The following is a 72,089-nucleotide window of genomic DNA, read 5'->3' as shown; positions in this document are numbered from 1 at the left end:
GAGCAGGGACTGGCTAGGTCCTATATACCAGGTGTGTGGAGCTGGAGCTGGGACTGGCTAGGTCCTGTATATCAGGTGTGTGGAGCTGGAGCTGGGACTGGCTGCTGTCTCTAGTTCTGGGCGTAGTAGAGACAAGCTCTCAGATGAACAGAGAAGACCCCATGTAAGTCATTGATGCAATGACTAGAAAGGGTGCAGGGTCTCAGCATGGGAACCGGACCTCGGCACCCAGAGGACCTGCGAGACCGCATCACGTCTAATCCTGAAAGGTCCAAGCGGCCGACCAGCAGTTCCGTGAGCGGACCCCCAAGGAGAGAGACTGAGCTAAGTGCTCATCAAAGAGCCTGGAGCCCCCAGCCCTGGATAGGGAGGTGTCCTGTGTCCGTGATACCTGTGACCATAGGAAACCTCTGCCCCAGCGCATGACTGCATGATGCGGCACCTGAGGAAGGAACTATAATTGCCCAGGCAGCCCAGGGAACCAGTATGCGAGTGGCCATAGTATACAGATGCAGATACAGAACCTAAACCGCACTGTAACGGGACAACTCCAAGATCTGACCCAAGCTGTTCAGGCCCAGACTCGTACCGAGCTGGTGGCACAGAGGCTTAGACCTGAGACAGCGTCACGTTAAACAAGTACTAGTGGCCCAACATCATCCGTGTCACCAATTACTCCCCCCCGCCGGAGCCTATGCACCCGTGGCGATAATGCAGCCAAAATGCGTAATTGTTTTATGAATGTTGTTATTGTTCATTTTTTGTTACTGACATAATGTTGTGTTGTTGTGTATTCAATACACATATCCGCACACTTGGCAAAGTTTTCTGCAGAAAGTGACATATTCCAGTAACCAGCGCTGTTTTGTAGATAAATAGGTTCAGGAATTTCCATGGGTGGGCAGTGGTGGGCGAAGCTGTGGGTAAAGTGGGAGGAGCTACAGTGGGGGGGGGGGGGGGCTTTGCAGGAATAAAGAATTTGCGCATGCCGTAGGCATGTAGCACAAAAAGGGGTGTGGCTTCAGTGTAAGGGGTGCGGCTTTGCTGCAAGGAGCATGGCCTTGCAGGCAAAGACTACCTTATACCCAAGTTTTGCAAGATATTGCCCACCACAGGAACAAAAAATCCTGATTCATGCCTCTTACATTATTTGTCTTTTTTCCACCTTATAGTAATGCTCCTTACACATTATGCCACACACTGCAATGGCCCTTACACATTATGCCACACACCATAATGCCCCCGACACATGCCACACATCATAATTCCCCTTACACATTATACCACACACCATAATACCTATTACACATTATACCACACATCGTAATGCCCATTACATATTATGCCACACACAGTTATGGCCCTGACACCATTTTATGCCCCCTCACAATAATTCCCCTTACAAAGTATGCCACACAGTAAGGCTTCTATTTACTTTTTAAATTACCTGCCTGTTGCCAAGGGTTTCATGCTTGTTGCCAGGGGTTTCATTCGCATTGTCATGGGTGTTGGCGGATGTGGGCTGTGAGTTAGCCTCCGCAGCCCCAGTAAACGTCCCGGCAGCTGCCCCATTAAAGTTTTGGAGGGCGGGTGCGGGCATCAGGAAGTATATCGCTAGTCCCCCGCAGCGGATTAAGACGCGCTGGGAACTGTGGAAACGCTTCCATTCATAGCACTGTAAAAAAAACTCTTAAAATGCCAGCGGCTGAGGAGACAGGTGCTAGAGGTCAAATGTGACCTCTAGCATCTGTCTCCTCATTGGCGGCGGCCATTTTTGGTGGGTTTTTTGACGCTGCTATGGACGGAAGCACTTCCGTAGCCCCCAGCGCATCTCAATCCACTATGGGGGCTGTGGGGGACTAGCGATATACTTACTGATGCCCACACCCGCCCTCCAAAACTTTAATGGGGCAGCGGCCAGGACGTTCCAGAACGCCATTCCAGGTGATGTCATTTTGCAGAACACCTTCAGGAACGGCGTTCCTAAGCATTCCGGACGAAAAATAGCCCTGCCAGTAACAATGGCCCTCATTCCGAGTTGTTCGCTCGCAAGCTGCTTTTAGCAGCATTACACACGCTAAGCCGCCGCCTACTGGGAGTGAATCTTAGCTTATCAAAATTGCGAACGAAAGATTCGCAATATTGCGATAAGACATCTCTGTGCAGTTTCTGAGTAGCTCCAGACTTACTCTGCCTGTGCGATCAGTTCAGTGCTTGTCGTTCCTGGTTTGACGTCACAAACACACCCAGCGTTCGCCCAGACACTCCTCCGTTTCTCCAGCCACTCCCGCGTTTTTCCCAGAAACGGTAGTGTTTTTTCACACACACCCATAAAACGGACAGTTTCCGCCCAGAAACACCCACTTCCTGTCAATCACATTACGATCACCAGAACGAAGAAAAAACCTCGTAATGCCGTGAGTAAAATTCCTAACTGCATAGCAAATTTACTTGGCGCAGTCGCAGTGCGAACATTGCGCATGCGCAATAAGCGGAAAATCGCTGCGATGCGAAGAAAATTACCGAGCGAACAACTCGGAATGACCACCTATGTACAGTATATGTCAGACAAATAATGCGTTTTGGTAATCTCTCATATACACACAACAAAGGTGACAAATTATTATTATTATTGGGTTCTACTGTGGTTAAATGTGTTTTTGTTTTTGTTCTAATAATTATATCATCAAACTCGCCCACCTGAACCTAGTCTAACAATTGTGCGATATTTAGGAAGGTTTTGTGTGCGAGCTACACACTCACATTGCATTACATTGTCCGAGATCTATCATTTCTATTGGAAAACATCTGGATGCGAGTTGTCGAATGCGAGTTTGTAGTAGGGCTAAAAAATGCGAGTTAACTCACAGTCACATCCTATTACATCTGGCCCCTAGATTCTAGTGTAAGAAAAAAGCTGTGTAACATGTGTGGGCTAGAGTGTAGTGTAAGAATAAAGCTGTGTAGCATGTGGGCTAGATTGTAGTGTAAGAATAAAGCTGTGTAACATGTGGGCTAGATTGTAGTGTAAGAATAAAGCTGTGTAGCATGTGGGCTAGAGTGTAGTGTAAGAATAAAGCTGTGTAGCATGTGGGCTAGATTGTAGTGTAAGAATAAAGCTGTGTAACATGTGGGCTAGATTGTAGTGTAAGAATAAAGCTGTGTAGCATGTGGGCTAGAGTGTAGTGTAAGAATAAAGCTGTGTAACATGTGGGCTAGAGTGTAGTGTAAGAATAAAGCTGTGTAACATGTGTGGACTAGATTGTAGTGTAAGAATAATGCTGTGTAACATGTGGACTAGAGTGTAGTGTAAGAATAATGCTGTGTAACATGTGGGCTAGATTGTAGTGTAAGAATAATGCTGTGTAACATGTGGGCTAGAGTGTAGTGTAAGAATAAAGCTGTGTAACATGTGGACTAGAGTGTAGTGTAAGAATAAAGCTGTGTAACATGTGTGGACTAGATTGTAGTGTAAGAATAAAGCTGTGTAACGTGTGTTGACTAGATTGTAGTGTAAGAATAAAGCTGTGAAGCATGTGGGCTAGATTGTAGTGTAAGAATAAAGCTGTGTAACATGTGGGCTAGAGTGTAGTGTAAGAATAAAGCTGTGTAACATGTGTGGACTAGATTGTAGTGTAAGAATAATGCTGTGTAACATGTGGACTAGAGTGTAGTGTAAGAATAATGCTGTGTAACATGTGGGCTAGATTGTAGTGTAAGAATAATGCTGTGTAACATGTGGGCTAGAGTGTAGTGTAAGAATAAAGCTGTGTAACATGTGGACTAGAGTGTAGTGTAAGAATAAAGCTGTGTAACATGTGGACTAGATTGTAGTGTAAGAATAATGCTGTGTAACATGTGGGCTAGATTGTAGTGTAAGAATAAAGCTGTGTAACATGTGGGCTAGAGTGTAGTGTAAGAATAAAGCTGTGTAACATGTGTGGACTAGATTGTAGTGTAAGAATAATGCTGTGTAACATGTGGACTAGAGTGTAGTGTAAGAATAATGCTGTGTAACATGTGGGCTAGAGTGTAGTGTAAGAATAAAGCTGTGTAACATGTGGGCTAGAGTGTAGTGTAAGAATAAAGCTGTGTAACATGTGGGCTAGAGTGTAGTGTAAGAATAAAGCTGTGTAACATGTGGGCTAGAGTGTAGTGTAAGAATAAAGCTGTGCAGCATGTGGGCTAGATTGTAGTGTAAGAATAATGCTGTGTAACATGTGGACTAGATTGTAGTGTAAGAATAAAGCTGTGTAACGTGTGTGGACTAGAGTGTAGTGTAAGAATAAAGCTGTGTAACATGTGGGCTAGAGTGTAGTGTAAGAATAAAGCTGTGTAACGTGTGTGGGCTAGAGTGTAGTGTAAGAATAAAGCTGTGTAACATGTGGGCTAGAGTGTAGTGTAAGAATAAAGCTGTGTAACATGTGGGCTAGATTGTAGTGTAAGAATAAAGCTGTGTAGCATGTGGGCTAGAGTGTAGTGTAAGAATAAAGCTGTGTAACATGTGGACTAGATTGTAGTGTAAGAATAATGCTGTGTAACATGTGGACTAGAGTGTAGTGTAAGAATAAAGCTGTGTAACATGTGGGCTAGATTGTAGTGTAAGAATAATGCTGTGTAACATGTGGGCTAGAGTGTAGTGTAAGAATAAAGCTGTGTAACATGTGTGGACTAGATTGTAGTGTAAGAATAATGCTGTGTAACATGTGGGCTAGAGTGTAGTGTAAGAATAAAGCTGTGTAACATGTGTGGACTAGATTGTAGTGTAAGAATAAAGCTGTGTAACATGTGGACTAGATTGTAGTGTAAGAATAATGCTGTGTAACATGTGGGCTAGATTGTAGTGTAAGAATAATGCTGTGTAACATGTGTGGACTAGATTGTAGTGTAAGAATAAAGCTGTGTAACATGTGGACTAGATTGTAGTGTTAGAATAATGCTGTGTAACATGTGGGCTAGATTGTAGTGTAAGAATAAAGCTGTGTAACATGTGGGCTAGAGTGTAGTGTAAGAATAAAGCTGTGTAACATGTGGGCTAGATTGTAGTGTAAGAATAATGCTGTGTAACATGTGGACTAGATTGTAGTGTAAGAATAAAGCTGTGTAACATGTGTGGGCTAGATTGTAGTGTAAGAATAATGCTGTGTAACATGTGGGCTAGATTGTAGTGTAAGAATAAAGCTGTGTAACATGTGGACTAGAGTGTAGTGTAAGAATAAAGCTGTGTAACATGTGGGCTAGAGTGTAGTGTAAGAATAAAGCTGTGTAACATGTGGGCTAGAGTGTAGTGTAAGAATAAAGCTGTGTAACATGTGTGGACTAGATTGTAGTGTAAGAATAATGCTGTGTAACATGTGGACTAGATTGTAGTGTAAGAATAATGCTGTGTAACATGTGGGCTAGATTGTAGTGTAAGAATAATGCTGTGTAACATGTGGACTAGATTGTAGTGTAAGAATAAAGCTGTGTAACATGTGGGCTAGAGTGTAGTGTAAGAATAAAGCTGTGTAACATGTGGGCTAGATTGTAGTGTAAGAATAATGCTGTGTAACATGTGGGCTAGAGTGTAGTGTAAGAATAATGCTGTGTAACATGTGGGCTAGATTGTAGTGTAAGAATAATGCTGTGTAACATGTGGGCTAGATTGTAGTGTAAGAATAAAGCTGTGTAACATGTGGGCTAGAGTGTAGTGTAAGAATAATGCTGTGTAACATGTGGGCTAGAGTGTAGTGTAAGAATAATGCTGTGTAACATGTGGGCTAGAGTGTAGTGTAAGAATAAAGCTGTGTAACATGTGGACTAGATTGTAGTGTAAGAATAATGCTGTGTAACATGTGGGCTAGATTGTAGTGTAAGAATAAAGCTGTGTAACATGTGGGCTAGATTGTAGTGTAAGAATAATGCTGTGTAACATGTGGGCTAGATTGTAGTGTAAGAATAAAGCTGTGTAACATGTGTGGGCTAGAGTGTAGTGTAAGAATAAAGCTGTGTAACATGTGGGCTAGAGTGTAGTGTAAGAATAAAGCTGTGTAACATGTGGGCTAGATTGTAGTGTAAGAATAATGCTGTGTAACATGTGGACTAGATTGTAGTGTAAGAATAAAGCTGTGTAACATGTGTGGGCTAGATTGTAGTGTAAGAATAATGCTGTGTAACATGTGGGCTAGAGTGTAGTGTAAGAATAAAGCTGTGTAACATGTGGGCTAGATTGTAGTGTAAGAATAATGCTGTGTAACATGTGGACTAGATTGTAGTGTAAGAATAAAGCTGTGTAACATGTGGGCTAGATTGTAGTGTAAGAATAATGCTGTGTAACATGTGGACTAGATTGTAGTGTAAGAATAAAGCTGTGTAACATGTGGACTAGATTGTAGTGTAAGAATAATGCTGTGTAACATGTGGACTAGATTGTAGTGTAAGAATAATGCTGTGTAACATGTGGACTAGATTGTAGTGTAAGAATAAAGCTGTGTAACATGTGGACTAGATTGTAGTGTAAGAATAAAGCTGTGTAACATGTGGACTAGAGTGTAGTGTAAGAATAAAGCTGTGTAACATGTGGGCTAGAGTGTAGTGTAAGAATAAAGCTGTGTAACATGTGGGCTAGAGTGTAGTGTAAGAATAAAGCTGTGTAACATGTGTGGACTAGATTGTAGTGTAAGAATAATGCTGTGTAACATGTGGACTAGATTGTAGTGTAAGAATAATGCTGTGTAACATGTGGGCTAGATTGTAGTGTAAGAATAATGCTGTGTAACATGTGGACTAGATTGTAGTGTAAGAATAAAGCTGTGTAACATGTGGGCTAGAGTGTAGTGTAAGAATAAAGCTGTGTAACATGTGGGCTAGATTGTAGTGTAAGAATAATGCTGTGTAACATGTGGGCTAGAGTGTAGTGTAAGAATAATGCTGTGTAACATGTGGGCTAGATTGTAGTGTAAGAATAATGCTGTGTAACATGTGGGCTAGATTGTAGTGTAAGAATAAAGCTGTGTAACATGTGGGCTAGAGTGTAGTGTAAGAATAATGCTGTGTAACATGTGGGCTAGAGTGTAGTGTAAGAATAATGCTGTGTAACATGTGGGCTAGAGTGTAGTGTAAGAATAAAGCTGTGTAACATGTGGACTAGATTGTAGTGTAAGAATAATGCTGTGTAACATGTGGGCTAGATTGTAGTGTAAGAATAAAGCTGTGTAACATGTGGGCTAGATTGTAGTGTAAGAATAATGCTGTGTAACATGTGGGCTAGATTGTAGTGTAAGAATAAAGCTGTGTAACATGTGTGGGCTAGAGTGTAGTGTAAGAATAAAGCTGTGTAACGTGTGTGGACTAGATTGTAGTGTAAGAATAAAGCTGTGTAACATGTGGGCTAGATTGTAGTGTAAGAATAATGCTGTGTAACATGTGGACTAGAGTGTAGTGTAAGAATAAAGCTGTGTAACATGTGGACTAGATTGTAGTGTAAGAATAATGCTGTGTAACATGTGGGCTAGATTGTAGTGTAAGAATAAAGCTGTATAACATGTGGACTAGAGTGTAGTGTAAGAATAAAGCTGTGTAACATGTGGGCTAGATTGTAGTGTAAGAATAATGCTGTGTAACATGTGGACTAGATTGTAGTGTAAGAATAAAGCTGTGTAACATGTGTGGACTAGATTGTAGTGTAAGAATAAAGCTGTGTAACATGTGGGCTAGAGTGTAGTGTAAGAATAAAGCTGTGTAACATGTGGGCTAGAGTGTAGTGTAAGAATAAAGCTGTGTAACATGTGGGCTAGATTGTAGTGTAAGAATAATGCTGTGTAACATGTGGACTAGATTGTAGTGTAAGAATAATGCTGTGTAACATGTGGGTTAGATTGTAGTGTAAGAATAATGCTGTGTAACATGTGGACTAGATTGTAGTGTAAGAATAAAGCTGTGTAACATGTGGGCTAGAGTGTAGTGTAAGAATAAAGCTGTGTAACATGTGGGCTAGATTGTAGTGTAAGAATAATGCTGTGTAACATGTGGGCTAGATTGTAGTGTAAGAATAAAGCTGTGTAACATGTGGGCTAGAGTGTAGTGTAAGAATAAAGCTGTGTAACATGTGGGCTAGATTGTAGTGTAAGAATAAAGCTGTGTAACATGTGAACTAGAGTGTAGTGTAAGAATAAAGCTGTGTAACATGTGGGCTAGAGTGTAGTGTAAGAATAAAGCTGTGTAACATGTGTGGACTAGATTGTAGTGTAAGAATAATGCTGTGTAACATGTGGGCTAGATTGTAGTGTAAGAATAAAGCTGTGTAACATGTGGGCTAGAGTGTAGTGTAAGAATAAAGCTGTGTAACATGTGTGGACTAGATTGTAGTGTAAGAATAATGCTGTGTAACATGTGGGCTAGATTGTAGTGTAAGAATAAAGCTGTGTAACATGTGGACTAGATTGTAGTGTAAGAATAATGCTGTGTAACATGTGGGCTAGATTGTAGTGTAAGAATAATGCTGTGTAACATGTGGACTAGATTGTAGTGTAAGAATAAAGCTGTGTAACATGTGGGCTAGAGTGTAGTGTAAGAATAAAGCTGTGTAACATGTGGGCTAGAGTGTAGTGTAAGAATAAAGCTGTGTAACATGTGTGGACTAGATTGTAGTGTAAGAATAATGCTGTGTAACATGTGGACTAGATTGTAGTGTGAGAATAAAGCTGTGTAACATGTGGGCTAGATTGTAGTGTAAGAATAAAGCTGTGTAACATGTGGGCTAGAGTGTAGTGTAAGAATAAAGCTGTGTAACATGTGGGCTAGATTGTAGTGTAAGAATAATGCTGTGTAACATGTGGACTAGAGTGTAGTGTAAGAATAAAGCTGTGTAACATGTGGACTAGATTGTAGTGTAAGAATAATGCTGTGTAACATGTGGGCTAGATTGTAGTGTAAGAATAAAGCTGTGTAATATGTGGGCTAGAGTGTAGTGTAAGAATAAAGCTGTGTAACATGTGGGCTAGATTGTAGTGTAAGAATAATGCTGTGTAACATGTGGACTAGAGTGTAGTGTAAGAATAAAGCTGTGTAACATGTGGGCTAGAGTGTAGTGTAAGAATAATGCTGTGTAACATGTGGGCTAGATTGTAGTGTAAGAATAATGCTGTGTAACATGTGGACTAGAGTGTAGTGTAAGAATAAAGCTGTGTAACATGTGGGCTAGAGTGTAGTGTAAGAATAAAGCTGTGTAACATGTGGGCTAGAGTGTAGTGTAAGAATAAAGCTGTGTAACATGTGTGGACTAGATTGTAGTGTAAGAATAAAGCTGTGTAACATGTGGGCTAGAGTGTAGTGTAAGAATAAAGCTGTGTAACATGTGGGCTAGATTGTAGTGTAAGAATAATGCTGTGTAACATGTGGACTAGATTGTAGTGTAAGAATAATGCTGTGTAACATGTGGGCTAGATTGTAGTGTAAGAATAATGCTGTGTAACATGTGGACTAGATTGTAGTGTAAGAATAAAGCTGTGTAACATGTGGGCTAGAGTGTAGTGTAAGAATAATGCTGTGTAACATGTGGACTAGATTGTAGTTTAAGAATAATGCTGTGTAACATGTGGGCTAGATTGTAGTGTAAGAATAAAGCTGTGTAACATGTGGGCTAGAGTGTAGTGTAAGAATAAAGCTGTGTAACATGTGGGCTAGATTGTAGTGTAAGAATAATGCTGTGTAACATGTGGACTAGAGTGTAGTGTAAGAATAAAGCTGTGTAACATGTGGGCTAGATTGTAGTGTAAGAATAATGCTGTGTAACATGTGGGCTAGATTGTAGTGTAAGAATAAAGCTGTGTAACATGTGGGCTAGAGTGTAGTGTAAGAATAATGCTGTGTAACATGTGGGCTAGAGTGTAGTGTAAGAATAATGCTGTGTAACATGTGGGCTAGAGTGTAGTGTAAGAATAAAGCTGTGTAACATGTGGACTAGATTGTAGTGTAAGAATAATGCTGTGTAACATGTGGGCTAGATTGTAGTGTAAGAATAAAGCTGTGTAACATGTGGGCTAGATTGTAGTGTAAGAATAATGCTGTGTAACATGTGGGCTAGATTGTAGTGTAAGAATAAAGCTGTGTAACATGTGTGGGCTAGAGTGTAGTGTAAGAATAAAGCTGTGTAACGTGTGTGGACTAGATTGTAGTGTAAGAATAAAGCTGTGTAACATGTGGGCTAGATTGTAGTGTAAGAATAATGCTGTGTAACATGTGGACTAGAGTGTAGTGTAAGAATAAAGCTGTGTAACATGTGGACTAGATTGTAGTGTAAGAATAATGCTGTGTAACATGTGGGCTAGATTGTAGTGTAAGAATAAAGCTGTATAACATGTGGACTAGAGTGTAGTGTAAGAATAAAGCTGTGTAACATGTGGGCTAGATTGTAGTGTAAGAATAATGCTGTGTAACATGTGGACTAGATTGTAGTGTAAGAATAAAGCTGTGTAACATGTGTGGACTAGATTGTAGTGTAAGAATAAAGCTGTGTAACATGTGGGCTAGAGTGTAGTGTAAGAATAAAGCTGTGTAACATGTGGGCTAGAGTGTAGTGTAAGAATAAAGCTGTGTAACATGTGGGCTAGATTGTAGTGTAAGAATAATGCTGTGTAACATGTGGACTAGATTGTAGTGTAAGAATAATGCTGTGTAACATGTGGGTTAGATTGTAGTGTAAGAATAATGCTGTGTAACATGTGGACTAGATTGTAGTGTAAGAATAAAGCTGTGTAACATGTGGGCTAGAGTGTAGTGTAAGAATAAAGCTGTGTAACATGTGGGCTGGATTGTAGTGTAAGAATAATGCTGTGTAACATGTGGGCTAGATTGTAGTGTAAGAATAAAGCTGTGTAACATGTGGGCTAGAGTGTAGTGTAAGAATAAAGCTGTGTAACATGTGGGCTAGATTGTAGTGTAAGAATAAAGCTGTGTAACATGTGAACTAGAGTGTAGTGTAAGAATAAAGCTGTGTAACATGTGGGCTAGAGTGTAGTGTAAGAATAAAGCTGTGTAACATGTGTGGACTAGATTGTAGTGTAAGAATAATGCTGTGTAACATGTGGGCTAGATTGTAGTGTAAGAATAAAGCTGTGTAACATGTGGGCTAGAGTGTAGTGTAAGAATAAAGCTGTGTAACATGTGTGGACTAGATTGTAGTGTAAGAATAATGCTGTGTAACATGTGGGCTAGATTGTAGTGTAAGAATAAAGCTGTGTAACATGTGGACTAGATTGTAGTGTAAGAATAAAGCTGTGTAACATGTGGGCTAGATTGTAGTGTAAGAATAAAGCTGTGTAACATGTGGGCTAGAGTGTAGTGTAAGAATAAAGCTGTGTAACATGTGGGCTAGATTGTAGTGTAAGAATAATGCTGTGTAACATGTGGACTAGAGTGTAGTGTAAGAATAAAGCTGTGTAACATGTGGACTAGATTGTAGTGTAAGAATAATGCTGTGTAACATGTGGGCTAGATTGTAGTGTAAGAATAAAGCTGTGTAACATGTGGGCTAGAGTGTAGTGTAAGAATAAAGCTGTGTAACATGTGGGCTAGATTGTAGTGTAAGAATAATGCTGTGTAACATGTGGACTAGAGTGTAGTGTAAGAATAAAGCTGTGTAACATGTGGGCTAGAGTGTAGTGTAAGAATAATGCTGTGTAACATGTGGGCTAGATTGTAGTGTAAGAATAATGCTGTGTAACATGTGGACTAGAGTGTAGTGTAAGAATAAAGCTGTGTAACATGTGGGCTAGAGTGTAGTGTAAGAATAAAGCTGTGTAACATGTGGGCTAGAGTGTAGTGTAAGAATAAAGCTGTGTAACATGTGTGGACTAGATTGTAGTGTAAGAATAAAGCTGTGTAACATGTGGGCTAGAGTGTAGTGTAAGAATAAAGCTGTGTAACATGTGGGCTAGATTGTAGTGTAAGAATAATGCTGTGTAACATGTGGACTAGATTGTAGTGTAAGAATAATGCTGTGTAACATGTGGGCTAGATTGTAGTGTAAGAATAATGCTGTGTAACATGTGGACTAGATTGTAGTGTAAGAATAAAGCTGTGTAACATGTGGGCTAGAGTGTAGTGTAAGAATAATGCTGTGTAACATGTGGACTAGATTGTAGTTTAAGAATAATGCTGTGTAACATGTGGGCTAGATTGTAGTGTAAGAATAAAGCTGTGTAACATGTGGGCTAGAGTGTAGTGTAAGAATAAAGCTGTGTAACATGTGGGCTAGATTGTAGTGTAAGAATAATGCTGTGTAACATGTGGACTAGAGTGTAGTGTAAGAATAAAGCTGTGTAACATGTGGGCTAGATTGTAGTGTAAGAATAATGCTGTGTAACATGTGGGCTAGATTGTAGTGTAAGAATAAAGCTGTGTAACATGTGGGCTAGAGTGTAGTGTAAGAATAATGCTGTGTAACATGTGGGCTAGAGTGTAGTGTAAGAATAATGCTGTGTAACATGTGGGCTAGAGTGTAGTGTAAGAATAAAGCTGTGTAACATGTGGACTAGATTGTAGTGTAAGAATAATGCTGTGTAACATGTGGGCTAGATTGTAGTGTAAGAATAAAGCTGTGTAACATGTGGGCTAGATTGTAGTGTAAGAATAATGCTGTGTAACATGTGGGCTAGATTGTAGTGTAAGAATAAAGCTGTGTAACATGTGTGGGCTAGAGTGTAGTGTAAGAATAAAGCTGTGTAACGTGTGTGGACTAGATTGTAGTGTAAGAATAAAGCTGTGTAACATGTGGGCTAGATTGTAGTGTAAGAATAATGCTGTGTAACATGTGGACTAGAGTGTAGTGTAAGAATAAAGCTGTGTAACATGTGGACTAGATTGTAGTGTAAGAATAATGCTGTGTAACATGTGGGCTAGATTGTAGTGTAAGAATAAAGCTGTATAACATGTGGACTAGAGTGTAGTGTAAGAATAAAGCTGTGTAACATGTGGGCTAGATTGTAGTGTAAGAATAATGCTGTGTAACATGTGGACTAGATTGTAGTGTAAGAATAAAGCTGTGTAACATGTGTGGACTAGATTGTAGTGTAAGAATAAAGCTGTGTAACATGTGGGCTAGAGTGTAGTGTAAGAATAAAGCTGTGTAACATGTGGGCTAGAGTGTAGTGTAAGAATAAAGCTGTGTAACATGTGGGCTAGATTGTAGTGTAAGAATAATGCTGTGTAACATGTGGACTAGATTGTAGTGTAAGAATAATGCTGTGTAACATGTGGGTTAGATTGTAGTGTAAGAATAATGCTGTGTAACATGTGGACTAGATTGTAGTGTAAGAATAAAGCTGTGTAACATGTGGGCTAGAGTGTAGTGTAAGAATAAAGCTGTGTAACATGTGGGCTGGATTGTAGTGTAAGAATAATGCTGTGTAACATGTGGGCTAGATTGTAGTGTAAGAATAAAGCTGTGTAACATGTGGGCTAGAGTGTAGTGTAAGAATAAAGCTGTGTAACATGTGGGCTAGATTGTAGTGTAAGAATAAAGCTGTGTAACATGTGAACTAGAGTGTAGTGTAAGAATAAAGCTGTGTAACATGTGGGCTAGAGTGTAGTGTAAGAATAAAGCTGTGTAACATGTGTGGACTAGATTGTAGTGTAAGAATAATGCTGTGTAACATGTGGGCTAGATTGTAGTGTAAGAATAAAGCTGTGTAACATGTGGGCTAGAGTGTAGTGTAAGAATAAAGCTGTGTAACATGTGTGGACTAGATTGTAGTGTAAGAATAATGCTGTGTAACATGTGGGCTAGATTGTAGTGTAAGAATAAAGCTGTGTAACATGTGGACTAGATTGTAGTGTAAGAATAAAGCTGTGTAACATGTGGGCTAGAGTGTAGTGTAAGAATAATGCTGTGTAACATGTGGGCTAGATTGTAGTGTAAGAATAAAGCTGTGTAACATGTGGGCTAGAGTGTAGTGTAAGAATAAAGCTGTGTAACATGTGTGGACTAGATTGTAGTGTAAGAATAATGCTGTGTAACATGTGGGCTAGATTGTAGTGTAAGAATAAAGCTGTGTAACATGTGGACTAGAGTGTAGTGTAAGAATAAAGCTGTGTAACATGTGGGCTAGAGTGTAGTGTAAGAATAATGCTGTGTAACATGTGGGCTAGATTGTAGTGTAAGAATAATGCTGTGTAACATGTGGACTAGAGTGTAGTGTAAGAATAAAGCTGTGTAACATGTGGGCTAGAGTGTAGTGTAAGAATAAAGCTGTGTAACATGTGGGCTAGAGTGTAGTGTAAGAATAAAGCTGTGTAACATGTGTGGACTAGATTGTAGTGTAAGAATAAAGCTGTGTAACATGTGGGCTAGAGTGTAGTGTAAGAATAAAGCTGTGTAACATGTGGGCTAGATTGTAGTGTAAGAATAATGCTGTGTAACATGTGGACTAGATTGTAGTGTAAGAATAATGCTGTGTAACATGTGGGCTAGATTGTAGTGTAAGAATAATGCTGTGTAACATGTGGACTAGATTGTAGTGTAAGAATAAAGCTGTGTAACATGTGGGCTAGAGTGTAGTGTAAGAATAATGCTGTGTAACATGTGGACTAGATTGTAGTTTAAGAATAATGCTGTGTAACATGTGGGCTAGATTGTAGTGTAAGAATAAAGCTGTGTAACATGTGGGCTAGAGTGTAGTGTAAGAATAAAGCTGTGTAACATGTGGGCTAGATTGTAGTGTAAGAATAATGCTGTGTAACATGTGGACTAGAGTGTAGTGTAAGAATAAAGCTGTGTAACATGTGGGCTAGATTGTAGTGTAAGAATAATGCTGTGTAACATGTGGGCTAGATTGTAGTGTAAGAATAAAGCTGTGTAACATGTGGGCTAGAGTGTAGTGTAAGAATAATGCTGTGTAACATGTGGGCTAGAGTGTAGTGTAAGAATAATGCTGTGTAACATGTGGGCTAGAGTGTAGTGTAAGAATAAAGCTGTGTAACATGTGGACTAGATTGTAGTGTAAGAATAATGCTGTGTAACATGTGGGCTAGATTGTAGTGTAAGAATAAAGCTGTGTAACATGTGGGCTAGATTGTAGTGTAAGAATAATGCTGTGTAACATGTGGGCTAGATTGTAGTGTAAGAATAAAGCTGTGTAACATGTGTGGGCTAGAGTGTAGTGTAAGAATAAAGCTGTGTAACGTGTGTGGACTAGATTGTAGTGTAAGAATAAAGCTGTGTAACATGTGGGCTAGATTGTAGTGTAAGAATAATGCTGTGTAACATGTGGACTAGAGTGTAGTGTAAGAATAAAGCTGTGTAACATGTGGACTAGATTGTAGTGTAAGAATAATGCTGTGTAACATGTGGGCTAGATTGTAGTGTAAGAATAAAGCTGTATAACATGTGGACTAGAGTGTAGTGTAAGAATAAAGCTGTGTAACATGTGGGCTAGATTGTAGTGTAAGAATAATGCTGTGTAACATGTGGACTAGATTGTAGTGTAAGAATAAAGCTGTGTAACATGTGTGGACTAGATTGTAGTGTAAGAATAAAGCTGTGTAACATGTGGGCTAGAGTGTAGTGTAAGAATAAAGCTGTGTAACATGTGGGCTAGAGTGTAGTGTAAGAATAAAGCTGTGTAACATGTGGGCTAGATTGTAGTGTAAGAATAATGCTGTGTAACATGTGGACTAGATTGTAGTGTAAGAATAATGCTGTGTAACATGTGGGTTAGATTGTAGTGTAAGAATAATGCTGTGTAACATGTGGACTAGATTGTAGTGTAAGAATAAAGCTGTGTAACATGTGGGCTAGAGTGTAGTGTAAGAATAAAGCTGTGTAACATGTGGGCTGGATTGTAGTGTAAGAATAATGCTGTGTAACATGTGGGCTAGATTGTAGTGTAAGAATAAAGCTGTGTAACATGTGGGCTAGAGTGTAGTGTAAGAATAAAGCTGTGTAACATGTGGGCTAGATTGTAGTGTAAGAATAAAGCTGTGTAACATGTGAACTAGAGTGTAGTGTAAGAATAAAGCTGTGTAACATGTGGGCTAGAGTGTAGTGTAAGAATAAAGCTGTGTAACATGTGTGGACTAGATTGTAGTGTAAGAATAATGCTGTGTAACATGTGGGCTAGATTGTAGTGTAAGAATAAAGCTGTGTAACATGTGGGCTAGAGTGTAGTGTAAGAATAAAGCTGTGTAACATGTGTGGACTAGATTGTAGTGTAAGAATAATGCTGTGTAACATGTGGGCTAGATTGTAGTGTAAGAATAAAGCTGTGTAACATGTGGACTAGATTGTAGTGTAAGAATAAAGCTGTGTAACATGTGGGCTAGATTGTAGTGTAAGAATAAAGCTGTGTAACATGTGGGCTAGAGTGTAGTGTAAGAATAAAGCTGTGTAACATGTGGGCTAGATTGTAGTGTAAGAATAATGCTGTGTAACATGTGGACTAGAGTGTAGTGTAAGAATAAAGCTGTGTAACATGTGGACTAGATTGTAGTGTAAGAATAATGCTGTGTAACATGTGGGCTAGATTGTAGTGTAAGAATAAAGCTGTGTAACATGTGGGCTAGAGTGTAGTGTAAGAATAAAGCTGTGTAACATGTGGGCTAGATTGTAGTGTAAGAATAATGCTGTGTAACATGTGGACTAGAGTGTAGTGTAAGAATAAAGCTGTGTAACATGTGGGCTAGAGTGTAGTGTAAGAATAATGCTGTGTAACATGTGGGCTAGATTGTAGTGTAAGAATAATGCTGTGTAACATGTGGACTAGAGTGTAGTGTAAGAATAAAGCTGTGTAACATGTGGGCTAGAGTGTAGTGTAAGAATAAAGCTGTGTAACATGTGGGCTAGAGTGTAGTGTAAGAATAAAGCTGTGTAACATGTGTGGACTAGATTGTAGTGTAAGAATAAAGCTGTGTAACATGTGGGCTAGAGTGTAGTGTAAGAATAAAGCTGTGTAACATGTGGGCTAGATTGTAGTGTAAGAATAATGCTGTGTAACATGTGGACTAGATTGTAGTGTAAGAATAATGCTGTGTAACATGTGGGCTAGATTGTAGTGTAAGAATAATGCTGTGTAACATGTGGACTAGATTGTAGTGTAAGAATAAAGCTGTGTAACATGTGGGCTAGAGTGTAGTGTAAGAATAATGCTGTGTAACATGTGGACTAGATTGTAGTTTAAGAATAATGCTGTGTAACATGTGGGCTAGATTGTAGTGTAAGAATAAAGCTGTGTAACATGTGGGCTAGAGTGTAGTGTAAGAATAAAGCTGTGTAACATGTGGGCTAGATTGTAGTGTAAGAATAATGCTGTGTAACATGTGGACTAGAGTGTAGTGTAAGAATAAAGCTGTGTAACATGTGGGCTAGATTGTAGTGTAAGAATAATGCTGTGTAACATGTGGGCTAGATTGTAGTGTAAGAATAAAGCTGTGTAACATGTGGGCTAGAGTGTAGTGTAAGAATAATGCTGTGTAACATGTGGGCTAGAGTGTAGTGTAAGAATAATGCTGTGTAACATGTGGGCTAGAGTGTAGTGTAAGAATAAAGCTGTGTAACATGTGGACTAGATTGTAGTGTAAGAATAATGCTGTGTAACATGTGGGCTAGATTGTAGTGTAAGAATAAAGCTGTGTAACATGTGGGCTAGATTGTAGTGTAAGAATAATGCTGTGTAACATGTGGGCTAGATTGTAGTGTAAGAATAAAGCTGTGTAACATGTGTGGGCTAGAGTGTAGTGTAAGAATAAAGCTGTGTAACGTGTGTGGACTAGATTGTAGTGTAAGAATAAAGCTGTGTAACATGTGGGCTAGATTGTAGTGTAAGAATAATGCTGTGTAACATGTGGACTAGAGTGTAGTGTAAGAATAAAGCTGTGTAACATGTGGACTAGATTGTAGTGTAAGAATAATGCTGTGTAACATGTGGGCTAGATTGTAGTGTAAGAATAAAGCTGTATAACATGTGGACTAGAGTGTAGTGTAAGAATAAAGCTGTGTAACATGTGGGCTAGATTGTAGTGTAAGAATAATGCTGTGTAACATGTGGACTAGATTGTAGTGTAAGAATAAAGCTGTGTAACATGTGTGGACTAGATTGTAGTGTAAGAATAAAGCTGTGTAACATGTGGGCTAGAGTGTAGTGTAAGAATAAAGCTGTGTAACATGTGGGCTAGAGTGTAGTGTAAGAATAAAGCTGTGTAACATGTGGGCTAGATTGTAGTGTAAGAATAATGCTGTGTAACATGTGGACTAGATTGTAGTGTAAGAATAATGCTGTGTAACATGTGGGTTAGATTGTAGTGTAAGAATAATGCTGTGTAACATGTGGACTAGATTGTAGTGTAAGAATAAAGCTGTGTAACATGTGGGCTAGAGTGTAGTGTAAGAATAAAGCTGTGTAACATGTGGGCTGGATTGTAGTGTAAGAATAATGCTGTGTAACATGTGGGCTAGATTGTAGTGTAAGAATAAAGCTGTGTAACATGTGGGCTAGAGTGTAGTGTAAGAATAAAGCTGTGTAACATGTGGGCTAGATTGTAGTGTAAGAATAAAGCTGTGTAACATGTGAACTAGAGTGTAGTGTAAGAATAAAGCTGTGTAACATGTGGGCTAGAGTGTAGTGTAAGAATAAAGCTGTGTAACATGTGTGGACTAGATTGTAGTGTAAGAATAATGCTGTGTAACATGTGGGCTAGATTGTAGTGTAAGAATAAAGCTGTGTAACATGTGGGCTAGAGTGTAGTGTAAGAATAAAGCTGTGTAACATGTGTGGACTAGATTGTAGTGTAAGAATAATGCTGTGTAACATGTGGGCTAGATTGTAGTGTAAGAATAAAGCTGTGTAACATGTGGACTAGATTGTAGTGTAAGAATAAAGCTGTGTAACATGTGGGCTAGATTGTAGTGTAAGAATAAAGCTGTGTAACATGTGGGCTAGAGTGTAGTGTAAGAATAAAGCTGTGTAACATGTGGGCTAGATTGTAGTGTAAGAATAATGCTGTGTAACATGTGGACTAGAGTGTAGTGTAAGAATAAAGCTGTGTAACATGTGGACTAGATTGTAGTGTAAGAATAATGCTGTGTAACATGTGGGCTAGATTGTAGTGTAAGAATAAAGCTGTGTAACATGTGGGCTAGAGTGTAGTGTAAGAATAAAGCTGTGTAACATGTGGGCTAGATTGTAGTGTAAGAATAATGCTGTGTAACATGTGGACTAGAGTGTAGTGTAAGAATAAAGCTGTGTAACATGTGGGCTAGAGTGTAGTGTAAGAATAATGCTGTGTAACATGTGGGCTAGATTGTAGTGTAAGAATAATGCTGTGTAACATGTGGACTAGAGTGTAGTGTAAGAATAAAGCTGTGTAACATGTGGGCTAGAGTGTAGTGTAAGAATAAAGCTGTGTAACATGTGGGCTAGAGTGTAGTGTAAGAATAAAGCTGTGTAACATGTGTGGACTAGATTGTAGTGTAAGAATAAAGCTGTGTAACATGTGGGCTAGAGTGTAGTGTAAGAATAAAGCTGTGTAACATGTGGGCTAGATTGTAGTGTAAGAATAATGCTGTGTAACATGTGGACTAGATTGTAGTGTAAGAATAATGCTGTGTAACATGTGGGCTAGATTGTAGTGTAAGAATAATGCTGTGTAACATGTGGACTAGATTGTAGTGTAAGAATAAAGCTGTGTAACATGTGGGCTAGAGTGTAGTGTAAGAATAATGCTGTGTAACATGTGGACTAGATTGTAGTTTAAGAATAATGCTGTGTAACATGTGGGCTAGATTGTAGTGTAAGAATAAAGCTGTGTAACATGTGGGCTAGAGTGTAGTGTAAGAATAAAGCTGTGTAACATGTGGGCTAGATTGTAGTGTAAGAATAATGCTGTGTAACATGTGGACTAGAGTGTAGTGTAAGAGTAAAGCTGTGTAACATGTGGGCTAGATTGTAGTGTAAGAATAATGCTGTGTAACATGTGGGCTAGATTGTAGTGTAAGAATAAAGCTGTGTAACATGTGGGCTAGAGTGTAGTGTAAGAATAATGCTGTGTAACATGTGGGCTAGAGTGTAGTGTAAGAATAATGCTGTGTAACATGTGGGCTAGAGTGTAGTGTAAGAATAAAGCTGTGTAACATGTGGACTAGATTGTAGTGTAAGAATAATGCTGTGTAACATGTGGGCTAGATTGTAGTGTAAGAATAAAGCTGTGTAACATGTGGGCTAGATTGTAGTGTAAGAATAATGCTGTGTAACATGTGGGCTAGATTGTAGTGTAAGAATAAAGCTGTGTAACATGTGTGGGCTAGAGTGTAGTGTAAGAATAAAGCTGTGTAACGTGTGTGGACTAGATTGTAGTGTAAGAATAAAGCTGTGTAACATGTGGGCTAGATTGTAGTGTAAGAATAATGCTGTGTAACATGTGGACTAGAGTGTAGTGTAAGAATAAAGCTGTGTAACATGTGGACTAGATTGTAGTGTAAGAATAATGCTGTGTAACATGTGGGCTAGATTGTAGTGTAAGAATAAAGCTGTATAACATGTGGACTAGAGTGTAGTGTAAGAATAAAGCTGTGTAACATGTGGGCTAGATTGTAGTGTAAGAATAATGCTGTGTAACATGTGGACTAGATTGTAGTGTAAGAATAAAGCTGTGTAACATGTGTGGACTAGATTGTAGTGTAAGAATAAAGCTGTGTAACATGTGGGCTAGAGTGTAGTGTAAGAATAAAGCTGTGTAACATGTGGGCTAGAGTGTAGTGTAAGAATAAAGCTGTGTAACATGTGGGCTAGATTGTAGTGTAAGAATAATGCTGTGTAACATGTGGACTAGATTGTAGTGTAAGAATAATGCTGTGTAACATGTGGGTTAGATTGTAGTGTAAGAATAATGCTGTGTAACATGTGGACTAGATTGTAGTGTAAGAATAAAGCTGTGTAACATGTGGGCTAGAGTGTAGTGTAAGAATAAAGCTGTGTAACATGTGGGCTGGATTGTAGTGTAAGAATAATGCTGTGTAACATGTGGGCTAGATTGTAGTGTAAGAATAAAGCTGTGTAACATGTGGGCTAGAGTGTAGTGTAAGAATAAAGCTGTGTAACATGTGGGCTAGATTGTAGTGTAAGAATAAAGCTGTGTAACATGTGAACTAGAGTGTAGTGTAAGAATAAAGCTGTGTAACATGTGGGCTAGAGTGTAGTGTAAGAATAAAGCTGTGTAACATGTGTGGACTAGATTGTAGTGTAAGAATAATGCTGTGTAACATGTGGGCTAGATTGTAGTGTAAGAATAAAGCTGTGTAACATGTGGGCTAGAGTGTAGTGTAAGAATAAAGCTGTGTAACATGTGTGGACTAGATTGTAGTGTAAGAATAATGCTGTGTAACATGTGGGCTAGATTGTAGTGTAAGAATAAAGCTGTGTAACATGTGGACTAGATTGTAGTGTAAGAATAATGCTGTGTAACATGTGGGCTAGATTGTAGTGTAAGAATAATGCTGTGTAACATGTGGACTAGATTGTAGTGTAAGAATAAAGCTGTGTAACATGTGGGCTAGAGTGTAGTGTAAGAATAAAGCTGTGTAACATGTGGGCTAGAGTGTAGTGTAAGAATAAAGCTGTGTAACATGTGTGGACTAGATTGTAGTGTAAGAATAATGCTGTGTAACATGTGGACTAGATTGTAGTGTGAGAATAAAGCTGTGTAACATGTGGGCTAGATTGTAGTGTAAGAATAAAGCTGTGTAACATGTGGGCTAGAGTGTAGTGTAAGAATAAAGCTGTGTAACATGTGGGCTAGATTGTAGTGTAAGAATAATGCTGTGTAACATGTGGACTAGAGTGTAGTGTAAGAATAAAGCTGTGTAACATGTGGACTAGATTGTAGTGTAAGAATAATGCTGTGTAACATGTGGGCTAGATTGTAGTGTAAGAATAAAGCTGTGTAACATGTGGGCTAGAGTGTAGTGTAAGAATAAAGCTGTGTAACATGTGGGCTAGATTGTAGTGTAAGAATAATGCTGTGTAACATGTGGACTAGAGTGTAGTGTAAGAATAAAGCTGTGTAACATGTGGGCTAGAGTGTAGTGTAAGAATAATGCTGTGTAACATGTGGGCTAGATTGTAGTGTAAGAATAATGCTGTGTAACATGTGGACTAGAGTGTAGTGTAAGAATAAAGCTGTGTAACATGTGGGCTAGAGTGTAGTGTAAGAATAAAGCTGTGTAACATGTGGGCTAGAGTGTAGTGTAAGAATAAAGCTGTGTAACATGTGTGGACTAGATTGTAGTGTAAGAATAAAGCTGTGTAACATGTGGGCTAGAGTGTAGTGTAAGAATAAAGCTGTGTAACATGTGGGCTAGATTGTAGTGTAAGAATAATGCTGTGTAACATGTGGACTAGATTGTAGTGTAAGAATAATGCTGTGTAACATGTGGGCTAGATTGTAGTGTAAGAATAATGCTGTGTAACATGTGGACTAGATTGTAGTGTAAGAATAAAGCTGTGTAACATGTGGGCTAGAGTGTAGTGTAAGAATAATGCTGTGTAACATGTGGACTAGATTGTAGTTTAAGAATAATGCTGTGTAACATGTGGGCTAGATTGTAGTGTAAGAATAAAGCTGTGTAACATGTGGGCTAGAGTGTAGTGTAAGAATAAAGCTGTGTAACATGTGGGCTAGATTGTAGTGTAAGAATAATGCTGTGTAACATGTGGACTAGAGTGTAGTGTAAGAATAAAGCTGTGTAACATGTGGGCTAGATTGTAGTGTAAGAATAAAGCTGTGTAACATGTGGGCTAGAGTGTAGTGTAAGAATAAAGCTGTGTAACATGTGTGGACTAGATTGTAGTGTAAGAATAAAGCTGTGTAACATGTGGACTAGATTGTAGTGTAAGAATAAAGCTGTGTAACATGTGGGCTAGATTGTAGTGTAAGAATAATGCTGTGTAACATGTGGACTAGATTGTAGTGTAAGAATAAAGCTGTGTAACATGTGGGCTAGATTGTAGTGTAAGAATAAAGCTGTGTAACATGTGGGCTAGAGTGTAGTGTAAGAATAAAGCTGTGTAACATGTGGGCTAGATTGTAGTGTAAGAATAATGCTGTGTAACATGTGGGCTAGATTGTAGTGTAAGAATAAAGCTGTGTAACATGTGGGCTAGAGTGTAGTGTAAGAATAAAGCTGTGTAACATGTGGGCTAGATTGTAGTGTAAGAATAATGCTGTGTAACATGTGGACTAGATTGTAGTGTAAGAATAATGCTGTGTAACATGTGGGCTAGATTGTAGTGTAAGAATAATGCTGTGTAACATGTGGACTAGATTGTAGTGTAAGAATAAAGCTGTGTAACATGTGGGCTAGATTGTAGTGTAAGAATAATGCTGTGTAACATGTGGACTAGATTGTAGTGTAAGAATAATGCTGTGTAACATGTGGGCTAGATTGTAGTGTAAGAATAAAGCTGTGTAACATGTGGGCTACAGTGTAGTGTAAGAATAAAGCTGTGTAACATGTGGGCTAGATTGTAGTGTAAGAATAATGCTGTGTAACATGTGGACTAGAGTGTAGTGTAAGAATAAAGCTGTGTAACATGTGGGCTAGAGTGTAGTGTAAGAATAAAGCTGTGTAACATGTGTGGACTAGATTGTAGTGTAAGAATAATGCTGTGTAACATGTGGGCTAGATTGTAGTGTAAGAATAAAGCTGTGTAACATGTGGACTAGATTGTAGTGTAAGAATAATGCTGTGTAACATGTGGGCTAGATTGTAGTGTAAGAATAAAGCTGTGTAACATGTGGGCTACAGTGTAGTGTAAGAATAAAGCTGTGTAACATGTGGGCTAGATTGTAGTGTAAGAATAATGCTGTGTAACATGTGGACTAGAGTGTAGTGTAAGAATAAAGCTGTGTAACATGTGGGCTAGAGTGTAGTGTAAGAATAAAGCTGTGTAACATGTGGACTAGAGTGTAGTGTAAGAATAATGCTGTGTAACATGTGGGCTAGATTGTAGTGTAAGAATAATGCTGTGTAACATGTGGACTAGATTGTAGTGTAAGAATAATGCTGTGTAACATGTGGGCTAGAGTGTAGTGTAAGAATAAAGCTGTGTAACATGTGTGGACTAGATTGTAGTGTAAGAATAATGCTGTGTAACATGTGGACTAGATTGTAGTGTAAGAATAAAGCTGTGTAACATGTGGGCTAGATTGTAGTGTAAGAATAATGCTGTGTAACATGTGGACTAGATTGTAGTGTAAGAATAAAGCTGTGTAACATGTGGGCTAGAGTGTAGTGTAAGAATAAAGCTGTGTAACATGTGGGCTAGAGTGTAGTGTAAGAATAAAGCTGTGTAACATGTGTGGACTAGATTGTAGTGTAAGAATAATGCTGTGTAACATGTGGGCTAGATTGTAGTGTAAGAATAATGCTGTGTAACATGTGGACTAGATTGTAGTGTAAGAATAAAGCTGTGTAACATGTGGGCTAGATTGTAGTGTAAGAATAATGCTGTGTAACATGTGGGCTAGATTGTAGTGTAAGAATAAAGCTGTGTAACATGTGGGCTAGATTGTAGTGTAAGAATAAAGCTGTGTAACATGTGGGCTAGATTGTAGTGTAAGAATAATGCTGTGTAACATGTGGACTAGATTGTAGTGTAAGAATAATGCTGTGTAACATGTGGGCTAGATTGTAGTGTAAGAATAAAGCTGTGTAACATGTGGGCTAGAGTGTAGTGTAAGAATAAAGCTGTGTAACATGTGGGCTAGAGTGTAGTGTAAGAATAAAGCTGTGTAACATGTGGACTAGATTGTAGTGTAAGAATAATGCTGTGTAACATGTGGGCTAGATTGTAGTGTAAGAATAAAGCTGTGTAACATGTGGGCTAGAGTGTAGTGTAAGAATAAAGCTGTGTAACATGTGGGCTAGATTGTAGTGTAAGAATAATGCTGTGTAACATGTGGACTAGAGTGTAGTGTAAGAATAAAGCTGTGTAACATGTGGGCTAGAGTGTAGTGTAAGAATAAAGCTGTGTAACATGTGGGCTAGATTGTAGTGTAAGAATAAAGCTGTGTAACATGTGGGCTAGAGTGTAGTGTAAGAATAAAGCTGTGTAACATGTGGGCTAGAGTGTAGTGTAAGAATAAAGCTGTGTAACATGTGGGCTAGAGTGTAGTGTAAGAATAAAGCTGTGTAACATGTGGACTAGAGTGTAGTGTAAGAATAATGCTGTGTAACATGTGGGCTAGAGTGTAGTGTAAGAATAAAGCTGTGTAACATGTGGGCTAGAGTGTAGTGTAAGAATAAAGCTGTGTAACATGTGGGCTAGATTGTAGTGTAAGAATAAAGCTGTGTAACATGTGGGCTAGATTGTAGTGTAAGAATAAAGCTGTGTAACATGTGTGGACTAGATTGTAGTGTAAGAATAATGCTGTGTAACATGTGGGCTAGATTGTAGTGTAAGAATAATGCTGTGTAACATGTGTACTAGATTGTAGTGTAAGAATAAAGCTGTGTAACATGTGGGCTAGATTGTAGTGTAAGAATAATGCTGTGTAACATGTGGGCTAGATTGTAGTGTAAGAATAAAGCTGTGTAACATGTGGGCTAGATTGTAGTGTAAGAATAATGCTGTGTAACATGTGGACTAGATTGTAGTGTAAGAATAATGCTGTGTAACATGTGGGCTAGAGTGTAGTGTAAGAATAAAGCTGTGTAACATGTGGGCTAGAGTGTAGTGTAAGAATAAAGCTGTGTAACATGTGTGGACTAGAGTGTAGTGTAAGAATAAAGCTGTGTAACATGTGGGCTAGAGTGTAGTGTAAGAATAAAGCTGTGAAACATGTGGGCTAGAGTGTAGTGTAAGAATAAAGCTGTGTAACATGTGTGGACTAGAGTGTAGTGTAAGAATAATGCTGTGTAACATGTGGACTAGATTGTAGTGTAAGAATAATGCTGTGTAACATGTGGGCTAGAGTGTAGTGTAAGAATAAAGCTGTGTAACATGTGGGCTAGATTGTAGTGTAAGAATAATGCTGTGTAACATGTGGACTAGAGTGTAGTGTAAGAATAAAGCTGTGTAACATGTGGACTAGATTGTAGTGTAAGAATAATGCTGTGTAACGTGTGGGCTAGATTGTAGTGTAAGAATAAAGCTGTGTAACATGTGGGCTAGAGTGTAGTGTAAGAATAAAGCTGTGTAACATGTGTGGACTAGATTGTAGTGTAAGAATAATGCTGTGTAACATGTGGACTAGATTGTAGTGTAAGAATAAAGCTGTGTAACATGTGGGCTAGAGTGTAGTGTAAGAATAAAGCTGTGTAACATGTGGGCTAGAGTGTAGTGTAAGAATAAAGCTGTGTAACATGTGTGGACTAGATTGTAGTGTAAGAATAATGCTGTGTAACATGTGGACTAGATTGTAGTGTAAGAATAAAGCTGTGTAACATGTGGGCTAGATTGTAGTGTAAGAATAATGCTGTGTAACATGTGGGCTAGATTGTAGTGTAAGAATAAAGCTGTGTAACATGTGGGCTAGAGTGTAGTGTAAGAATAAAGCTGTGTAACATGTGTGGACTAGATTGTAGTGTAAGAATAAAGCTGTGTAACATGTGGACTAGATTGTAGTGTAAGAATAAAGCTGTGTAACATGTGTGGGCTAGATTGCAGTGTAAGAATAAAGCTGTGTAACATGTGGGCTAGAGTGTAGTGTAAGAATAAAGCTGTGTAACATGTGTGGACTAGATTGTAGTGTAAGAATAAAGCTGTGTAACATGTGGACTAGATTGTAGTGTAAGAATAAAGCTGTGTAACATGTGGGCTAGATTGTAGTGTAAGAATAATGCTGTGTAACATGTGGACTAGATTGTAGTGTAAGAATAATGCTGTGTAACATGTGGGCTAGAGTGTAGTGTAAGAATAAAGCTGTGTAACATGTGTGGGCTAGATTGTAGTGTAAGAATAATGCTGTGTAACATGTGGGCTAGATTGTAGTGTAAGAATAATGCTGTGTAACATGTGGACTAGATTGTAGTGTAAGAATAAAGCTGTGTAACATGTGGGCTAGATTGTAGTGTAAGAATAATGCTGTGTAACATGTGGACTAGATTGTAGTGTAAGAATAATGCTGTGTAACATGTGGGCTAGATTGTAGTGTAAGAATAAAGCTGTGTAACATGTGGGCTAGAGTGTAGTGTAAGAATAAAGCTGTATAACATGTGGGCTAGATTGTAGTGTAAGAATAATGCTGTGTAACATGTGGACTAGAGTGTAGTGTAAGAATAAAGCTGTGTAACATGTGGGCTAGAGTGTAGTGTAAGAATAAAGCTGTGTAACATGTGGACTAGATTGTAGTGTAAGAATAATGCTGTGTAACATGTGGGCTAGATTGTAGTGTAAGAATAAAGCTGTGTAACATGTGGGCTAGAGTGTAGTGTAAGAATAAAGCTGTGTAACATGTGGGCTAGATTGTAGTGTAAGAATAATGCTGTGTAACATGTGGACTAGAGTGTAGTGTAAGAATAAAGCTGTGTAACATGTGGGCTAGAGTGTAGTGTAAGAATAAAGCTGTGTAACATGTGGGCTAGATTGTAGTGTAAGAATAAAGCTGTGTAACATGTGGGCTAGAGTGTAGTGTAAGAATAAAGCTGTGTAACATGTGGGCTAGAGTGTAGTGTAAGAATAAAGCTGTGTAACATGTGGGCTAGAGTGTAGTGTAAGAATAAAGCTGTGTAACATGTGGACTAGAGTGTAGTGTAAGAATAATGCTGTGTAACATGTGGGCTAGATTGTAGTGTAAGAATAATGCTGTGTAACATGTGGACTAGATTGTAGTGTAAGAATAATGCTGTGTAACATGTGGGCTAGAGTGTAGTGTAAGAATAATGCTGTGTAACATGTGGACTAGATTGTAGTGTAAGAATAAAGCTGTGTAACATGTGGGCTAGAGTGTAGTGTAAGAATAAAGCTGTGTAACATGTGGGCTAGATTGTAGTGTAAGAATAATGCTGTGTAACATGTGGGCTAGAGTGTAGTGTAAGAATAAAGCTGTGTAACATGTGGGCTAGATTGTAGTGTAAGAATAATGCTGTGTAACATGTGGACTAGATTGTAGTGGAAGAATAATGCTGTGTAACATGTGGACTAGATTGTAGTGTAAGAATAAAGCTGTGTAACATGTGGGCTAGAGTGTAGTGTAAGAATAATGCTGTGTAACATGTGGACTAGATTGTAGTGTAAGAATAATGCTGTGTAACATGTGGGCTAGATTGTAGTGTAAGAATAAAGCTGTGTAACATGTGGGCTAGAGTGTAGTGTAAGAATAAAGCTGTGTAACATGTGGGCTAGATTGTAGTGTAAGAATAATGCTGTGTAACATGTGGAATAGAGTGTAGTGTAAGAATAAAGCTGTGTAACATGTGGGCTAGAGTGTAGTGTAAGAATAAAGCTGTGTAACATGTGGGCTAGAGTGTAGTGTAAGAATAAAGCTGTGTAACATGTGGACTAGAGTGTAGTGTAAGAATAATGCTGTGTAACATGTGGGCTAGATTGTAGTGTAAGAATAATGCTGTGTAACATGTGGACTAGATTGTAGTGTAAGAATAATGCTGTGTAACATGTGGGCTAGAGTGTAGTGTAAGAATAATGCTGTGTAACATGTGGACTAGATTGTAGTGTAAGAATAATGCTGTGTAACATGTGGGCTAGAGTGTAGTGTAAGAATAAAGCTGTGTAACATGTGGGCTAGAGTGTAGTGTAAGAATAATGCTGTGTAACATGTGGGCTAGAGTGTAGTGTAAGAATAATGCTGTGTAACATGTGGACTAGATTGTAGTGTAAGAATAATGCTGTGTAACATGTGGGCTAGATTGTAGTGTAAGAACAATGCTGTGTAACATGTGGACTAGATTGTAGTGTAAGAATAAAGCTGTGTAACATGTGGGCTAGATTGTAGTGTAAGAATAAAGCTGTGTAACATGTGGGCTAGAGTGTAGTGTAAGAATAAAGCTGTGTAACATGTGGGCTAGATTGTAGTGTAAGAATAAAGCTGTGTAACATGTGGGCTAGAGTGTAGTGTAAGAATAATGCTGTGTAACATGTGGACTAGATTGTAGTGTAAGAATAATGCTGTGTAACATGTGGGCTAGATTGTAGTGTAAGAATAAAGCTGTGTAACATGTGGGCTAGAGTGTAGTGTAAGAATAAAGCTGTGTAACATGTGGGCTAGATTGTAGTGTAAGAATAATGCTGTGTAACATGTGGACTAGAGTGTAGTGTAAGAATAAAGCTGTGTAACATGTGGGCTAGAGTGTAGTGTAAGAATAAAGCTGTGTAACATGTGGGCTAGAGTGTAGTGTAAGAATAAAGCTGTGTAACATGTGGACTAGAGTGTAGTGTAAGAATAATGCTGTGTAACATGTGGGCTAGATTGTAGTGTAAGAATAATGCTGTGTAACATGTGGACTAGATTGTAGTGTAAGAATAATGCTGTGTAACATGTGGGCTAGAGTGTAGTGTAAGAATAAAGCTGTGTAACATGTGTGGACTAGATTGTAGTGTAAGAATAATGCTGTGTAACATGTGTGGACTAGAGTGTAGTGTAAGAATAAAGCTGTGTAACATGTGTGGACTAGATTGTAGTGTAAGAATAATTCTGTGTAACATGTGGACTAGATTGTAGTGTAAGAATAAAGCTGTGTAACATGTGTGGACTAGATTGTAGTGTAAGAATAAAGCTGTGTAACATGTGGGCTAGAGTGTAGTGTAAGAATAAAGCTGTGTAACATGTGGGCTAGATTGTAGTGTAAGAATAAAGCTGTGTAACATGTGGGCTAGAGTGTAGTGTAAGAATAAAGCTGTGTAACATGTGTGGACTAGATTGTAGTGTAAGAATAATTCTGTGTAACATGTGGACTAGATTGTAGTGTAAGAATAAAGCTGTGTAACATGTGTGGACTAGATTGTAGTGTAAGAATAAAGCTGTGTAACATGTGGGCTAGAGTGTAGTGTAAGAATAAAGCTGTGTAACATGTGGGCTAGAGTGTAGTGTAAGAATAAAGCTGTGTAACATGTGGGCTAGAGTGTAGTGTAAGAGTAAAGCTGTGTAACATGTGGACTAGAGTGTAGTGTAAGAATAATGCTGTGTAACATGTGGGCTAGATTGTAGTGTAAGAATAATGCTGTGTAACATGTGGACTAGATTGTAGTGTAAGAATAATGCTGTGTAACATGTGGGCTAGAGTGTAGTGTAAGAATAATGCTGTGTAACATGTGGACTAGATTGTAGTGTAAGAATAAAGCTGTGTAACATGTGGGCTAGAGTGTAGTGTAAGAATAAAGCTGTGTAACATGTGGGCTAGATTGTAGTGTAAGAATAATGCTGTGTAACATGTGGGCTAGAGTGTAGTGTAAGAATAAAGCTGTGTAACATGTGGGCTAGATTGTAGTGTAAGAATAATGCTGTGTAACATGTGGACTAGATTGTAGTGGAAGAATAATGCTGTGTAACATGTGGACTAGATTGTAGTGTAAGAATAAAGCTGTGTAACATGTGGGCTAGAGTGTAGTGTAAGAATAATGCTGTGTAACATGTGGACTAGATTGTAGTGTAAGAATAATGCTGTGTAACATGTGGGCTAGATTGTAGTGTAAGAATAAAGCTGTGTAACATGTGGGCTAGAGTGTAGTGTAAGAATAAAGCTGTGTAACATGTGGGCTAGATTGTAGTGTAAGAATAATGCTGTGTAACATGTGGACTAGAGTGTAGTGTAAGAATAAAGCTGTGTAACATGTGGGCTAGAGTGTAGTGTAAGAATAAAGCTGTGTAACATGTGGGCTAGAGTGTAGTGTAAGAATAAAGCTGTGTAACATGTGGACTAGAGTGTAGAGTAAGAATAATGCTGTGTAACATGTGGGCTAGATTGTAGTGTAAGAATAATGCTGTGTAACATGTGGACTAGATTGTAGTGTAAGAATAATGCTGTGTAACATGTGGGCTAGAGTGTAGTGTAAGAATAATGCTGTGTAACATGTGGACTAGATTGTAGTGTAAGAATAAAGCTGTGTAACATGTGGGCTAGAGTGTAGTGTAAGAATAAAGCTGTGTAACATGTGGGCTAGAGTGTAGTGTAAGAATAAAGCTGTGTAACATGTGGGCTAGAGTGTAGTGTAAGAATAAAGCTGTGTAACATGTGGGCTAGAGTGTAGTGTAAGAATAAAGCTGTGTAACATGTGGACTAGAGTGTAGTGTAAGAATAATGCTGTGTAACATGTGGGCTAGATTGTAGTGTAAGAATAATGCTGTGTAACATGTGGACTAGATTGTAGTGTAAGAATAATGCTGTGTAACATGTGGGCTAGAGTGTAGTGTAAGAATAATGCTGTGTAACATGTGGACTAGATTGTAGTGTAAGAATAAAGCTGTGTAACATGTGGGCTAGAGTGTAGTGTAAGAATAAAGCTGTGTAACATGTGGGCTAGAGTGTAGTGTAAGAATAATGCTGTGTAACATGTGGGCTAGAGTGTAGTGTAAGAATAATGCTGTGTAACATGTGGACTAGATTGTAGTGTAAGAATAATGCTGTGTAACATGTGGGCTAGATTGTAGTGTAAGAACAATGCTGTGTAACATGTGGACTAGATTGTAGTGTAAGAATAAAGCTGTGTAACATGTGGGCTAGATTGTAGTGTAAGAATAAAGCTGTGTAACATGTGGGCTAGAGTGTAGTGTAAGAATAAAGCTGTGTAACATGTGGGCTAGATTGTAGTGTAAGAATAAAGCTGTGTAACATGTGGGCTAGAGTGTAGTGTAAGAATAATGCTGTGTAACATGTGGACTAGATTGTAGTGTAAGAATAATGCTGTGTAACATGTGGGCTAGATTGTAGTGTAAGAATAAAGCTGTGTAACATGTGGGCTAGAGTGTAGTGTAAGAATAAAGCTGTGTAACATGTGGGCTAGATTGTAGTGTAAGAATAATGCTGTGTAACATGTGGACTAGAGTGTAGTGTAAGAATAAAGCTGTGTAACATGTGGGCTAGAGTGTAGTGTAAGAATAAAGCTGTGTAACATGTGGGCTAGAGTGTAGTGTAAGAATAAAGCTGTGTAACATGTGGACTAGAGTGTAGTGTAAGAATAATGCTGTGTAACATGTGGGCTAGATTGTAGTGTAAGAATAATGCTGTGTAACATGTGGACTAGATTGTAGTGTAAGAATAATGCTGTGTAACATGTGGGCTAGAGTGTAGTGTAAGAATAAAGCTGTGTAACATGTGTGGACTAGATTGTAGTGTAAGAATAATGCTGTGTAACATGTGGGGACTAGAGTGTAGTGTAAGAATAAAGCTGTGTAACATGTGTGGACTAGATTGTAGTGTAAGAATAATTCTGTGTAACATGTGGACTAGATTGTAGTGTAAGAATAAAGCTGTGTAACATGTGTGGACTAGATTGTAGTGTAAGAATAAAGCTGTGTAACATGTGGGCTAGAGTGTAGTGTAAGAATAAAGCTGTGTAACATGTGGGCTAGAGTGTAGTGTAAGAATAAAGCTGTGTAACATGTGGGCTAGAGTGTAGTGTAAGAGTAAAGCTGTGTAACATGTGGACTAGAGTGTAGTGTAAGAATAATGCTGTGTAACATGTGGGCTAGATTGTAGTGTAAGAATAATGCTGTGTAACATGTGGACTAGATTGTAGTGTAAGAATAATGCTGTGTAACATGTGGGCTAGAGTGTAGTGTAAGAATAATGCTGTGTAACATGTGGACTAGATTGTAGTGTAAGAATAAAGCTGTGTAACATGTGGGCTAGAGTGTAGTGTAAGAATAAAGCTGTGTAACATGTGGGCTAGATTGTAGTGTAAGAATAATGCTGTGTAACATGTGGGCTAGAGTGTAGTGTAAGAATAAAGCTGTGTAACATGTGGGCTAGATTGTAGTGTAAGAATAATGCTGTGTAACATGTGGACTAGATTGTAGTGGAAGAATAATGCTGTGTAACATGTGGACTAGATTGTAGTGTAAGAATAAAGCTGTGTAACATGTGGGCTAGAGTGTAGTGTAAGAATAATGCTGTGTAACATGTGGACTAGATTGTAGTGTAAGAATAATGCTGTGTAACATGTGGGCTAGATTGTAGTGTAAGAATAAAGCTGTGTAACATGTGGGCTAGAGTGTAGTGTAAGAATAAAGCTGTGTAACATGTGGGCTAGATTGTAGTAAAAGAATAATGCTGTGTAACATGTGGACTAGAGTGTAGTGTAAGAATAAAGCTGTGTAACATGTGGGCTAGAGTGTAGTGTAAGAATAAAGCTGTGTAACATGTGGGCTAGAGTGTAGTGTAAGAATAAAGCTGTGTAACATGTGGACTAGAGTGTAGAGTAAGAATAATGCTGTGTAACATGTGGGCTAGATTGTAGTGTAAGAATAATGCTGTGTAACATGTGGACTAGATTGTAGTGTAAGAATAATGCTGTGTAACATGTGGGCTAGAGTGTAGTGTAAGAATAATGCTGTGTAACATGTGGACTAGATTGTAGTGTAAGAATAAAGCTGTGTAACATGTGGGCTAGAGTGTAGTGTAAGAATAAAGCTGTGTAACATGTGGGCTAGATTGTAGTGTAAGAATAATGCTGTGTAACATGTGGACTAGATTATAGTGTAAGAATAATGCTGTGTAACATGTGGGCTAGATTGTAGTGTAAGAACAATGCTGTGTAACATGTGGACTAGATTGTAGTGTAAGAATAAAGCTGTGTAACATGTGGGCTAGATTGTAGTGTAAGAATAAAGCTGTGTAACATGTGGGCTAGAGTGTAGTGTAAGAATAAAGCTGTGTAACATGTGGGCTAGATTGTAGTGTAAGAATAAAGCTGTGTAACATGTGGGCTAGAGTGTAGTGTAAGAATAATGCTGTGTAACATGTGGACTAGATTGTAGTGTAAGAATAATGCTGTGTAACATGTGGGCTAGATTGTAGTGTAAGAATAAAGCTGTGTAACATGTGGGCTAGAGTGTAGTGTAAGAATAAAGCTGTGTAACATGTGGGCTAGATTGTAGTGTAAGAATAATGCTGTGTAACATGTGGACTAGAGTGTAGTGTAAGAATAAAGCTGTGTAACATGTGGGCTAGAGTGTAGTGTAAGAATAAAGCTGTGTAACATGTGGGCTAGAGTGTAGTGTAAGAATAAAGCTGTGTAACATGTGGACTTTAGTGTAGTGTAAGAATAATGCTGTGTAACATGTGGGCTAGATTGTAGTGTAAGAATAATGCTGTGTAACATGTGGACTAGATTGTAGTGTAAGAATAATGCTGTGTAACATGTGGGCTAGAGTGTAGTGTAAGAATAAAGCTGTGTAACATGTGTGGACTAGATTGTAGTGTAAGAATAATTCTGTGTAACATGTGGACTAGATTGTAGTGTAAGAATAAAGCTGTGTAACATGTGGGCTAGAGTGTAGTGTAAGAATAAAGCTGTGTAACATGTGGGCTAGATTGTAGTGTAAGAATAATGCTGTGTAACATGTGGACTAGATTGTAGTGTAAGAATAATGCTGTGTAACATGTGGGCTAGATTGTAGTGTAAGAATAATGCTGTGTAACATGTGGACTAGATTGTAGTGTAAGAATAAAGCTGTGTAACATGTGGGCTAGAGTGTAGTGTAAGAATAATGCTGTGTAACATGTGGACTAGATTGTAGTGTAAGAATAATGCTGTGTAACATGTGGGCTAGATTGTAGTGTAAGAATAAAGCTGTGTAACATGTGGGCTAGAGTGTTGTGTAAGAATAAAGCTGTGTAACATGTGGGCTAGATTGTAGTGTAAGAATAATGCTGTGTAACATGTGGGCTAGAGTGTAGTGTAAGAATAAAGCTGTGTAACATGTGGGCTAGATTGTAGTGTAAGAATAATGCTGTGTAACATGTGGACTAGATTGTAGTGTAAGAATAATGCTGTGTAACATGTGGGCTAGAGTGTAGTGTAAGAATAATGCTGTGTAACATGTGGACTAGATTGTAGTGTAAGAATAAAGCTGTGTAACATGTGGGCTAGAGTGTAGTGTAAGAATAAAGCTGTGTAACATGTGGGCTAGATTGTAGTGTAAGAATAATGCTGTGTAACATGTGGGCTAGAGTGTAGTGTAAGAATAAAGCTGTGTAACATGTGGGCTAGATTGTAGTGTAAGAATAATGCTGTGTAACATGTGGACTAGATTGTAGTGGAAGAATAATGCTGTGTAACATGTGGACTAGATTGTAGTGTAAGAATAAAGCTGTGTAACATGTGGGCTAGAGTGTAGTGTAAGAATAATGCTGTGTAACATGTGGACTAGATTGTAGTGTAAGAATAATGCTGTGTAACATGTGGGCTAGATTGTAGTGTAAGAATAAAGCTGTGTAACATGTGGGCTAGAGTGTAGTGTAAGAATAAAGCTGTGTAACATGTGGGCTAGATTGTAGTGTAAGAATAATGCTGTGTAACATGTGGACTAGAGTGTAGTGTAAGAATAAAGCTGTGTAACATGTGGGCTAGAGTGTAGTGTAAGAATAAAGCTGTGTAACATGTGGGCTAGAGTGTAGTGTAAGAATAAAGCTGTGTAACATGTGGACTAGAGTGTAGAGTAAGAATAATGCTGTGTAACATGTGGGCTAGATTGTAGTGTAAGAATAATGCTGTGTAACATGTGGACTAGATTGTAGTGTAAGAATAATGCTGTGTAACATGTGGGCTAGAGTGTAGTGTAAGAATAATGCTGTGTAACATGTGGACTAGATTGTAGTGTAAGAATAAAGCTGTGTAACATGTGGGCTAGAGTGTAGTGTAAGAATAAAGATGTGTAACATGTGGGCTAGATTGTAGTGTAAGAATAATGCTGTGTAACATGTGGACTAGATTATAGTGTAAGAATAATGCTGTGTAACATGTGGGCTAGATTGTAGTGTAAGAACAATGCTGTGTAACATGTGGACTAGATTGTAGTGTAAGAATAAAGCTGTGTAACATGTGGGCTAGATTGTAGTGTAAGAATAAAGCTGTGTAACATGTGGGCTAGAGTGTAGTGTAAGAATAAAGCTGTGTAACATGTGGGCTAGATTGTAGTGTAAGAATAAAGCTGTGTAACATGTGGGCTAGAGTGTAGTGTAAGAATAATGCTGTGTAACATGTGGACTAGATTGTAGTGTAAGAATAATGCTGTGTAACATGTGGGCTAGATTGTAGTGTAAGAATAAAGCTGTGTAACATGTGGGCTAGATTGTAGTGTAAGAATAATGCTGTGTAACATGTGGACTAGAGTGTAGTGTAAGAATAAAGCTGTGTAACATGTGGGCTAGAGTGTAGTGTAAGAATAAAGCTGTGTAACATGTGGGCTAGAGTGTAGTGTAAGAATAAAGCTGTGTAACATGTGGACTTTAGTGTAGTGTAAGAATAATGCTGTGTAACATGTGGGCTAGATTGTAGTGTAAGAATAATGCTGTGTAACATGTGGACTAGATTGTAGTGTAAGAATAATGCTGTGTAACATGTGGGCTAGAGTGTAGTGTAAGAATAAAGCTGTGTAACATGTGTGGACTAGATTGTAGTGTAAGAATAATTCTGTGTAACATGTGGACTAGATTGTAGTGTAAGAATAAAGCTGTGTAACATGTGGGCTAGAGTGTAGTGTAAGAATAAAGCTGTGTAACATGTGGGCTAGATTGTAGTGTAAGAATAATGCTGTGTAACATGTGGACTAGATTGTAGTGTAAGAATAATGCTGTGTAACATGTGGGCTAGATTGTAGTGTAAGAATAATGCTGTGTAACATGTGGACTAGATTGTAGTGTAAGAATAAAGCTGTGTAACATGTGGGCTAGAGTGTAGTGTAAGAATAATGCTGTGTAACATGTGGACTAGATTGTAGTGTAAGAATAATGCTGTGTAACATGTGGGCTAGATTGTAGTGTAAGAATAAAGCTGTGTAACATGTGGGCTAGAGTGTAGTGTAAGAATAAAGCTGTGTAACATGTGGGCTAGAGTGTAGTGTAAGAATAAAGCTGTGTAACATGTGGGCTAGATTGTAGTGTAAGAATAATGCTGTGTAACATGTGGACTAGAGTGTAGTGTAAGAATAAAGCTGTGTAACATGTGGACTAGATTGTAGTGTAAGAATAATGCTGTGTAACGTGTGGGCTAGATTGTAGTGTAAGAATAAAGCTGTGTAACATGTGGGCTAGAGTGTAGTGTAAGAATAAAGCTGTGTAACATGTGTGGACTAGATTGTAGTGTAAGAATAATGCTGTGTAACATGTGGACTAGATTGTAGTGTAAGAATAAAGCTGTGTAACATGTGGGCTAGAGTGTAGTGTAAGAATAAAGCTGTGTAACATGTGGGCTAGAGTGTAGTGTAAGAATAAAGCTGTGTAACATGTGTGGACTAGATTGTAGTGTAAGAATAATGCTGTGTAACATGTGGACTAGATTGTAGTGTAAGAATAAAGCTGTGTAACATGTGGGCTAGATTGTAGTGTAAGAATAATGCTGTGTAATATGTGGGCTAGATTGTAGTGTAAGAATAAAGCTGTGTAACATGTGGGCTAGAGTGTAGTGTAAGAATAAAGCTGTGTAACATGTGTGGACTAGATTGTAGTGTAAGAATAAAGCTGTGTAATATGTGGACTAGATTGTAGTGTAAGAATAAAGCTGTGTAACATGTGTGGGCTAGATTGCAGTGTAAGAATAAAGCTGTGTAACATGTGGGCTAGAGTGTAGTGTAAGAATAAAGCTGTGTAACATGTGTGGACTAGATTGTAGTGTAAGAATAAAGCTGTGTAACATGTGGACTAGATTGTAGTGTAAGAATAAAGCTGTGTAACATGTGGGCTAGATTGTAGTGTAAGAATAATGCTGTGTAAAATGTGGACTAGATTGTAGTGTAAGAATAATGCTGTGTAACATGTGGGCTAGAGTGTAGTGTAAGAATAAAGCTGTGTAACATGTGTGGGCTAGATTGTAGTGTAAGAATAATGCTGTGTAACATGTGGGCTAGATTGTAGTGTAAGAATAATGCTGTGTAACATGTGGACTAGATTGTAGTGTAAGAATAAAGCTGTGTAACATGTGGGCTAGATTGTAGTGTAAGAATAATGCTGTGTAACATGTGGACTAGATTGTAGTGTAAGAATAATGCTGTGTAACATGTGGGCTAGATTGTAGTGTAAGAATAAAGCTGTGTAACATGTGGGCTAGAGTGTAGTGTAAGAATAAAGCTGTATAACATGTGGTCTAGATTGTAGTGTTAGAATAATGCTGTGTAACATGTGGACTAGAGTGTAGTGTAAGAATAAAGCTGTGTAACATGTGGGCTAGAGTGTAGTGTAAGAATAAAGCTGTGTAACATGTGGACTAGATTGTAGTGTAAGAATAATGCTGTGTAACATGTGGGCTAGATTGTAGTGTAAGAATAAAGCTGTGTAACATGTGGGCTAGAGTGTAGTGTAAGAATAAAGCTGTGTAACATGTGGGCTAGATTGTAGTGTAAGAATAATGCTGTGTAACATGTGGACTAGAGTGTAGTGTAAGAATAAAGCTGTGTAACATGTGGGCTAGAGTGTAGTGTAAGAATAAAGCTGTGTAACATGTGGGCTAGATTGTAGTGTAAGAATAAAGCTGTGTAACATGTGGGCTAGAGTGTAGTGTAAGAATAAAGCTGTGTAACATGTGGGCTAGAGTGTAGTGTAAGAATAAAGCTGTGTAACATGTGGGCTAGAGTGTAGTGTAAGAATAAAGCTGTGTAACATGTGGACTAGAGTGTAGTGTAAGAATAATGCTGTGTAACATGTGGGCTAGATTGTAGTGTAAGAATAATGCTGTGTAACATGTGGACTAGATTGTAGTGTAAGAATAATGCTGTGTAACATGTGGGCTAGAGTGTAGTGTAAGAATAATGCTGTGTAACATGTGGACTAGATTGTAGTGTAAGAATAAAGCTGTGTAACATGTGGGCTAGAGTGTAGTGTAAGAATAAAGCTGTGTAACATGTGGGCTAGATTGTAGTGTAAGAATAATGCTGTGTAACATGTGGGCTAGAGTGTAGTGTAAGAATAAAGCTGTGTAACATGTGGGCTAGATTGTAGTGTAAGAATAATGCTGTGTAACATGTGGACTAGATTGTAGTGGAAGAATAATGCTGTGTAACATGTGGACTAGATTGTAGTGTAAGAATAAAGCTGTGTAACATGTGGGCTAGAGTGTAGTGTAAGAATAATGCTGTGTAACATGTGGACTAGATTGTAGTGTAAGAATAATGCTGTGTAACATGTGGGCTAGATTGTAGTGTAAGAATAAAGCTGTGTAACATGTGGGCTAGAGTGTAGTGTAAGAATAAAGCTGTGTAACATGTGGGCTAGATTGTAGTGTAAGAATAATGCTGTGTAACATGTGGAATAGAGTGTAGTGTAAGAATAAAGCTGTGTAACATGTGGGCTAGAGTGTAGTGTAAGAATAAAGCTGTGTAACATGTGGGCTAGAGTGTAGTGTAAGAATAAAGCTGTGTAACATGTGGACTAGAGTGTAGTGTAAGAATAATGCTGTGTAACATGTGGGCTAGATTGTAGTGTAAGAATAATGCTGTGTAACATGTGGACTAGATTGTAGTGTAAGAATAATGCTGTGTAACATGTGGGCTAGAGTGCAGTGTAAGAAAAATGCTGTGTAACATGTGGACTAGATTGTAGTGTAAGAATAAAGCTGTGTAACATGTGGGCTAGAGTGTAGTGTAAGAATAAAGCTGTGTAACATGTGGGCTAGAGTGTAGTGTAAGAATAATGCTGTGTAACATGTGGGCTAGAGTGTAGTGTAAGAATAATGCTGTGTAACATGTGGACTAGATTGTAGTGTAAGAATAATGCTGTGTAACATGTGGGCTAGATTGTAGTGTAAGAACAATGCTGTGTAACATGTGGACTAGATTGTAGTGTAAGAATAAAACTGTGTAACATGTGGGCTAGATTGTAGTGTAAGAATAAAGCTGTGTAACATGTGGGCTAGAGTGTAGTGTAAGAATAAAGCTGTGTAACATGTGGGCTAGATTGTAGTGTAAGAATAAAGCTGTGTAACATGTGGGCTAGAGTGTAGTGTAAGAATAATGCTGTGTAACATGTGGACTAGATTGTAGTGTAAGAATAATGCTGTGTAACATGTGGGCTAGATTGTAGTGTAAGAATAAAGCTGTGTAACATGTGGGCTAGAGTGTAGTGTAAGAATAAAGCTGTGTAACATGTGGGCTAGATTGTAGTGTAAGAATAATGCTGTGTAACATGTGGACTAGAGTGTAGTGTAAGAATAAAGCTGTGTAACATGTGGGCTAGAGTGTAGTGTAAGAATAAAGCTGTGTAACATGTGGGCTAGAGTGTAGTGTAAGAATAAAGCTGTGTAACATGTGGACTAGAGTGTAGTGTAAGAATAATGCTGTGTAACATGTGGGCTAGATTGTAGTGTAAGAATAATGCTGTGTAACATGTGGACTAGATTGTAGTGTAAGAATAATGCTGTGTAACATGTGGGCTAGAGTGTAGTGTAAGAATAAAGCTGTGTAACATGTGTGGACTAGATTGTAGTGTAAGAATAATGCTGTGTAACATGTGTGGACTAGAGTGTAGTGTAAGAATAAAGCTGTGTAACATGTGTGGACTAGATTGTAGTGTAAGAATAATTCTGTGTAACATGTGGACTAGATTGTAGTGTAAGAATAAAGCTGTGTAACATGTGTGGACTAGATTGTAGTGTAAGAATAAAGCTGTGTAACATGTGGGCTAGAGTGTAGTGTAAGAATAAAGCTGTGTAACATGTGGGCTAGATTGTAGTGTAAGAATAAAGCTGTGTAACATGTGGGCTAGAGTGTAGTGTAAGAATAAAGCTGTGTAACATGTGTGGACTAGATTGTAGTGTAAGAATAATTCTGTGTAACATGTGGACTAGATTGTAGTGTAAGAATAAAGCTGTGTAACATGTGTGGACTAGATTGTAGTGTAAGAATAAAGCTGTGTAACATGTGGGCTAGAGTGTAGTGTAAGAATAAAGCTGTGTAACATGTGGGCTAGAGTGTAGTGTAAGAATAAAGCTGTGTAACATGTGGGCTAGAGTGTAGTGTAAGAGTAAAGCTGTGTAACATGTGGACTAGAGTGTAGTGTAAGAATAATGCTGTGTAACATGTGGGCTAGATTGTAGTGTAAGAATAATGCTGTGTAACATGTGGACTAGATTGTAGTGTAAGAATAATGCTGTGTAACATGTGGGCTAGAGTGTAGTGTAAGAATAATGCTGTGTAACATGTGGACTAGATTGTAGTGTAAGAATAAAGCTGTGTAACATGTGGGCTAGAGTGTAGTGTAAGAATAAAGCTGTGTAACATGTGGGCTAGATTGTAGTGTAAGAATAATGCTGTGTAACATGTGGGCTAGAGTGTAGTGTAAGAATAAAGCTGTGTAACATGTGGGCTAGATTGTAGTGTAAGAATAATGCTGTGTAACATGTGGACTAGATTGTAGTGGAAGAATAATGCTGTGTAACATGTGGACTAGATTGTAGTGTAAGAATAAAGCTGTGTAACATGTGGGCTAGAGTGTAGTGTAAGAATAATGCTGTGTAACATGTGGACTAGATTGTAGTGTAAGAATAATGCTGTGTAACATGTGGGCTAGATTGTAGTGTAAGAATAAAGCTGTGTAACATGTGGGCTAGAGTGTAGTGTAAGAATAAAGCTGTGTAACATGTGGGCTAGATTGTAGTGTAAGAATAATGCTGTGTAACATGTGGACTAGAGTGTAGTGTAAGAATAAAGCTGTGTAACATGTGGGCTAGAGTGTAGTGTAAGAATAAAGCTGTGTAACATGTGGGCTAGAGTGTAGTGTAAGAATAAAGCTGTGTAACATGTGGACTAGAGTGTAGAGTAAGAATAATGCTGTGTAACATGTGGGCTAGATTGTAGTGTAAGAATAATGCTGTGTAACATGTGGACTAGATTGTAGTGTAAGAATAATGCTGTGTAACATGTGGGCTAGAGTGTAGTGTAAGAATAATGCTGTGTAACATGTGGACTAGATTGTAGTGTAAGAATAAAGCTGTGTAACATGTGGGCTAGAGTGTAGTGTAAGAATAAAGCTGTGTAACATGTGGGCTAGATTGTAGTGTAAGAATAATGCTGTGTAACATGTGGACTAGATTATAGTGTAAGAATAATGCTGTGTAACATGTGGGCTAGATTGTAGTGTAAGAACAATGCTGTGTAACATGTGGACTAGATTGTAGTGTAAGAATAAAGCTGTGTAACATGTGGGCTAGATTGTAGTGTAAGAATAAAGCTGTGTAACATGTGGGCTAGAGTGTAGTGTAAGAATAAAGCTGTGTAACATGTGGGCTAGATTGTAGTGTAAGAATAAAGCTGTGTAACATGTGGGCTAGAGTGTAGTGTAAGAATAATGCTGTGTAACATGTGGACTAGATTGTAGTGTAAGAATAATGCTGTGTAACATGTGGGCTAGATTGTAGTGTAAGAATAAAGCTGTGTAACATGTGGGCTAGAGTGTAGTGTAAGAATAAAGCTGTGTAACATGTGGGCTAGATTGTAGTGTAAGAATAATGCTGTGTAACATGTGGACTAGAGTGTAGTGTAAGAATAAAGCTGTGTAACATGTGGGCTAGAGTGTAGTGTAAGAATAAAGCTGTGTAACATGTGGGCTAGAGTGTAGTGTAAGAATAAAGCTGTGTAACATGTGGACTTTAGTGTAGTGTAAGAATAATGCTGTGTAACATGTGGGCTAGATTGTAGTGTAAGAATAATGCTGTGTAACATGTGGACTAGATTGTAGTGTAAGAATAATGCTGTGTAACATGTGGGCTAGAGTGTAGTGTAAGAATAAAGCTGTGTAACATGTGTGGACTAGATTGTAGTGTAAGAATAATTCTGTGTAACATGTGGACTAGATTGTAGTGTAAGAATAAAGCTGTGTAACATGTGGGCTAGAGTGTAGTGTAAGAATAAAGCTGTGTAACATGTGGGCTAGATTGTAGTGTAAGAATAATGCTGTGTAACATGTGGACTAGATTGTAGTGTAAGAATAATGCTGTGTAACATGTGGGCTAGATTGTAGTGTAAGAATAATGCTGTGTAACATGTGGACTAGATTGTAGTGTAAGAATAAAGCTGTGTAACATGTGGGCTAGAGTGTAGTGTAAGAATAATGCTGTGTAACATGTGGACTAGATTGTAGTGTAAGAATAATGCTGTGTAACATGTGGGCTAGATTGTAGTGTAAGAATAAAGCTGTGTAACATGTGGACTAGAGTGTAGTGTAAGAATAAAGCTGTGTAACATGTGGGCTAGATTGTAGTGTAAGAATAATGCTGTGTAACATGTGGGCTAGAGTGTAGTGTAAGAATAAAGCTGTGTAACATGTGGACTAGATTGTAGTGTAAGAATAATGCTGTGTAACATGTGGGCTAGATTGTAGTGTAAGAATAATGCTGTGTAACATGTGGGCTAGATTGTAGTGTAAGAATAATGCTGTGTAACATGTGGACTAGATTGTAGTGTAAGAATAAAGCTGTGTAACATGTGGGCTAGAGTGTAGTGTAAGAATAATGCTGTGTAACATGTGGACTAGATTGTAGTGTAAGAATAATGCTGTGTAACATGTGGGCTAGATTGTAGTGTAAGAATAAAGCTGTGTAACATGTGGGCTAGAGTGTAGTGTAAGAATAAAGCTGTGTAACATGTGGGCTAGATTGTAGTGTAAGAATAATGCTGTGTAACATGTGGACTAGAGTGTAGTGTAAGAATAAAGCTGTGTAACATGTGGACTAGATTGTAGTGTAAGAATAATGCTGTGTAACATGTGGGCTAGATTGTAGTGTAAGAATAAAGCTGTGTAACATGTGGGCTAGAGTGTAGTGTAAGAATAAAGCTGTGTAACATGTGGGCTAGATTGTAGTGTAAGAATAATGCTGTGTAACATGTGGACTAGAGTGTAGTGTAAGAATAAAGCTGTGTAACATGTGGGCTAGAGTGTAGTGTAAGAATAAAGCTGTGTAACATGTGGGCTAGAGTGTAGTGTAAGAATAAAGCTGTGTAACATGTGGGCTAGATTGTAGTGTAAGAATAATGCTGTGTAACATGTGGACTAGATTGTAGTGTAAGAATAATGCTGTGTAACATGTGGGCTAGACTGTAGTGTAAGAATAATGCTGTGTAACATGTGGACTAGATTGTAGTGTAAGAATAAAGCTTTGTAACATGTGGGCTAGAGTGTAGTGTAAGAATAATGCTGTGTAACATGTGGACTAGATTGTAGTGTAAGAATAATGCTGTGTAACATGTGGGCTAGATTGTAGTGTAAGAATAAAGCTGTGTAACATGTGGGCTAGAGTGTAGTGTAAGAATAAAGCTGTGTAACATGTGGGCTAGATTGTAGTGTAAGAATAATGCTGTGTAACATGTGGGCTAGAGCGTAGTGTAAGAATAAAGCTGTGTAACATGTGGACTAGATTGTAGTGTAAGAATAATGCTGTGTAACATGTGGGCTAGATTGTAGTGTAAGAATAATGCTGTGTAACATGTGGGCTAGATTGTAGTGTAAGAATAATGCTGTGTAACATGTGGACTAGATTGTAGTGTAAGAATAAAGCTGTGTAACATGTGGGCTAGAGTGTAGTGTAAGAATAATGCTGTGTAACATGTGGACTAGATTGTAGTGTAAGAATAATGCTGTGTAACATGTGGGCTAGATTGTAGTGTAAGAATAAAGCTGTGTAACATGTGGGCTAGAGTGTAGTGTAAGAATAAAGCTGTGTAACATGTGGGCTAGATTGTAGTGTAAGAATAATGCTGTGTAACATGTGGACTAGAGTGTAGTGTAAGAATAAAGCTGTGTAACATGTGGACTAGATTGTAGTGTAAGAATAATGCTGTGTAACATGTGGGCTAGATTGTAGTGTAAGAATAAAGCTGTGTAACATGTGGGCTAGAGTGTAGTGTAAGAATAAAGCTGTGTAACATGTGGGCTAGATTGTAGTGTAAGAATAATGCTGTGTAACATGTGGACTAGAGTGTAGTGTAAGAATAAAGCTGTGTAACATGTGGACTAGAGTGTAGTGTAAGAATAAAGCTGTGTAACATGTGGGCTAGAGTGTAGTGTAAGAATAATGCTGTGTAACATGTGGACTAGATTGTAGTGTAAGAATAATGCTGTGTAACATGTGGACTAGATTGTAGTGTAAGAATAAAGCTGTGTAACATGTGTGGACTAGATTGTAGTGTAAGAATAAAGCTGTGTAACATGTGTGGACTAGATTGTAGTGTAAGAATAAAGCTGTGTAACATGTGGACTAGAGTGTAGTGTAAGAATAAAGCTGTGTAACATGTGGGCTAGATTGTAGTGTAAGAATAAAGCTGTGTAACATGTGTGGGCTAGAGTGTAGTGTAAGAATAAAGCTGTGTAACATGTGGACTAGATTGTAGTGTAAGAATAATGCTGTGTAACATGTGGGCTAGATTGTAGTGTAAGAATAATGCTGTGTAACATGTGGACTAGATTGTAGTGTAAGAATAAAGCTGTGTAACATGTGGGCTAGAGTGTAGTGTAAGAATAATGCTGTGTAACATGTGGACTAGATTGTAGTGTAAGAATAATGCTGTGTAACATGTGGGCTAGATTGTAGTGTAAGAATAAAGCTGTGTAACATGTGGGCTAGAGTGTAGTGTAAGAATAAAGCTGTGTAACATGTGGGCTAGATTGTAGTGTAAGAATAATGCTGTGTAACATGTGGACTAGAGTGTAGTGTAAGAATAAAGCTGTGTAACATGTGGACTAGATTGTAGTGTAAGAATAATGCTGTGTAACATGTGGGCTAGATTGTAGTGTAAGAATAAAGCTGTGTAACATGTGGGCTAGAGTGTAGTGTAAGAATAAAGCTGTGTAACATGTGTGGACTAGATTGTAGTGTAAGAATAATGCTGTGTAACATGTGGACTAGATTGTAGTGTAAGAATAAAGCTGTGTAACATGTGGGCTAGAGTGTAGTGTAAGAATAAAGCTGTGTAACATGTGTGGACTAGATTGTAGTGTAAGAATAATGCTGTGTAACATGTGGACTAGAGTGTAGTGTAAGAATAAACTGTGTAACATGTGTGGACTAGAGTGTAGTGTAAGAATAATGCTGTGTAACATGTGGACTAGATTGTAGTGTAAGAATAATGCTGTGTAACATGTGGACTACATTGTAGTGTAAGAAAAAAGCTGTGTAACATGTGGGCTAGAGTGTAGTGTAAGAATAAAGCTGTGTAACATGTGGGCTAGAGTGTAGTGTAAGAATAAAGCTGTGTAACATGTGGGCTAGATTGTAGTGTAAGAATAATGCTGTGTAACATGTGGACTAGAGTGTAGTGTAAGAATAAAGCTGTGTAACATGTGGGCTAGAGTGTAGTGTAAGAATAAAGCTGTGTAACATGTGGGCTAGAGTGTAGTGTAAGAATAAAGCTGTGTAACATGTGGGCTAGATTGTAGTGTAAGAATAATGCTGTGTAACATGTGGACTAGATTGTAGTGTAAGAATAATGCTGTGTAACATGTGGGCTAGACTGTAGTGTAAGAATAATGCTGTGTAACATGTGGACTAGATTGTAGTGTAAGAATAAAGCTTTGTAACATGTGGGCTAGAGTGTAGTGTAAGAATAATGCTGTGTAACATGTGGACTAGATTGTAGTGTAAGAATAATGCTGTGTAACATGTGGGCTAGATTGTAGTGTAAGAATAAAGCTGTGTAACATGTGGGCTAGAGTGTAGTGTAAGAATAAAGCTGTGTAACATGTGGGCTAGATTGTAGTGTAAGAATAAAGCTGTGTAACATGTGGGCTAGAGTGTAGTGTAAGAATAATGCTGTGTAACATGTGGACTAGATTGTAGTGTAAGAATAATGCTGTGTAACATGTGGGCTAGATTGTAGTGTAAGAATAAAGCTGTGTAACATGTGGGCTAGAGTGTAGTGTAAGAATAAAGCTGTGTAACATGTGGGCTAGATTGTAGTGTAAGAATAATGCTGTGTAACATGTGGACTAGAGTGTAGTGTAAGAATAAAGCTGTGTAACATGTGGACTAGATTGTAGTGTAAGAATAATGCTGTGTAACATGTGGGCTAGATTGTAGTGTAAGAATAAAGCTGTGTAACATGTGGGCTAGAGTGTAGTGTAAGAATAAAGCTGTGTAACATGTGGGCTAGATTGTAGTGTAAGAATAATGCTGTGTAACATGTGGACTAGAGTGTAGTGTAAGAATAAAGCTGTGTAACATGTGGACTAGAGTGTAGTGTAAGAATAAAGCTGTGTAACATGTGGGCTAGAGTGTAGTGTAAGAATAATGCTGTGTAACATGTGGACTAGATTGTAGTGTAAGAATAATGCTGTGTAACATGTGGACTAGATTGTAGTGTAAGAATAAAGCTGTGTAACATGTGTGGACTAGATTGTAGTGTAAGAATAAAGCTGTGTAACATGTGTGGACTAGATTGTAGTGTAAGAATAAAGCTGTGTAACATGTGGACTAGAGTGTAGTGTAAGAATAAAGCTGTGTAACATGTGGGCTAGATTGTAGTGTAAGAATAAAGCTGTGTAACATGTGTGGGCTAGAGTGTAGTGTAAGAATAAAGCTGTGTAACATGTGGACTAGATTGTAGTGTAAGAATAATGCTGTGTAACATGTGGGCTAGATTGTAGTGTAAGAATAATGCTGTGTAACATGTGGACTAGATTGTAGTGTAAGAATAAAGCTGTGTAACATGTGGGCTAGAGTGTAGTGTAAGAATAATGCTGTGTAACATGTGGACTAGATTGTAGTGTAAGAATAATGCTGTGTAACATGTGGGCTAGATTGTAGTGTAAGAATAAAGCTGTGTAACATGTGGGCTAGAGTGTAGTGTAAGAATAAAGCTGTGTAACATGTGGGCTAGATTGTAGTGTAAGAATAATGCTGTGTAACATGTGGACTAGAGTGTAGTGTAAGAATAAAGCTGTGTAACATGTGGACTAGATTGTAGTGTAAGAATAATGCTGTGTAACATGTGGGCTAGATTGTAGTGTAAGAATAAAGCTGTGTAACATGTGGGCTAGAGTGTAGTGTAAGAATAAAGCTGTGTAACATGTGTGGACTAGATTGTAGTGTAAGAATAATGCTGTGTAACATGTGGACTAGATTGTAGTGTAAGAATAAAGCTGTGTAACATGTGGGCTAGAGTGTAGTGTAAGAATAAAGCTGTGTAACATGTGTGGACTAGATTGTAGTGTAAGAATAATGCTGTGTAACATGTGGACTAGAGTGTAGTGTAAGAATAAACTGTGTAACATGTGTGGACTAGAGTGTAGTGTAAGAATAATGCTGTGTAACATGTGGACTAGATTGTAGTGTAAGAATAATGCTGTGTAACATGTGGACTACATTGTAGTGTAAGAAAAAAGCTGTGTAACATGTGGGCTAGAGTGTAGTGTAAGAATAAAGCTGTGTAACATGTGGGCTAGAGTGTAGTGTAAGAATAAAGCTGTGTAACATGTGGGCTAGAGTGTAGTGTAAGAATAAAGCTGTGTAACATGTGGACTAGAGTGTAGTGTAAGAATAATGCTGTGTAACATGTGGGCTAGATTGTAGTGTAAGAATAATGCTGTGTAACATGTGGACTAGATTGTAGTGTAAGAATAATGCTGTGTAACATGTGGGCTAGAGTGTAGTGTAAGAATAATGCTGTGTAACATGTGGACTAGATTGTAGTGTAAGAATAAAGCTGTGTAACATGTGGGCTAGAGTGTAGTGTAAGAATAAAGCTGTGTAACATGTGGGCTAGAGTGTAGTGTAAGAATAATGCTGTGTAACATGTGGGCTAGAGTGTAGTGTAAGAATAATGCTGTGTAACATGTGGACTAGATTGTAGTGTAAGAATAATGCTGTGTAACATGTGGGCTAGATTGTAGTGTAAGAACAATGCTGTGTAACATGTGGACTAGATTGTAGTGTAAGAATAAAGCTGTGTAACATGTGGGCTAGATTGTAGTGTAAGAATAAAGCTGTGTAACATGTGGGCTAGAGTGTAGTGTAAGAATAAAGCTGTGTAACATGTGGGCTAGATTGTAGTGTAAGAATAAAGCTGTGTAACATGTGGGCTAGAGTGTAGTGTAAGAATAATGCTGTGTAACATGTGGACTAGATTGTAGTGTAAGAATAATGCTGTGTAACATGTGGGCTAGATTGTAGTGTAAGAATAAAGCTGTGTAACATGTGGGCTAGAGTGTAGTGTAAGAATAAAGCTGTGTAACATGTGGGCTAGATTGTAGTGTAAGAATAATGCTGTGTAACATGTGGACTAGAGTGTAGTGTAAGAATAAAGCTGTGTAACATGTGGGCTAGAGTGTAGTGTAAGAATAAAGCTGTGTAACATGTGGGCTAGAGTGTAGTGTAAGAATAAAGCTGTGTAACATGTGGACTAGAGTGTAGTGTAAGAATAATGCTGTGTAACATGTGGGCTAGATTGTAGTGTAAGAATAATGCTGTGTAACATGTGGACTAGATTGTAGTGTAAGAATAATGCTGTGTAACATGTGGGCTAGAGTGTAGTGTAAGAATAAAGCTGTGTAACATGTGTGGACTAGATTGTAGTGTAAGAATAATTCTGTGTAACATGTGGACTAGATTGTAGTGTAAGAATAAAGCTGTGTAACATGTGGGCTAGAGTGTAGTGTAAGAATAAAGCTGTGTAACATGTGGGCTAGATTGTAGTGTAAGAATAATGCTGTGTAACATGTGGACTAGATTGTAGTGTAAGAATAATGCTGTGTAACATGTGGGCTAGATTGTAGTGTAAGAATAATGCTGTGTAACATGTGGACTAGATTGTAGTGTAAGAATAAAGCTGTGTAACATGTGGGCTAGAGTGTAGTGTAAGAATAATGCTGTGTAACATGTGGACTAGATTGTAGTGTAAGAATAATGCTGTGTAACATGTGGGCTAGATTGTAGTGTAAGAATAAAGCTGTGTAACATGTGGGCTAGAGTGTAGTGTAAGAATAAAGCTGTGTAACATGTGGGCTAGATTGTAGTGTAAGAATAATGCTGTGTAACATGTGGGCTAGAGTGTAGTGTAAGAATAAAGCTGTGTAACATGTGGACTAGATTGTAGTGTAAGAATAATGCTGTGTAACATGTGGGCTAGATTGTAGTGTAAGAATAATGCTGTGTAACATGTGGGCTAGATTGTAGTGTAAGAATAATGCTGTGTAACATGTGGACTAGATTGTAGTGTAAGAATAAAGCTGTGTAACATGTGGGCTAGAGTGTAGTGTAAGAATAATGCTGTGTAACATGTGGACTAGATTGTAGTGTAAGAATAATGCTGTGTAACATGTGGGCTAGATTGTAGTGTAAGAATAAAGCTGTGTAACATGTGGGCTAGAGTGTAGTGTAAGAATAAAGCTGTGTAACATGTGGGCTAGATTGTAGTGTAAGAATAATGCTGTGTAACATGTGGACTAGAGTGTAGTGTAAGAATAAAGCTGTGTAACATGTGGACTAGATTGTAGTGTAAGAATAATGCTGTGTAACATGTGGGCTAGATTGTAGTGTAAGAATAAAGCTGTGTAACATGTGGGCTAGAGTGTAGTGTAAGAATAAAGCTGTGTAACATGTGGGCTAGATTGTAGTGTAAGAATAATGCTGTGTAACATGTGGACTAGAGTGTAGTGTAAGAATAAAGCTGTGTAACATGTGGGCTAGAGTGTAGTGTAAGAATAAAGCTGTGTAACATGTGGGCTAGAGTGTAGTGTAAGAATAAAGCTGTGTAACATGTGGGCTAGATTGTAGTGTAAGAATAATGCTGTGTAACATGTGGACTAGATTGTAGTGTAAGAATAATGCTGTGTAACATGTGGGCTAGACTGTAGTGTAAGAATAATGCTGTGTAACATGTGGACTAGATTGTAGTGTTAGAATAAAGCTGTGTAACATGTGGGCTAGAGTGTTGTGTAAGAAAAATGCTGTGTAACATGTGGACTAGATTGTAGTGTAAGAATAATGCTGTGTAACATGTGGGCTAGATTGTAGTGTAAGAATAAAGCTGTGTAACATGTGGGCTAGAGTGTAGTGTAAGAATAAAGCTGTGTAACATGTGGGCTAGATTGTAGTGTAAGAATAATGCTGTGTAACATGTGGGCTAGAGTGTAGTGTAAGAATAAAGCTGTGTAACATGTGGACTAGATTGTAGTGTAAGAATAATGCTGTGTAACATGTGGGCTAGATTGTAGTGTAAGAATAAAGCTGTGTAACATGTGGGCTAGATTGTAGTGTAAGAATAATGCTGTGTAACATGTGGACTAGATTGTAGTGTAAGAATAAAGCTGTGTAACATGTGGGCTAGAGTGTAGTGTAAGAATAATGCTGTGTAACATGTGGACTAGATTGTAGTGTAAAAATAATGCTGTGTAACATGTGGGCTAGATTGTAGTGTAAGAATAAAGCTGTGTAACATGTGGGCTAGAGTGTAGTGTAAGAATAAAGCTGTGTAACATGTGGGCTAGATTGTAGTGTAAGAATAATGCTGTGTAACATGTGGACTAGAGTGTAGTGTAAGAATAAAGCTGTGTAACATGTGGACTAGATTGTAGTGTAAGAATAATGCTGTGTAACATGTGGGCTAGATTGTAGTGTAAGAATAAAGCTGTGTAACATGTGGGCTAGAGTGTAGTGTAAGAATAAAGCTGTGTAACATGTGGGCTAGATTGTAGTGTAAGAATAATGCTGTGTAACATGTGGACTAGAGTGTAGTGTAAGAATAAAGCTGTGTAACATGTGGACTAGAGTGTAGTGTAAGAATAAAGCTGTGTAACATGTGGGCTAGAGTGTAGTGTAAGAATAATGCTGTGTAACATGTGGACTAGATTGTAGTGTAAGAATAATGCTGTGTAACATGTGGACTAGATTGTAGTGTAAGAATAAAGCTGTGTAACATGTGTGGACTAGATTGTAGTGTAAGAATAAAGCTGTGTAACATGTGTGGACTAGATTGTAGTGTAAGAATAAAGCTGTGTAACATGTGGACTAGAGTGTAGTGTAAGAATAAAGCTGTGTAACATGTGGGCTAGATTGTAGTGTAAGAATAAAGCTGTGTAACATGTGTGGGCTAGAGTGTAGTGTAAGAATAAAGCTGTGTAACATGTGGACTAGATTGTAGTGTAAGAATAATGCTGTGTAACATGTGGGCTAGATTGTAGTGTAAGAATAATGCTGTGTAACATGTGGACTAGATTGTAGTGTAAGAATAAAGCTGTGTAACATGTGGGCTAGAGTGTAGTGTAAGAATAATGCTGTGTAACATGTGGACTAGATTGTAGTGTAAGAATAATGCTGTGTAACATGTGGGCTAGATTGTAGTGTAAGAATAAAGCTGTGTAACATGTGGGCTAGAGTGTAACATGTGGGCTAGATTGTAGTGTAAGAATAAAGCTGTGTAACATGTGGGCTAGAGTGTAAGAATAAAGCTGTGTAACATGTGGGCTAGATTGTAGTGTAAGAATAATGCTGTGTAACATGTGGACTAGAGTGTAGTGTAAGAATAAAGCTGTGTAACATGTGGACTAGATTGTAGTGTAAGAATAATGCTGTGTAACATGTGGGCTAGATTGTAGTGTAAGAATAAAGCTGTGTAACATGTGGGCTAGAGTGTAGTGTAAGAATAAAGCTGTGTAACATGTGTGGACTAGATTGTAGTGTAAGAATAATGCTGTGTAACATGTGGACTAGATTGTAGTGTAAGAATAAAGCTGTGTAACATGTGGGCTAGAGTGTAGTGTAAGAATAAAGCTGTGTAACATGTGTGGACTAGATTGTAGTGTAAGAATATTGCTGTGTAACATGTGGACTAGAGTGTAGTGTAAGAATAAACTGTGTAACATGTGTGGACTAGAGTGTAGTGTAAGAATAATGCTGTGTAACATGTGGACTAGATTGTAGTGTAAGAATAATGCTGTGTAACATGTGGACTAGATTGTAGTGTAAGAAAAAAGCTGTGTAACATGTGGGCTAGAGTGTAGTGTAAGAATAATGCTGTGTAACATGTGGGCTAGATTGTAGTGTAAGAATAAAGCTGTGTAACATGTGGGCTAGAGTGTAGTGTAAGAATAAAGCTGTGTAACATGTGGGCTAGATTGTAGTGTAAGAATAATGCTGTGTAACATGTGGACTAGATTGTAGTGTAAGAATAATGCTGTGTAACATGTGGGCTAGATTGTAGTGTAAGAATAATGCTGTGTAACATGTGGGCTAGATTGTAGTGTAAGAATAAAGCTGTGTAACATGTGGGCTAGATTGTAGTGTAAGAATAATGCTGTGTAACATGTGGACTAGATTGTAGTGTAAGAATAAAGCTGTGTAACGTGTGTGGGCTAGATTGTAGTGTAAGAATAAAGCTGTGTAACATGTGGGCTAGAGTGTAGTGTAAGAATAAAGCTGTGTAACGTGTGTGGACTAGAGTGTAGTGTAAGAATAAAGCTGTGTAACATGTGTGGGCTAGAGTGTAGTGTAAGAATAAAGCTGTGTAACATGTGGGCTAGATTGTAGTGTAAGAATAATGCTGTGTAACATGTGGACTAGAGTGTAGTGTAAGAATAAAGCTGTGTAACATGTGGACTAGATTGTAGTGTAAGAATAATGCTGTGTAACATGTGGGCTAGATTGTAGTGTAAGAATAAAGCTGTGTAACATGTGGGCTAGAGTGTAGTGTAAGAATAAAGCTGTGTAACATGTGGGCTAGATTGTAGTGTAAGAATAATGCTGTGTAACATGTGGACTAGAGTGTAGTGTAAGAATAAAGCTGTGTAACATGTGGGCTAGTGTGTAGTGTAAGAATAAAGCTGTGTAACATGTGGGCTAGATTGTAGTGTAAGAATAATGCTGTGTAACATGTGGGCTAGAGTGTAGTGTAAGAATAAAGCTGTGTAACATGTGGACTAGAGTGTAGTGTAAGAATAAAGCTGTGTAACATGTGGGCTAGAGTGTAGTGTAAGAATAAAGCTGTGTAACATGTGGGCTAGAGTGTAGTGTAAGAATAATGCTGTGTAACATGTGGGCTAGATTGTAGTGTAAGAATAATGCTGTGTAACATGTGGACTAGATTGTAGTGTAAGAATAATGCTGTGTAACATGTCGGCTAGAGTGTAGTGTAAGAATAAAGCTGTGTAACATGTGTGGACTAGATTGTAGTGTAAGAATAATGCTGTGTAACATGTGGACTAGATTGTAGTGTAAGAATAAAGCTGTGTAACATGTGGGCTAGATTGTAGTGTAAGAATAATGCTGTGTAACATGTGTGGGCTAGATTGTAGTGTAAGAATAAAGCTGTGTAACATGTGGGCTAGATTGTAGTGTAAGAATAATGCTGTGTAACATGTGGGCTAGAGTGTAGTGTAAGAATAAAGCTGTGTAACATGTAGGCTAGATTGTAGTGTAAGAATAATGCTGTGTAACATGTGGACTAGATTGTAGTGTAAGAATAATGCTGTGTAACATGTGGGCTAGATTGTAGTGTAAGAATAATGCTGTGTAACATGTGGACTAGATTGTAGTGTAAGAATAAAGCTGTGTAACATGTGGGCTAGAGTGTAGTGTAAGAATAATGCTGTGTAACATGTGGACTAGATTGTAGTGTAAGAATAATGCTGTGTAACATGTGGGCTAGATTGTAGTGTAAGAATAAAGCTGTGTAACATGTGGGCTAGAGTGTAGTGTAAGAATAAAGCTGTGTAACATGTGGGCTAGATTGTAGTGTAAGAATAATGCTGTGTAACATGTGGACTAGAGTGTAGTGTAAGAATAAAGCTGTGTAACATGTGGACTAGATTGTAGTGTAAGAATAATGCTGTGTAACATGTGGGCTAGATTGTAGTGTAAGAATAAAGCTGTGTAACATGTGGGCTAGAGTGTAGTGTAAGAATAAAGCTGTGTAACATGTGTGGACTAGATTGTAGTGTAAGAATAATGCTGTGTAACATGTGGACTAGATTGTAGTGTAAGAATAAAGCTGTGTAACATGTGGGCTAGAGTGTAGTGTAAGAATAAAGCTGTGTAACATGTGGGCTAGAGTGTAGTGTAAGAATAAAGCTGTGTAACATGTGTGGACTAGATTGTAGTGTAAGAATAATGCTGTGTAACATGTGGACTAGATTGTAGTGTAAGAATAAAGCTGTGTAACATGTGGGCTAGAGTGTAGTGTAAGAATAAAGCTGTGTAACATGTGGGCTAGATTGTAGTGTAAGAATAATGCTGTGTAACATGTGGGCTAGATTGTAGTGTAAGAATAATGCTGTGTAACATGTGGGCTAGATTGTAGTGTAAGAATAAAGCTGTGTAACATGTGGGCTAGATTGTAGTGTAAGAATAATGCTGTGTAACATGTGGACTAGATTGTAGTGTAAGAATAATGCTGTGTAACATGTGGGCTAGATTGTAGTGTAAGAATAATGCTGTGTAACATGTGGACTAGATTGTAGTGTAAGAATAAAGCTGTGTAACATGTGGGCTAGAGTGTAGTGTAAGAATAAAGCTGTGTAACATGTGGGCTAGATTGTAGTGTAAGAATAATGCTGTGTAACATGTGGACTAGATTGTAGTGTAAGAATAATGCTGTGTAACATGTGGGCTAGATTGTAGTGTAAGAATAATGCTGTGTAACATGTGGACTAGATTGTAGTGTAAGAATAAAGCTGTGTAACATGTGGGCTAGAGTGTAGTGTAAGAATAATGCTGTGTAACATGTGGACTAGATTGTAGTGTAAGAATAATGCTGTGTAACATGTGGGCTAGATTGTAGTGTAAGAATAAAGCTGTGTAACATGTGGGCTAGAGTGTAGTGTAAGAATAAAGCTGTGTAACATGTGGGCTAGATTGTAGTGTAAGAATAATGCTGTGTAACATGTGGACTAGAGTGTAGTGTAAGAATAAAGCTGTGTAACATGTGGACTAGATTGTAGTGTAAGAATAATGCTGTGTAACATGTGGGCTAGATTGTAGTGTAAGAATAAAGCTGTGTAACATGTGGGCTAGAGTGTAGTGTAAGAATAAAGCTGTGTAACATGTGGGCTAGATTGTAGTGTAAGAATAATGCTGTGTAACATGTGGACTAGAGTGTAGTGTTAGAATAAAGCTGTGTAACATGTGGGCTAGAGTGTAGTGTAAGAATAAAGCTGTGTAACATGTGGGCTAGAGTGTAGTGTAAGAATAATGCTGTGTAACATGTGGGCTAGAGTGTAGTGTAAGAATAAAGCTGTGTAACATGTGGGCTAGAGTGTAGTGTAAGAATAAAGCTGTGTAACATGTGGGCTAGATTGTAGTGTAAGAATAATGCTGTGTAACATGTGGACTAGATTGTAGTGTAAGAATAATGCTGTGTAACATGTGGGCTAGACTGTAGTGTAAGAATAATGCTGTGTAACATGTGGACTAGATTGTAGTGTTAGAATAAAGCTGTGTAACATGTGGGCTAGAGTGTTGTGTAAGAAAAATGCTGTGTAACATGTGGACTAGATTGTAGTGTAAGAATAATGCTGTGTAACATGTGGGCTAGATTGTAGTGTAAGAATAAAGCTGTGTAACATGTGGGCTAGAGTGTAGTGTAAGAATAAAGCTGTGTAACATGTGGGCTAGATTGTAGTGTAAGAATAATGCTGTGTAACATGTGGGCTAGAGTGTAGTGTAAGAATAAAGCTGTGTAACATGTGGACTAGATTGTAGTGTAAGAATAATGCTGTGTAACATGTGGGCTAGATTGTAGTGTAAGAATAATGCTGTGTAACATGTGGGCTAGATTGTAGTGTAAGAATAATGCTGTGTAACATGTGGACTAGATTGTAGTGTAAGAATAAAGCTGTGTAACATGTGGGCTAGAGTGTAGTGTAAGAATAATGCTGTGTAACATGTGGACTAGATTGTAGTGTAAGAATAATGCTGTGTAACATGTGGGCTAGATTGTAGTGTAAGAATAAAGCTGTGTAACATGTGGGCTAGAGTGTAGTGTAAGAATAAAGCTGTGTAACATGTGGGCTAGATTGTAGTGTAAGAATAATGCTGTGTAACATGTGGACTAGAGTGTAGTGTAAGAATAAAGCTGTGTAACATGTGGACTAGATTGTAGTGTAAGAATAATGCTGTGTAACATGTGGGCTAGATTGTAGTGTAAGAATAAAGCTGTGTAACATGTGGGCTAGAGTGTAGTGTAAGAATAAAGCTGTGTAACATGTGGGCTAGATTGTAGTGTAAGAATAATGCTGTGTAACATGTGGACTAGAGTGTAGTGTAAGAATAAAGCTGTGTAACATGTGGGCTAGAGTGTAGTGTAAGAATAAAGCTGTGTAACATGTGGGCTAGAGTGTAGTGTAAGAATAAAGCTGTGTAACATGTGGGCTAGATTGTAGTGTAAGAATAATGCTGTGTAACATGTGGACTAGATTGTAGTGTAAGAATAATGCTGTGTAACATGTGGGCTAGACTGTAGTGTAAGAATAATGCTGTGTAACATGTGGACTAGATTGTAGTGTTAGAATAAAGCTGTGTAACATGTGGGCTAGAGTGTTGTGTAAGAAAAATGCTGTGTAACATGTGGACTAGATTGTAGTGTAAGAATAATGCTGTGTAACATGTGGGCTAGATTGTAGTGTAAGAATAAAGCTGTGTAACATGTGGGCTAGAGTGTAGTGTAAGAATAAAGCTGTGTAACATGTGGGCTAGATTGTAGTGTAAGAATAATGCTGTGTAACATGTGGGCTAGAGTGTAGTGTAAGAATAAAGCTGTGTAACATGTGGACTAGATTGTAGTGTAAGAATAATGCTGTGTAACATGTGGGCTAGATTGTAGTGTAAGAATAAAGCTGTGTAACATGTGGGCTAGATTGTAGTGTAAGAATAATGCTGTGTAACATGTGGACTAGATTGTAGTGTAAGAATAAAGCTGTGTAACATGTGGGCTAGAGTGTAGTGTAAGAATAATGCTGTGTAACATGTGGACTAGATTGTAGTGTAAAAATAATGCTGTGTAACATGTGGGCTAGATTGTAGTGTAAGAATAAAGCTGTGTAACATGTGGGCTAGAGTGTAGTGTAAGAATAAAGCTGTGTAACATGTGGGCTAGATTGTAGTGTAAGAATAATGCTGTGTAACATGTGGACTAGAGTGTAGTGTAAGAATAAAGCTGTGTAACATGTGGACTAGATTGTAGTGTAAGAATAATGCTGTGTAACATGTGGGCTAGATTGTAGTGTAAGAATAAAGCTGTGTAACATGTGGGCTAGAGTGTAGTGTAAGAATAAAGCTGTGTAACATGTGGGCTAGATTGTAGTGTAAGAATAATGCTGTGTAACATGTGGACTAGAGTGTAGTGTAAGAATAAAGCTGTGTAACATGTGGACTAGAGTGTAGTGTAAGAATAAAGCTGTGTAACATGTGGGCTAGAGTGTAGTGTAAGAATAATGCTGTGTAACATGTGGACTAGATTGTAGTGTAAGAATAATGCTGTGTAACATGTGGACTAGATTGTAGTGTAAGAATAAAGCTGTGTAACATGTGTGGACTAGATTGTAGTGTAAGAATAAAGCTGTGTAACATGTGTGGACTAGATTGTAGTGTAAGAATAAAGCTGTGTAACATGTGGACTAGAGTGTAGTGTAAGAATAAAGCTGTGTAACATGTGGGCTAGATTGTAGTGTAAGAATAAAGCTGTGTAACATGTGTGGGCTAGAGTGTAGTGTAAGAATAAAGCTGTGTAACATGTGGACTAGATTGTAGTGTAAGAATAATGCTGTGTAACATGTGGGCTAGATTGTAGTGTAAGAATAATGCTGTGTAACATGTGGACTAGATTGTAGTGTAAGAATAAAGCTGTGTAACATGTGGGCTAGAGTGTAGTGTAAGAATAATGCTGTGTAACATGTGGACTAGATTGTAGTGTAAGAATAATGCTGTGTAACATGTGGGCTAGATTGTAGTGTAAGAATAAAGCTGTGTAACATGTGGGCTAGAGTGTAACATGTGGGCTAGATTGTAGTGTAAGAATAAAGCTGTGTAACATGTGGGCTAGAGTGTAAGAATAAAGCTGTGTAACATGTGGGCTAGATTGTAGTGTAAGAATAATGCTGTGTAACATGTGGACTAGAGTGTAGTGTAAGAATAAAGCTGTGTAACATGTGGACTAGATTGTAGTGTAAGAATAATGCTGTGTAACATGTGGGCTAGATTGTAGTGTAAGAATAAAGCTGTGTAACATGTGGGCTAGAGTGTAGTGTAAGAATAAAGCTGTGTAACATGTGTGGACTAGATTGTAGTGTAAGAATAATGCTGTGTAACATGTGGACTAGATTGTAGTGTAAGAATAAAGCTGTGTAACATGTGGGCTAGAGTGTAGTGTAAGAATAAAGCTGTGTAACATGTGTGGACTAGATTGTAGTGTAAGAATATTGCTGTGTAACATGTGGACTAGAGTGTAGTGTAAGAATAAACTGTGTAACATGTGTGGACTAGAGTGTAGTGTAAGAATAATGCTGTGTAACATGTGGACTAGATTGTAGTGTAAGAATAATGCTGTGTAACATGTGGACTAGATTGTAGTGTAAGAAAAAAGCTGTGTAACATGTGGGCTAGAGTGTAGTGTAAGAATAATGCTGTGTAACATGTGGGCTAGATTGTAGTGTAAGAATAAAGCTGTGTAACATGTGGGCTAGAGTGTAGTGTAAGAATAAAGCTGTGTAACATGTGGGCTAGATTGTAGTGTAAGAATAATGCTGTGTAACATGTGGACTAGATTGTAGTGTAAGAATAATGCTGTGTAACATGTGGGCTAGATTGTAGTGTAAGAATAATGCTGTGTAACATGTGGGCTAGATTGTAGTGTAAGAATAAAGCTGTGTAACATGTGGGCTAGATTGTAGTGTAAGAATAATGCTGTGTAACATGTGGACTAGATTGTAGTGTAAGAATAAAGCTGTGTAACGTGTGTGGGCTAGATTGTAGTGTAAGAATAAAGCTGTGTAACATGTGGGCTAGAGTGTAGTGTAAGAATAAAGCTGTGTAACGTGTGTGGACTAGAGTGTAGTGTAAGAATAAAGCTGTGTAACATGTGTGGGCTAGAGTGTAGTGTAAGAATAAAGCTGTGTAACATGTGGGCTAGATTGTAGTGTAAGAATAATGCTGTGTAACATGTGGACTAGAGTGTAGTGTAAGAATAAAGCTGTGTAACATGTGGACTAGATTGTAGTGTAAGAATAATGCTGTGTAACATGTGGGCTAGATTGTAGTGTAAGAATAAAGCTGTGTAACATGTGGGCTAGAGTGTAGTGTAAGAATAAAGCTGTGTAACATGTGGGCTAGATTGTAGTGTAAGAATAATGCTGTGTAACATGTGGACTAGAGTGTAGTGTAAGAATAAAGCTGTGTAACATGTGGGCTAGTGTGTAGTGTAAGAATAAAGCTGTGTAACATGTGGGCTAGATTGTAGTGTAAGAATAATGCTGTGTAACATGTGGGCTAGAGTGTAGTGTAAGAATAAAGCTGTGTAACATGTGGACTAGAGTGTAGTGTAAGAATAAAGCTGTGTAACATGTGGGCTAGAGTGTAGTGTAAGAATAAAGCTGTGTAACATGTGGGCTAGAGTGTAGTGTAAGAATAATGCTGTGTAACATGTGGGCTAGATTGTAGTGTAAGAATAATGCTGTGTAACATGTGGACTAGATTGTAGTGTAAGAATAATGCTGTGTAACATGTCGGCTAGAGTGTAGTGTAAGAATAAAGCTGTGTAACATGTGTGGACTAGATTGTAGTGTAAGAATAATGCTGTGTAACATGTGGACTAGATTGTAGTGTAAGAATAAAGCTGTGTAACATGTGGGCTAGATTGTAGTGTAAGAATAATGCTGTGTAACATGTGTGGGCTAGATTGTAGTGTAAGAATAAAGCTGTGTAACATGTGGGCTAGATTGTAGTGTAAGAATAATGCTGTGTAACATGTGGGCTAGAGTGTAGTGTAAGAATAAAGCTGTGTAACATGTAGGCTAGATTGTAGTGTAAGAATAATGCTGTGTAACATGTGGACTAGATTGTAGTGTAAGAATAATGCTGTGTAACATGTGGGCTAGATTGTAGTGTAAGAATAATGCTGTGTAACATGTGGACTAGATTGTAGTGTAAGAATAAAGCTGTGTAACATGTGGGCTAGAGTGTAGTGTAAGAATAATGCTGTGTAACATGTGGACTAGATTGTAGTGTAAGAATAATGCTGTGTAACATGTGGGCTAGATTGTAGTGTAAGAATAAAGCTGTGTAACATGTGGGCTAGAGTGTAGTGTAAGAATAAAGCTGTGTAACATGTGGGCTAGATTGTAGTGTAAGAATAATGCTGTGTAACATGTGGACTAGAGTGTAGTGTAAGAATAAAGCTGTGTAACATGTGGACTAGATTGTAGTGTAAGAATAATGCTGTGTAACATGTGGGCTAGATTGTAGTGTAAGAATAAAGCTGTGTAACATGTGGGCTAGAGTGTAGTGTAAGAATAAAGCTGTGTAACATGTGTGGACTAGATTGTAGTGTAAGAATAATGCTGTGTAACATGTGGACTAGATTGTAGTGTAAGAATAAAGCTGTGTAACATGTGGGCTAGAGTGTAGTGTAAGAATAAAGCTGTGTAACATGTGGGCTAGAGTGTAGTGTAAGAATAAAGCTGTGTAACATGTGTGGACTAGATTGTAGTGTAAGAATAATGCTGTGTAACATGTGGACTAGATTGTAGTGTAAGAATAAAGCTGTGTAACATGTGGGCTAGAGTGTAGTGTAAGAATAAAGCTGTGTAACATGTGGGCTAGATTGTAGTGTAAGAATAATGCTGTGTAACATGTGGGCTAGATTGTAGTGTAAGAATAAAGCTGTGTAACATGTGGGCTAGAGTGTAGTGTAAGAATAAAGCTGTGTAACATGTGGGCTAGATTGTAGTGTAAGAATAATGCTGTGTAACATGTGGACTAGATTGTAGTGTAAGAATAATGCTGTGTAACATGTGGGCTAGATTGTAGTGTAAGAATAATGCTGTGTAACATGTGGACTAGATTGTAGTGTAAGAATAAAGCTGTGTAACATGTGGGCTAGAGTGTAGTGTAAGAATAATGCTGTGTAACATGTGGACTAGATTGTAGTGTAAGAATAATGCTGTGTAACATGTGGGCTAGATTGTAGTGTAAGAATAAAGCTGTGTAACATGTGGGCTAGAGTGTAGTGTAAGAATAAAGCTGTGTAACATGTGGGCTAGATTGTAGTGTAAGAATAATGCTGTGTAACATGTGGACTAGAGTGTAGTGTAAGAATAAAGCTGTGTAACATGTGGACTAGATTGTAGTGTAAGAATAATGCTGTGTAACATGTGGGCTAGATTGTAGTGTAAGAATAAAGCTGTGTAACATGTGGGCTAGAGTGTAGTGTAAGAATAAAGCTGTGTAACATGTGGGCTAGATTGTAGTGTAAGAATAATGCTGTGTAACATGTGGACTAGAGTGTAGTGTTAGAATAAAGCTGTGTAACATGTGGGCTAGAGTGTAGTGTAAGAATAAAGCTGTGTAACATGTGGGCTAGAGTGTAGTGTAAGAATAATGCTGTGTAACATGTGGGCTAGATTGTAGTGTAAGAATAATGCTGTGTAACATGTGGGCTAGAGTGTAGTGTAAGAATAAAGCTGTGTAACATGTGTGGACTAGATTGTAGTGTAAGAATAATGCTGTGTAACATGTGGACTAGATTGTAGTGTAAGAATAAAGCTGTGTAACATGTGGGCTAGAGTGTAGTGTAAGAATAAAGCTGTGTAACATGTGGGCTAGAGTGTAGTGTAAGAATAAAGCTGTGTAACATGTGTGGACTAGATTGTAGTGTAAGAATAATGCTGTGTAACATGTGGACTAGATTGTAGTGTAAGAATAAAGCTGTGTAACATGTGGGCTAGAGTGTAGTGTAAGAATAAAGCTGTGTAACATGTGGGCTAGAGTGTAGTGTAAGAATAAAGCTGTGTAACATGTGTGGACTAGATTGTAGTGTAAGAATAATGCTGTGTAACATGTGGACTAGATTGTAGTGTAAGAATAAAGCTGTGTAACATGTGGGCTAGATTGTAGTGTAAGAATAATGCTGTGTAACATGTGGGCTAGATTGTAGTGTAAGAATAAAGCTGTGTAACATGTGGGCTAGATTGTAGTGTAAGAATAATGCTGTGTAACATGTGGGCTAGATTGTAGTGTAAGAATAAAGCTGTGTAACATGTGTGGACTAGATTGTAGTGTAAGAATAATGCTGTGTAACATGTGGACTAGATTGTAGTGTAAGAATAAAGCTGTGTAACATGTGGGCTAGATTGTAGTGTAAGAATAATGCTGTGTAACATGTGGGCTAGATTGTAGTGTAAGAATAATGCTGTGTAACATGTGGGCTAGAGTGTAGTGTAAGAATAAAGCTGTGTAACATGTGGGCTAGATTGTAGTGTAAGAATAATGCTGTGTAACATGTGGACTAGATTGTAGTGTAAGAATAATGCTGTGTAACATGTGGGCTAGATTGTAGTGTAAGAATAATGCTGTGTAACATGTGGACTAGATTGTAGTGTAAGAATAAAGCTGTGTAACATGTGGGCTAGAGTGTAGTGTAAGAATAATGCTGTGTAACATGTGGACTAGATTGTAGTGTAAGAATAATGCTGTGTAACATGTGGGCTAGATTGTAGTGTAAGAATAAAGCTGTGTAACATGTGGGCTAGAGTGTAGTGTAAGAATAAAGCTGTGTAACATGTGGGCTAGATTGTAGTGTAAGAATAATGCTGTGTAACATGTGGACTAGAGTGTAGTGTAAGAATAAAGCTGTGTAACATGTGGACTAGATTGTAGTGTAAGAATAATGCTGTGTAACATGTGGGCTAGATTGTAGTGTAAGAATAAAGCTGTGTAACATGTGGGCTAGAGTGTAGTGTAAGAATAAAGCTGTGTAACATGTGGGCTAGATTGTAGTGTAAGAATAATGCTGTGTAACATGTGGACTAGAGTGTAGTGTAAGAATAAAGCTGTGTAACATGTGGGCTAGATTGTAGTGTAAGAATAAAGCTGTGTAACATGTGGACTAGAGTGTAGTGTAAGAAGAAAGCTGTGTAACATGTGGGCTAGAGTGTAGTGTAAGAATAAAGCTGTGTAACATGTGGACTAGAGTGTAGTGTAAGAATAAAGCTGTGTAACATGTGGACTAGATTGTAGTGTAAGAATAATGCTGTGTAACATGTGGGCTAGAGTGTAGTGTAAGAATAAAGCTGTGTAACATGTGTGGACTAGATTGTAGTGTAAGAATAATGCTGTGTAACATGTGGACTAGATTGTAGTGTAAGAATAAAGCTGTGTAACATGTGGACTAGATTGTAGTGTAAGAATAATGCTGTGTAACATGTGGACTAGATTGTAGTGTAAGAATAATGCTGTGTAACATGTGGGCTAGATTGTAGTGTAAGAATAATGCTGTGTAACATGTGGACTAGATTGTAGTGTAAGAATAATGCTGTGTAACATGTGGGCTAGAGTGTAGTGTAAGAATAAAGCTGTGTAACATGTGTGGACTAGATTGTAGTGTAAGAATAATGCTGTGTAACATGTGGACTAGATTGTAGTGTAAGAATAAAGCTGTGTAACATGTGTGGACTAGATTGTAGTGTAAGAATAAAGCTGTGTAACATGTGGGCTAGAGTGTAGTGTAAGAATAAAGCTGTGTAACATGTGGGCTAGATTGTAGTGTAAGAATAATGCTGTGTAACATGTGGACTAGAGTGTAGTGTAAGAATAATGCTGTGTAACATATGGGCTAGATTGTAGTGTAAGAATAATGCTGTGTAACATGTGGGCTAGATTGTAGTGTAAGAATAATGCTGTGTAACATGTGGACTAGATTGTAGTGTAAGAATAAAGCTGTGTAACATGTGGGCTAGAGTGTAGTGTAAGAATAATGCTGTGTAACATGTGGACTAGATTGTAGTGTAAGAATAATGCTGTGTAACATGTGGGCTAGATTGTAGTGTAAGAATAAAGCTGTGTAACATGTGGGCTAGAGTGTAGTGTAAGAATAAAGCTGTGTAACATGTGGGCTAGATTGTAGTGTAAGAATAATGCTGTGTAACATGTGGGCTAGAGTGTAGTGTAAGAATAAAGCTGTGTAACATGTGGACTAGATTGTAGTGTAAGAATAATGCTGTGTAACATGTGGGCTAGATTGCAGTGTAAGAATAATGCTGTGTAACATGTGGGCTAGATTGTAGTGTAAGAATAATGCTGTGTAACATGTGGACTAGATTGTAGTGTAAGAATAAAGCTGTGTAACATGTGGGCTAGAGTGTAGTGTAAGAATAATGCTGTGTAACATGTGGACTAGATTGTAGTGTAAGAATAATGCTGTGTAACATGTGGGCTAGATTGTAGTGTAAGAATAAAGCTGTGTAACATGTGGGCTAGAGTGTAGTGTAAGAATAAAGCTGTGTAACATGTGGGCTAGATTGTAGTGTAAGAATAATGCTGTGTAACATGTGGACTAGAGTGTAGTGTAAGAATAAAGCTGTGTAACATGTGGACTAGATTGTAGTGTAAGAATAATGCTGTGTAACATGTGGGCTAGATTGTAGTGTAAGAATAAAGCTGTGTAACATGTGGACTAGAGTGTAGTGTAAGAATAAAGCTGTGTAACATGTGGGCTAGAGTGTAGTGTAAGAATAAAGCTGTGTAACATGTGGACTAGAGTGTAGTGTAAGAATAATGCTGTGTAACATGTGGGCTAGATTGTAGTGTAAGAATAATGCTGTGTAACATGTGGACTAGATTGTAGTGTAAGAATAATGCTGTGTAACATGTGGGCTAGAGTGTAGTGTAAGAATAAAGCTGTGTAACATGTGTGGACTAGATTGTAGTGTAAGAATAATGCTGTGTAACATGTGGACTAGATTGTAGTGTAAGAATAAAGCTGTGTAACATGTGTGGACTAAATTGTAGTGTAAGAATAAAGCTGTGTAACATGTGGGCTAGAGTGTAGTGTAAGAATAAAGCTGTGTAACATGTGGGCTAGATTGTAGTGTAAGAATAATGCTGTGTAACATGTGGACTAGATTGTAGTGTAAGAATAATGCTGTGTAACATGTGGGCTAGATTGTAGTGTAAGAATAATGCTGTGTAACATGTGGACTAGATTGTAGTGTAAGAATAAAGCTGTGTAACATGTGGGCTAGAGTGTAGTGTAAGAATAATGCTGTGTAACATGTGGACTAGATTGTAGTGTAAGAATAAAGCTGTGTAACATGTGTGGACTAGAGTGTAGTTTAAGAATAATGCTGTGTAACATGTGGGCTAGATTGTAGTGTAAGAATAAAGCTGTGTAACATGTGGGCTAGAGTGTAGTGTAAGAATAAAGCTGTGTAACATGTGGGCTAGATTGTAGTGTAAGAATAATGCTGTGTAACATGTGGACTAGAGTGTAGTGTAAAAATAAAGCTGTGTAACATGTGGACTAGATTGTAGTGTAAGAATAATGCTGTGTAACATGTGGGCTAGATTGTAGTGTAAGAATAAAGCTGTGTAACATGTGGGCTAGAGTGTAGTGTAAGAATAAAGCTGTGTAACATGTGTGGACTAGAGTGTAGTGTAAGAATAAAGCTGTGTAACGTGTGTGGGCTAGATTGTAGTGTAAGAATAAAGCTGTGTAACATGTGTGGACTAGAGTGTAGTGTAAGAATAAAGCTGTGTAACATGTGGGCTAGATTGTAGTGTAAGAATAATGCTGTGTAACATGTGGACTAGATTGTAGTGTAAAAATAAAGCTGTGTAACATGTGGGCTAGAGTGTAGTGTAAGAATAAAGCTGTGTAACATGTGGGCTAGAGTGTAGTGTAAGAATAAAGCTGTGTAACATGTGTGGACTAGATTGTAGTGTACGAATAATGCTGTGTAACATGTGGACTAGATTGTAGTGTAAGAATAAAGCTGTGTAACATGTGGGCTAGATTGTAGTGTAAGAATAATGCTGTAACATGTGGGCTAGATTGTAGTGTAAGAATAAAGCTGTGTAACATGTGGGCTAGAGTGTAGTGTAAGAATAATGCTGTGTAACATGTGGACTAGATTGTAGTGTAAGAATAATGCTGTGTAACATGTGGGCTAGATTGTAGTGTAAGAATAAAGCTGTGTAACATGTGGGCTAGAGTGTAGTGTAAGAATAAAGCTGTGTAACATGTGGGCTAGATTGTAGTGTAAGAATAATGCTGTGTAACATGTGGACTAGAGTGTAGTGTAAGAATAATGCTGTGTAACATGTGGACTAGATTGTAGTGTAAGAATAATGCTGTGTAACATGTGGGCTAGATTGTAGTGTAAGAATAAAGCTGTGTAACATGTGGGCTAGAGTGTAGTGTAAGAATAAAGCTGTGTAACATGTGGGCTAGATTGTAGTGTAAGAATAATGCTGTGTAACATGTGGACTAGAGTGTAGTGTAAGAATAAAGCTGTGTAACATGTGGACTAGATTGTAGTGTAAGAATAATGCTGTGTAACATGTGGGCTAGATTGTAGTGTAAGAATAATGCTGTGTAACATGTGGGCTAGATTGTAGTGTAAGAATAAAGCTGTGTAACATGTGGGCTAGAGTGTAGTGTAAGAATAATGCTGTGTAACATGTGGACTAGATTGTAGTGTAAGAATAATGCTGTGTAACATGTGGGCTAGATTGTAGTGTAAGAATAAAGCTGTGTAACATGTGGGCTAGAGTGTAGTGTAAGAATAAAGCAGTGTAACATGTGGGCTAGATTGTAGTGTAAGAATAATGCTGTGTAACATGTGGACTAGAGTGTAGTGTAAGAATAAAGCTGTGTAACATGTGGACTAGATTGTAGTGTAAGAATAATGCTGTGTAACATGTGGGCTAGATTGTAGTGTAAGAATAAAGCTGTGTAACATGTGGGCTAGAGTGTAGTGTAAGAATAAAGCTGTGTAACATGTGGGCTAGATTGTAGTGTAAGAATAATGCTGTGTAACATGGGGACTAGAGTGTAGTGTAAGAATAAAGCTGTGTAACATGTGGGCTAGAGTGTAGTGTAAGAATAAAGCTGTGTAACATGTGGGCTAGAGTGTAGTGTAAGAATAAAGCTGTGTAACATGTGGACTAGAGTGTAGTGTAAGAATAATGCTGTGTAACATGTGGGCTAGATTGTAGTGTAAGAATAATGCTGTGTAACATGTGGACTAGATTGTAGTGTAAGAATAATGCTGTGTAACATGTGGGCTAGAGTGTAGTGTAAGAATAAAGCTGTGTAACATGTGTGGACTAGATTGTAGTGTAAGAATAATGCTGTGTAACATGTGGACTAGATTGTAGTGTAAGAATAAAGCTGTGTAACATGTGTGGACTAGATTGTAGTGTAAGAATAAAGCTGTGTAACATGTGGGCTAGAGTGTAGTGTAAGAATAAAGCTGTGTAACATGTGGGCTAGATTGTAGTGTAAGAATAATGCTGTGTAACATGTGGACTAGATTGTAGTGTAAGAATAATGCTGTGTAACATGTGGGCTAGATTGTAGTGTAAGAATAATGCTGTGTAACATGTGGACTAGATTGTAGTGTAAGAATAAAGCTGTGTAACATGTGGGCTAGATTGTAGTGTAAGAATAAAGCTGTGTAACATGTGGGCTAGAGTGTAGTGTAAGAATAAAGCTGTGTAACATGTGGGCTAGAGTGTAGTGTAAGAATAAAGCTGTGTAACATGTGGGCTAGAGTGTAGTGTAAGAATAAAGCTGTGTAACATGTGTGGACTAGATTGTAGTGTAAGAATAAAGCTGTGTAACATGTGAGCTAGAGTGTAGTGTAAGAATAAAGCTGTGTAACATGTGGGCTAGATTGTAGTGTAAGAATAATGCTGTGTAACATGTGGACTAGATTGTAGTGTAAGAATAATGCTGTGTAACATGTGGGCTAGATTGTAGTGTAAGAATAATGCTGTGTAACATGTGGACTAGATTGTAGTGTAAGAATAAAGCTGTGTAACATGTGGGCTAGAGTGTAGTGTAAGAATAATGCTGTGTAACATGTGGACTAGATTGTAGTGTAAGAATAATGCTGTGTAACATGAGGGCTAGATTGTAGTGTAAGAATAAAGCTGTGTAACATGTGGGCTAGAGTGTAGTGTAAGAATAAAGCTGTGTAACATGTGGGCTAGATTGTAGTGTAAGAATAATGCTGTGTAACATGTGGACTAGAGTGTAGTGTAAGAATAAAGCTGTGTAACATGTGGACTAGATTGTAGTGTAAGAATAATGCTGTGTAACATGTGGGCTAGATTGTAGTGTAAGAATAAAGCTGTGTAACATGTGGGCTAGAGTGTAGTGTAAGAATAAAGCTGTGTAACATGTGGGCTAGAGTGTAGTGTAAGAATAAAGCTGTGTAACATGTGGACTAGATTGTAGTGTAAGAATAATGCTGTGTAACATGTGGACTAGATTGTAGTGGAAGAATAATGCTGTGTAACATGTGGGCTAGATTGTAGTGTAAGAATAATGCTGTGTAACATGTGGACTAGATTGTAGTGTAAGAATAAAGCTGTGTAACATGTGGGCTAGAGTGTAGTGTAAGAATAATGCTGTGTAACATGTGGACTAGATTGTAGTGTAAGAATAATGCTGTGTAACATGTGGGCTAGATTGTAGTGTAAGAATAAAGCTGTGTAACATGTGGGCTAGAGTGTAGTGTAAGAATAAAGCTGTGTAACATGTGGGCTAGATTGTAGTGTAAGAATAATGCTGTGTAACATGTGGACTAGAGTGTAGTGTAAGAATAAAGCTGTGTAACATGTGGGCTAGAGTGTAGTGTAAGAATAAAGCTGTGTAACATGTGGGCTAGAGTGTAGTGTAAGAATAAAGCTGTGTAACATGTGGACTAGAGTGTAGTGTAAGAATAATGCTGTGTAACATGTGGGCTAGATTGTAGTGTAAGAATAATGCTGTGTAACATGTGGACTAGATTGTAGTGTAAGAATAATGCTGTGTAACATGTGGGCTAGAGTGTAGTGTAAGAATAATGCTGTGTAACATGTGGACTAGATTGTAGTGTAAGAATAAAGCTGTGTAACATGTGGGCTAGAGTGTAGTGTAAGAATAAAGCTGTGTAACATGTGGGCTAGAGTGTAGTGTAAGAATAAAGCTGTGTAACATGTGGACTAGATTGTAGTGTAAGAATAATGCTGTGTAACATGTGGGCTAGATTGTAGTGTAAGAACAATGCTGTGTAACATGTGGACTAGATTGTAGTGTAAGAATAAAGCTGTGTAACATGTGGGCTAGAGTGTAGTGTAAGAATAATGCTGTGTAACATGTGGACTAGATTGTAGTGTAAGAATAATGCTGTGTAACATGTGGGCTAGATTGTAGTGTAAGAATAAAGCTGTGTAACATGTGGGCTAGAGTGTAGTGTAAGAATAAAGCTGTGTAACATGTGGGCTAGATTGTAGTGTAAGAATAATGCTGTGTAACATGTGGACTAGAGTGTAGTGTAAGAATAAAGCTGTGTAACATGTGGGCTAGAGTGTAGTGTAAGAATAAAGCTGTGTAACATGTGGGCTAGAGTGTAGTGTAAGAATAAAGCTGTGTAACATGTGGACTAGAGTGTAGTGTAAGAATAAAGCTGTGTAACATGTGGACTAGAGTGTAGTGTAAGAATAAAGCTGTGTAACATGTGTGGGCTAGATTGTAGTGTAAGAATAAAGCTGTGTAACATGTGGACTAGAGTGTAGTGTAAGAATAAAGCTGTGTAACATGTGGACTAGATTGTAGTGTAAGAATAAAGCTGTGTAACATGTGGACTAGAGTGTAGTGTAAGAAAAAAGCTGTGTAACATGTGTGGGCTAGAGTGTAGTGTAAGAATAATGCTGTGTAACATGTGTGGACTAGATTGTAGTGTAAGAATAAAGCTGTGTAACATGTGTACTAGATTGTAGTGTAAGAATAAAGCTGTGTAACATGTGTGGACTAGAGTGTAGTGTAAGAATAAAGCTGTGTAACATGTGGGCTAGATTGTAGTGTAAGAATAAAGCTGTGTAACATGTGTGGACTAGAGTGTAGTGTAAGAATAATGCTGTGTAACATGTGTGGACTAGATTGTAGTGTAAGAATAATGCTGTGTAACATGTGGGCTAGAGTGTAGTGTAAGAATAAAGCTGTGTAACATGTGTGGGCTAGAGTGTAGTGTAAGAATAAAGCTGTGTAACATGTGTGGACTAGAGTGTAGTGTAAGAATAAAGCTGTGTAACATGTGTGGACTAGAGTGTAGTGTAAGAATAAAGCTGTGTAACATGTGTGGACTAGAGTGTAGTGTAAGAATAATGCTGTGTAACATGTGTGGACTAGAGTGTAGTGTAAGAATAAAGCTGTGTAACACGTGTGGACTAGATTGTAGTGTAAGAATAAAGCTGTGTAACATGTGGGCTAGAGTGTAGTGTAAGAATAAAGCTGTGTAACATGTGTGGACTAGATTGTAGTGTAAGAATAATGCTGTGTAACATGTGGACTAGATTGTAGTGTAAGAATAAAGATGTGTAACATGTGGGCTAGAGTGTAGTGTAAGAATAATGCTGTGTAACATGTGGACTAGATTGTAGTGTAAGAATAAAGCTGTGTAACATGTGGACTAGATTGTAGTGTAAGAATAAAGCTGTGTAACATGTGTGGACTAGAGTGTAGTGTAAGAATAAAGCTGTGTAACATGTGGGCTAGATTGTAGTGTAAGAATAAAGCTGTGTAACATGTGTGGACTAGAGTGTAGTGTAAGAATAATGCTGTGTAACATGTGTGGACTAGATTGTAGTGTAAGAATAATGCTGTGTAACATGTGGGCTAGAGTGTAGTGTAAGAATAAAGCTGTGTAACATGTGTGGGCTAGAGTGTAGTGTAAGAATAAAGCTGTGTAACATGTGTGGACTAGAGTGTAGTGTAAGAATAAAGCTGTGTAACATGTGTGGACTAGAGTGTAGTGTAAGAATAAAGCTGTGTAACATGTG

Source organism: Pseudophryne corroboree, chromosome 1 (assembly GCF_028390025.1).
Source record: "Pseudophryne corroboree isolate aPseCor3 chromosome 1, aPseCor3.hap2, whole genome shotgun sequence".
Classification (NCBI taxonomy): Eukaryota; Metazoa; Chordata; class Amphibia; order Anura; family Myobatrachidae; genus Pseudophryne; species Pseudophryne corroboree.
This window is presented reverse-complemented; position numbering follows the sequence as displayed.